At 50.5% G+C, this 61,949-nt stretch overlaps 4 protein-coding genes across 8 annotated transcripts in view; 2 read left to right on the forward strand and 2 right to left on the reverse strand.

The window, feature by feature from the left end:
* The first annotated feature begins 4,723 nt into the window (after positions 1-4,723).
* Positions 4,724-32,604, forward strand: GPR155 (G protein-coupled receptor 155). Of its 3 annotated transcripts, none has more exons than XM_061563258.1 (17): positions 4,724-4,963; positions 11,665-12,284; positions 12,669-12,974; positions 13,371-13,545; positions 13,949-14,111; positions 14,957-15,112; positions 16,589-16,672; positions 17,125-17,245; positions 18,632-18,722; positions 19,223-19,316; positions 19,878-20,073; positions 20,431-20,535; positions 20,940-21,079; positions 21,819-21,914; positions 22,849-22,913; positions 23,345-23,503; positions 31,820-32,604. In XM_061563258.1, the coding sequence occupies exons 2-17, from the start codon at positions 11,789-11,791 to the stop codon at positions 31,860-31,862; spliced, it is 2,490 nt and encodes an 829-aa protein (XP_061419242.1). In that variant the 5' UTR covers positions 4,724-4,963; positions 11,665-11,788; the 3' UTR covers positions 31,863-32,604. The 3 variants fall into 3 exon arrangements, with proteins under 3 accessions (XP_061419242.1, XP_061419240.1, XP_061419241.1); XM_061563256.1 differs by lacking the exon at positions 31,820-32,604 and adding an exon at positions 26,129-28,707; XM_061563257.1 differs by lacking the exon at positions 31,820-32,604 and adding an exon at positions 24,178-26,302.
* SCRN3 (secernin 3) lies at positions 28,699-36,379 on the reverse strand. Of its 3 annotated transcripts, none has more exons than XM_061563261.1 (8): positions 36,361-36,379; positions 35,149-35,341; positions 34,374-34,555; positions 33,620-33,819; positions 33,036-33,236; positions 32,653-32,815; positions 30,639-30,822; positions 28,699-30,055 (listed from the first exon to the last, which is right to left on the reverse strand). In XM_061563261.1, exons 2-8 carry the CDS (start codon positions 35,326-35,328, stop codon positions 29,897-29,899), a joined length of 1,269 nt encoding a protein of 422 aa, XP_061419245.1. In that variant the 5' UTR covers positions 35,329-35,341; positions 36,361-36,379; the 3' UTR covers positions 28,699-29,896. The 3 variants fall into 3 exon arrangements, with proteins under 3 accessions (XP_061419245.1, XP_061419244.1, XP_061419243.1); XM_061563260.1 differs by lacking the exon at positions 36,361-36,379 and adding an exon at positions 36,218-36,338; XM_061563259.1 differs by lacking the exon at positions 36,361-36,379 and having other exon boundaries at positions 35,149-35,762.
* Positions 36,380-36,519: 140 nt separating this feature from the next.
* CIR1 (corepressor interacting with RBPJ, CIR1) lies at positions 36,520-45,636 on the forward strand. Its single transcript, XM_061563263.1, has 10 exons — positions 36,520-36,792; positions 37,780-37,874; positions 38,442-38,515; positions 39,552-39,559; positions 39,917-39,978; positions 40,081-40,129; positions 40,747-40,864; positions 41,719-41,825; positions 42,700-42,785; positions 43,215-45,636. Exons 1-10 carry the CDS (start codon positions 36,721-36,723, stop codon positions 44,317-44,319), a joined length of 1,776 nt encoding a protein of 591 aa, XP_061419247.1. The 5' UTR covers positions 36,520-36,720; the 3' UTR covers positions 44,320-45,636.
* Positions 45,637-56,003: 10,367 nt separating this feature from the next.
* The window catches only part of LOC133349650 (transcription factor Sp8-like), a 20,890-nt gene continuing 14,944 nt past the window's right edge, over positions 56,004-61,949 (reverse strand). The window contains 2 exon segments of the mRNA XM_061563264.1: positions 56,004-60,998; positions 61,000-61,949. The exon segment at positions 61,000-61,949 is cut by the window's right edge and continues 394 nt beyond it. Of these exon segments, the coding sequence (XP_061419248.1) occupies positions 60,513-60,998; positions 61,000-61,949 (1,436 nt within the window). The 3' untranslated portion in view covers positions 56,004-60,512.

Below are 61,949 nucleotides of genomic sequence, written 5' to 3' on the forward strand. Positions count from 1 at the left end.
AGGAATTATTATGTTGTATCACTTTCTTCAGACCATGTGTAAAACGCACAGATGTGCGACTGAGTCCTACATCTTATAACTGTTTGACACAAAACACAATTTCACAATTTTAGTTGTTCATAGTACATACTGAATACGTTCATTTTATTTAAAAGATACCCTGGACAAATGAGAAATGTGACGTCTCATTTGTTAGGATGTTCGGCCGTAATAGAGAAAGGAATCGAGTTTCTTCATTATCAGCAGTTGTTTATCCACTGCTCGATGTTTCCTCTCCATGCTATCGCCACCCCCGAAAGCCTTGCGATGCAACAATCTATCTCCTGCGCACGTGTCGATCGCATTGCGCTGCCTCTGGGCAAGTTCCTTCCTTTGGCTGCTACTACTGCATCGTTCGTCTCGACCACCAGTCATCATCGTAATGTTCCCGTTAGCCAAATGCCCTTCTGAACGACAGTTTTCCAGCAGCATTTGTTTTTTTGCAATCCCTGGACCGGTTTCAACTGTTGGAGCCTCATCAGCAGATTCAGGCGTGTTAGACAACATTGCGTGTTAATTATTGACGGCTCCAAAGGTAAGTCTAAACATAGCCCGTAACTTTTATTGCACTCTCACATAACGTAGCCCTAACTCAGGTCTACAAACAGGGGCAGTATTAGCCAGATTATATTTACTGCATGGAGCCCCCCACATGTCACAAGATGAGAGCGATGGAGACGACACGGAGAGATCCGAAAGCAGAAAAGAGACATGCAGGCAAGATCGAGCTGAACGGATGACTCAATTGGGATCATCCACATCAAACATCACCCTCCACTCGTGGACTCATTTTATGTTTGCAGACGAGGTCACCTTGTGTCCACAGTGGCAGCTGCAACTGGGAGTGCCCTTTCAAATGTGTTGAAATTAGATAGAAAGCATTCTGAGACGCCCTGGCATATTGGAGGGTGCTGTATATATAAAAAAAAAACATTTATTGAAAAGATGCATGCAAACTATAGAGGTATGCAATCGTGAGGTGATGGGGATGTAAGATTGACAGAGTGATAGCGAGCGAGATAACGTGAACATTTAAGTTGTTGGACGTGGCATGAGGTAATAGGAGAGATGTCTGGAGATGTCAGAAAGATTATGGGAGACATCGTCAAACGTTTATTGATGTCAATGCAGTGATAACATCACGCGCTTAACTGCAACTTGAGAAAATACAGTGTTCTTATGAACTGACATTAAAGCCGATGTGGCAAAGCCAGGGACACAAAGTCCAGGTGGTTATCTACAAGATAAAACACACTTGTGTGTTTTTGGGTTGACGTTTGGCTTCATATGCACACAGACAAACCACGTGCAGATTTTACCGTCACTGGTAACACATCGCGCTGGACAATGTGCCGCATAATACTGGTAGGAACCTCCTGGTTACACCAGCCCACAGGGGATTATTGTGTCCGTCGTGCAGGGAGGAGCTGGGTGGGGAGGGAGGGGCGGGGCTGGGTGGGGAGGGGAGGGTGGGGAGGGTGGGGCTGGGTGGGGAGGGTGGGGCTGGGTGGGGGGTGGGAGGGGTGGGACTGGGTGGGGAGGGGCTGGTCACCCCGTGGTGCCCTTATAAAACTCAACGTTTAACCTACTCACGCCGGCTTGTGCCCGCCCTCACAGTCGGCCATATTTGCGGAATACACCACGCCGCCGTTGACCCTGGCCATTGACCGAGCAACCCAACGTTCCTACCAGCTCCCTCCGCAGGAGGAATGTGTTATTCAGAGGTGGGAAGGCCACACCATGATCCAGTGCCCACAATTGGCCTTGATATGTTTAAGATACTTACATGGAGGAGACAACCGGTGCATCTGGAGACAACCCACGCATTCGAGGGGGAAACACGAACTTCTCAACCAGAGCTATGAGTACTTTGAAACCTGCATTGCCGTTGTATAGTTCGCGTTCTTGTGTTCTCTAGTCTGACAATCCGTGTCAAAGACAGTGCGTGTATCATCAGAGCGCAGCCCTTAGAAGCAGTTGCATTTGGAGGCCTGTCCCCTTTTTTCTCTCCGCCTGACGAAGGCCGCTTGTGTTGCGATCGAAACGTCGTGGGTTTTTTGCTTTTATTTTTAACTTAATTTAATTTTTATATTCTATCTACGTGACTTTACCGAAAGAACCACGAATATTATTAGAGAACGTTTGTTTGCATGTTTTGCCACAAGTACGTGTGGATAATGCAGATTGATGCCTTGCAATAGGAGGGATCTGTTTGTTGTTTGAACATCTCAACACCTCGTGTTTTATTGCCAAAAAGGGTAAAGCCGATTCTTATTTGTCCATCCCTCCATCCCTTGTAGAAGGGAAGGGAGTTTTTAAATACAAGTGTGCTCCACCAAACCCTCGGTGCCTCTCCAGTGCTCCATTACAGGCCATGTCCATAGCCTCCACCGCCCGGCTAAATCGTGTGATTACCACGTGGTAATCACAGGCATGTATCTGTCAACCCCTTGTCAGTGCCTACCTTAGTAAAGACCAAGTCAGACCTTATTGGTCACCCCGTGCCCCTTAAACATCTCAACGTTCATCCTACAAAGTCCCATCACAAAGGGAGAAACGCAATCAAATAGACATGGATTTTTTTCGATTTATTGAAACGGCTGTACGTCGTATGGACCTGAAAACTCAATTTCCCTGGACAAGAATACGGAGAAACCGTATGGGTTGACAGGTATGCATGCATGCCATTGTGTTTCAAAATATGCGCAGTTATAAAACATTGCAATATCTATACTGTACACACTTTTTGTTATCAATCACACCCGAAATCATTTCTCACGTTACATTTTCCGCAACGCTGCCAGGAGTGGTTTGGAGTAAGGATAATTATCGGCGTAAGGCACTACCACTAAAGTCGACTTTTGCACCCTATATTCCAATGATCCCATGGACAGGTTTAGGACAAATTAAGGCGAGATGGATGTGGCTTGGCTAAAATATAACTGCTGGAAGTGCGTTCCGGACTGTAACAGCTGCACATCAATATGTCCACAGACTCATCAGCATGCTGTTGCCATCTATACAAACGTGAAACCCATGTAACGACACAGTACAGTGTTGTATATTCAAATAAATTATTCCTGTACGTACAGGAATGGGTCGATCATGGCTGGTGATTGTGGCTTAGTGAAACTTAATCCCATTATTGTGCTATTAAGTGAATAATCACGTCTTAAAATCCGCATGTGGGAGGGAGCGGTGGTGCAGTGGTTAGCGTGCTGCACGTTGATCATCAGTGGCGAGTGATATCCGAACAACGACCATCGTGGTGAAGTATGGTCAAACCACCCTCATGTTTACATTGCACGAGACGGCCTTCAGCCAGCAATGATTGGTCAAATGTGTGTGAATTGTACCGACTAATTGCCCTACACCAGCGGTCGGGAACCTATGGCTCACGAGCCATATATGGCTCTTCCAGTGGCTCCCAGACAATTTTTGAGTTGAAAAAAAAAATCTGTTTGGAACTGATTTTAAAATACTTGTGATAGTGCTTAATAATACCGTGTCATTTTAAAGTAAACAGAAATTAGTTTTGAAGATACATTTCACGGGTCACGCCTGCATGAAGCTCAACCTCACCACGTATGAACCAGACTACAAGGCCATCAGCAAAACCATGCAGCACCAGAAGTCGCATTAAAAGTAAGACATATTTAATTTATTATACGTAAAAAAAATTACTATATGGCTCTCAATGAAATATATTTAGAAATATTGGGCTTTTATGGCTCTCCCAGTCAAAAAGGTTTCCCGACCCTTGCCCTACACTATAGTATTATGTTGCCATATGGACGTATACACACGGAGGGCGCGTGCTCGCCACCTCAAGGCAGAGCGTGACGCAACGCCAAGGCGGAGGCCGACAGCGTCCGGGCCGTCGAGAAGCGCGCAGACCACGACGCGGGGCGAGCCCAACGTCAGTCGTCGTGAACGCAAATTAATCGCGTTCATCGTCGTGAGCGGTGATTAGCCTAATTGTGGCAATGTGCTGTGGAAGGCGGCGGGGGCGGGGCGGGGATGGGGGGGGCATGAGAGGGGCATGAGGGGGGGCATGAGAGGGGGGGGCATGAGAGGGGCATGAGAGGGGGGGCATGAGGGGGGGGGCCATGAGAGAGGGGGCATGAGGGGGGGGCATGAGAGGGGGGGCATGAAGGGGGGGGGCATGAGGGGGGGGGGCATGAGAGGGGCATGAGAGGGGGGGGCATGAGGGGGGGGGGCATGAGAGGGGCATGAGAGGGGGGGCATGAGGGGGGAGCCATGAGAGGGGGGGCATGAGGGGGGGCATGAGGGGGGGCATGAGAGGGGGGGGCATGAGAGGGGGGGGGCATGAGGGGGGGGCATGAGAGGGGGGGCATGAGGGGGGGCATGAGAGGGGGGTGGGCATGAGAGGGGTGGGCATGAGAGGGGGGGGCATGAGAGGGGGGGCATGAGAGGGGGGGCATGAGAGGGGGGGCATGAGAGGGGGGGCATGGGGTGGGGCATGAGAGGGGTGGGCATGAGAGGGGGGGCATGAGAGGGGGGGAGGAGGGGCACGAGGGGCGGGCGGCGGCGGCGATGGGGGGTCCCGAGGGGGTGCTGTGACGGACAACCCACGTGGTGGTGGTAGTGGGGGGTGGGTGGTAGTGGGGGGTGAGGGTGGGGGGGGTGCCGCCTCCCACAGCTCCCCCCGCCCCACGTCGCCGAACGTAGCCGGCGCTTCGCCCTCGCGTCGTCGGCGAGCCGTGAACGAAATCCGCATCGAATTAATTTGGCGACAATCGTAAAGAGGACCTCGGGCACAGCGAAGGCGTCGCTCTGGCGAGGCCGCCTCCTCCTCCTCCCCTCTGTTTCTGCTCAACGAGAGGCGGAGTTTTAACACGCGGCGGAATTGAGCAGCGGCAGCAGCGGCAGCATCAGCGGCATGCCGAGCGCTCGTCAGGAGGTATGATGATGATGGCCCCTTGCTTGACGTTGCAGTGCAGTGAGTGTGGTGAGTGTCTTCCCGTGGCTCCGTCTTCAAGTCGACTTGACAGCATCCCTCGTTGTTTGCGAGGCGGATCGCGGGTTGGGGAGGCCGGCGGTGGTGCGTGGGCGGCCTAGCTCGAGTCTCCGTGTCGTCCTGCCACTCGATCCGCTCGACCGAAAGTCCGAGACGCCCTCTCACGTCGCTGCCGAGCTCCGCGAACCTCGCGGCCAGCGCGGCACGGCCAGAGGATCCGTGTGCGGGGAGCGGTGGCGCAGTGGTTAGCGACACTGCGCTACCCACAGCGGGAGTTTTATTCATTCGCGGCCGCGGCGAACACCGCTGGCGAGCGATGTAAGAACTGCTACAGTTCTGTTCTTGCTTTCAGCAATCCGCACTGACCAGCGTGGTGAAGTATGGTCAAGCCCCCCCCCTATGCCCCCCCATGCCCCCCCCCCCACCATGAGCAACAGCATGGGAAGGTGTGGATTCACAAGGGGATGCTGTTCTATGTTATCTTATTTATGTTACTATTACAGTATATACACCACCACAACGCCTGTGCACATACTCTAGCTAGAGTGGTATGAGATGTGTGTTTTGTATTTTGTATGCGTAACATAGTAATAACAACGTGAATCTCTTGTCAAACCACTCCCGGATGATTGCCTCCCCACGCCGTGCTGGGCATGGGGGTCTCTGACCATACTTCACCACGCTGGCCAATGCGGATTGATGAAGAACACGCCACGTTTGGGTTCGGTTATGACTCGCCACTGATGTTTGGCATCGCCTGGAATCGAACTCTGGTGGCCGGGTCCATAGCGCAGTACGCTAACCACTGCACCACCGCTCCCAACCTGCACGTGCACGGTGCTTTGTATGGACTCTACGTTCCTAGAATGATATATTTTATTTTATATTTTATTTAAAAGCAGGCGAGAGGTCATAGATACTAAAACAAAAAATTGAGACCTGGTAAATTAAAACGTAAATTACTCTTAAAGTAAAACAAGAGTATACATGACGGCTATTCAATTGCGGCAATTATAAACCAGAGAATACAATTACCGTAATATTACACATTCGCCTCTGCCAAATATCACCCGGAATGCCTCTGGAGCTCTCTCACGCTCTCGAAAGCTAAGCAGGCGTCGAGCCCGCTCAGCTCATTCAGGAATTTCCTGACGACCAAAGCCACTCCGGATGAGTCCGATGGGGTCAGATCCCCCAACCCGTCACGACCGGCCTGAGGAAGCATCTCCCAATCACCCCAAAGACTCGTGCCTTGTGGGGGAGGCCTTCACCCAGCAGTTGGATTGAGACAGAAGGGTTTTACATATTAAACACTCTGTGTGTGTGTCAATATGTACCCCGCGCGAGCAGTGTGTACACGTGTGCTGCATGCACAGTAGTGAGTGGGGTGTTCGCACACGGCTGAGCTGTGTGGAATGAGAGTGGGTGAGTGTGGTGGGACCGCATTGCGGACACGGCCGCTACGCACGAGGTTTTAATTACAATCAAGACAACTGTCAATCCACTGCTGGATGAAGGCCTGCCCCCCCCCCCCCCATGTTGCATTGGTCGTGGGATTTGTTTGACCAATTTCACCACGCAGTTCGATGCGGCTTGGTGCGTTTGGGATTCCCAGGAATTTGGGATGCCCAGAACGATTTCCACCGTGGCCTGGGAGTCGAACTTGGGTTTGCACGGTGAATAGGGCAGTGTGGCAAACCACCGTTGACATCGCTTTACGCCACACGAAACTATTTAAATTCCCTTGCATTGTTTCCCATCCCAGGTTCTTATAAGCTATTCAAGAATCCTATGAATTCCTGTCGATTACAACTGTAATTCGTGATATTGGTTGCTGGTCGTTTTAGACATTTGGGTCTGTGCTCAGCAACAGTGGTTTAAAAAGAACACAGTAAAATACAGTAATATTATGGCACTATTATAACACACTAGCACACGGAAGGTAAAACAAAGCTTCCAATAACCGCATACATTTAAGTGTACATTTTAGCATGCCTGGTGTACTTGCAGATGGCCGTAAAGGAATGCAGTAATTGCTGTGTTCGCTGCTGGGAGTATGGGAGATGCAAATGCGTTGCGTTAGGCAAGAGCACTTGGGTTAAAAATAATCGGGTGCTCTTGTGCATTACTTCAGGGCTACAGTGAGGGCCTGGTTTTAGTTGATTAGGCAGATGTGTTTTTTTTATTTGGTGTTGCAAGCCAGCCAGAAACTGGTGTAATGCCCCCTCGCTTGGATTTGTGCCAGTGGATTCTAGCGCCGAAGCTAGGCCTCACGTGTATTTGTTAAAACAAGCTGAGAACCCGAGATATCCGGATATTGTCACGTTCAAGAGTAGCCAGGGTCAAGAGCAAACTCACTACTACATCTACGTTTGGTTCAGGTTGTGTCCGCGTGAGGTTAGAAATCCCAGAAGTTCGTCATGCAGAGATAAATGTGCCGTGCTAATGTTGGTCGAGTTTTTGCTGTTGTTGCATTTGTAAGGAAAGTGACTGAGCTTGGGCCGAACACGTCACGAGTATTGATGATGACCTGTGGGCGAGTCTAATGACAGAGTGGCAGTCAAAGGAGGCAACATTTCCTCGAGCACCACTCTCGTGGTCCGTGTTCAATCACGGCCCATGAGAGATGGCAGCAGCTTGGGGAGTCCATCATCCAGCAGTGCATAGAGATCATGGCTCCGTATGATGAAATATACGCATTCAATAGATATGCGGGTGTTTTTTTTAAACATTTATTTGTCAATAACATTCCAATCGCACTATCGTCAGCCATATAATGAAATGGAATACATTTCCATTTGTAATTCGGTGAGCAGCGTCGAAGAACATCCCATGAAGGCGATGTAACAACTTTAATTTGCGTCTTTATCCACTGTAGAGTCACACCTTTTATATAATTATATAACCTGCAAAGAGTGTTTCCTTTAAGACTGAAATGTTTCATTTTGAAAGCTGGAGTAGTCCAAATTAAGTAAAAACAAACCGATGGTTTTCTTTTTTTGGGCAGCCATTTGTGTCCAGCTGAGACAATTCATTGGCCACACTTGAGAACCTGGGTTAACCAGGGGTAGCTTAATTGAGTTGAACCTAAGCATCTCAGCAGTATCGGCTCAGTGCTCTGGCACAGTATGAAACCCTCTGAGTCACCCAGCCACTTGTTAATCTGCTTCTTTAGTATGGCAGATAATTCAACCCTCGGCGTTCCTCCGTTCATGTTGAGGTTGGCGCGTGAGGCAGTGGACGGCCTCAGGAGTGAGCCTGATGAATGTGAAATGATGCCAGAGAATGATGGAAGCGGGCAGTGGGTTACCATGCGCTCCACTCTTTGAGATTGGTGACCGCAGTGGCACTGTTTGGTTATTTTTTTGTATTTCCATTTGGCCCAGGAGCTGTTCACCTATCTCCTGATTTATGAATATCATATCTCTTCACTGATTGGGCCCCTTTAACTACAAGTCCTACCACTGTTAATATCGAATAAAAAAACAGCTGATGATGTTTCAGCTCTGACTTGGCGGATGGGTGAGGACCTCCCCCCACATTATGCAGCTCATGGGGCCTCTGTGGCTGTATTTCACCACTCCGCTCAGTGCGTGTTGGTGAAGGCAGGTAGCGTAGATGTAGGAGTTAAGTACAGTCCTGATATATTTTCCCGTCCTGCTCACTGCTGCCCACAGCGTAGCCCTGCGGCTGCCTACAGCACCCATCCAAGCAGTAGCCATTCTCAACCCTGCTTAGATTCTGCATACTGTATCACAATTTTGGGTGCATTTTGGGGGAATTTAGTTGGCACTAGGTCTGACTTGCTGGGGGGAATGGTGCGGGGGGGTGGGGGTGACCTGCTACCAATAAACGCTTTCAATAAAAAAAATCCATAAAAAAATGTGGAACAAAAACCCCTGGTCGTTACCGACCTTTACTTTATGTTGTACTCTCCACGTAATGCAAAGCAGTAAAGCACGTGTTGTCCCGACCAGCAGCCAGGCGGGGGGGGGAGCATGTTGTGTTTCGGCTACGCGGACGTTGTCTCGGGTTCCTGGAGAGACGAGCGAATGTGTCGGTGAAATTGAAGCCGGGGCGTGGTGGCATTGCTGCTGCTGCCGCTGGCTACCATTTGGGGGTTGCAAGTTGCCCAACAAACGAGGGCTTTTTCAGACAACGTTGTCTGGCCAGGGTCAGAGCGGAAGTGACCAGTGTTTGTTATTATTATTGTTGTTATTCCAGAATGGTCACGTTTATAAGCAGCAGCGCCTTGCTGTGACCAGCTCAACCCATGTCATGAAGCGTGGACCGCGTGATTGTTTTTGCAGCGGCGCTTTCTGTTTTGTAAACGCGGGCGAAACGATTTGTCTGTTCGCAAGCGGGAACTTGTCCAGCAGAATAAGCTTGAACATTCCGTTTCGATGTGGCTGAAACTTGAAGCTTTAATTATTTTCTAAATAAAATCTGACGTTTAGTTCCACCTGATGGTGTTGGATTTGGTCCAAGTAAAGGTGTGAATTTGTTGTCTAACACTAAAAGCCACGAGACGTTCTCACGTGAAGTTTTATGAGAGTCGTTCATAGTTAACCCCCTCTTCGAGTTGTCGTAAATGTGAAAGTGATATTAATCTTGCCACGTCTTTCAAAGTGTTGTTCTATCGGTGTTGTAACATATTGATGCCTAAAGTTCCATAATTTTTTAGGACGGGTACACAGCCATTTGTGCTTTGAGTCCAAAACTTTTTAAACGATTTGCGAGCACTCAAACACAGTTCTGCATTTCAGGCGCATATCCTCCCTTTAGTTAAAAATTTTGGAAAACTTTCCTTCACCAGAAACCTCATTACATATAGCATGCGTCGCCACTGTTCGATGCCATCTTGGAATTACCCAGACTGCTTTGCGCAGCTGTAATATCACTTGACTCAGGCGTTCAGAAGTTGCCACGACTGCAAGATGCCTGACCAGTGTGGAAGAGTAGGCCAAGTATCCCCTAGAGGTAGGCTCTAGAGCCCCCCCTCGAGGGGAGGCCCTTTTGCCAATTGTGTCATGAGGACACAATTGCAGGGCTGCACCTTTATCTTATGTGTGTGTGCGTGTATAGGGGGGAGCGGTGGTGGAGCGGTTAGTGCTACACTGAGCTACAAACTCGGCAACCCGGGTTCGATTCCCGCTCACAACCAACACCATTGACGATTATCTGAACCGGTCCTGGACCTCCCTTAGGTCGACTCGGCCACAATTGAGTACCTGGTATGGTGTGTAAATATCACCACTGGGGAGACAAAGGCGGCCAGGCGTGGTGCTGTCCACCCACCCCCTGGTGTGCTTTGCCGGCCTTCATAGGTGCTCACCAACAGCACTTGCTCCTTCAATCTGTTAAGGCTATACGGGGGATCTTTGTCTTTTGTGCGTGTATATAATTATATATACAAAATCGGAACATGGTTATTTAAAGGCATTGTCCCAAAATACAGAGGGCAGCTGGCTCTGCACCCGACTGCCAGCAGACGGGTGGATTGGCGAGCCCATGGGTTTGGAAATTTGCCGAGAGCGGGCGTAACGGGGCAAAGGCCGTTCCTCTTTACCGCGTTCACCATTGACGCCTCATTGCCGTCCAATTAGAACGTTATTCCTGCCGTGTTTTATACGCCAGAGCCTTATTGACATTGTGTTGGCCAGATAGAGCATCTTTGCCTGGTGTATGAATGTGTGCATATCCGTGAAACATTTTAGATTTTTGAAGGTCAATTTTGTATCTTTTGGATCATTTACATTTTGCAATAATTTATTGTGTTTTTCTGCTTACAAAAGTGATCTCAGTTCCACATTTCATGGATAAGAATCTCTAATGCAAGTGATGCCACTCCCTGCAACGTGATACTTCAGATCAATTGGGAACAAAAGTGTTATTTTTTGGGAAACTTTGTATCTAGGTCCGATTAATTTCATTTTCCAGATTAATCCGAAAATTAGGAACACATATCCCTAATTCGTGTCGCACGGATGGTTCATCTTCCAGTCGTCCGAGCCCATTAACCCATAACACCTCTCTGCGTCGCAGTGGACGTTAAAGACCTGGCGTTATTCATCAGATAGGAGGCCATTGCGTGCTGGCGTCAAAGGGTTCAAATTTGGTAAATTCGAAAGTTACAAAATTGAGATCATACATAGCAATCATCGCCCCCTTCTTGCAGGCTAATGCCCCAGGTGACTCTTGCAAATGGGACTACCCTGATCGAGTTTTCACCCGATTTAACTCATCAACTTGAAACGAGATTGTGACTCCCCAATAAAATGAGTAACTGGTGCGGTGTGTGAGAACACCATCTCTGCTGGCTTTAATAGGTGTTCGCTAACAACACTTGTTGCAACACATGCTTTAGGCTGCACGGGGCACCTTTGCCTTTGTATGCACGTGCATGTAAGAAGATCTGTCACATGCCTGATGAGTTAGGTAAAAAAAAGCATCTATTTTGCAAACAGTTGAGCACAACACGTGTTTGACATTGTGAAGAGGTCATGTGAATGGTGGTGACTGCACTCATAGCCAAGTTTTCGTGCAAAGTCGAGCCTGTTAAGTTTATGATTTCCATCATCAATAGAATAAAAATTATAAACCTCATCCTGTTTGATGTAAAAACGTGACCTTCACTGCCGCAGGAAAAAGGAAGAGCCGCTGTTTGAAACCCCGGTCGCGTGGGTGGAAAACAGCCGCCTCCGTCGCTACCGCGCAAACAAAGTCTCCCCACCACCACAAACAACACCGACGCCACCCACCCACCCCATGGCGCTGCCGCAAAACTTCACGGCGATGCTCCTGCACGCTCCGCCGTCGTCGCCGACGCCGCAGTGGCCATTCCCAACCGATCCCAACGCCACGGACGATTACGGCGGCTCCGAGGGGTACCCGGGCGGCGTGCCGCCCAGCGTGGCGGTGGACCGCCTCTTCCCGGCGCTGCTCGAGTGCTTCGGCACGGTGCTATGCGGCTACGCCGCCGGGCGCTCGGGCCTGGTGCCGCCGTCCGGCGCGCGGGGCCTCGGCGGGTTCGTGTCGTCGTTCGCGCTTCCCGCGCTTCTCTTCCGCAACATGGTGGTGCTGGACTTTGCGGCGGTGAGCTGGGGCTTCCTGCTGGCCGTGCTGGCCACCAAGGTGGCCGTGTTCGTGCTCGTGTGCGCCGTCACGCTCCTCACGGCCGCGCCGGCCTCGCGCTTCGCCAAGGCCGGACTCTTCCCCATCTTTGCGACGCAGAGCAACGACTTTGCGCTTGGGTACCCCATCGGTGAGCCGGCCGAAGTCCATCGTTGCTGCCTGTTGTTTGTGGTTGTTTGTCGTCGTAGGTCTACGGAGAGGCCGCTCCCCTCGCCGTGACAAATTGATAAAGTGTAGCCCTGCAGTTGCTTGCTTGCGTAACTGCCGGTGGAAGGGCCTCCAATAGATGGCGCTCTCCGGTACCACTGCCACCTAGCGATTTTAAAATGCCCATGAAGCAAAGGTAAAAATGGCATCGCACAAGATCAGGACACCGATCGATAGAAAAACACGTGAAGACAAAACTATAAGGAACGGTTGATAATTATAACTTCAGCACCATTGTGGATACGACCAAGTCGGTCACTGCGTGTACTGTCCGATTTGTCGTTTTGCCGGCCGCGTGGTGTCGCAGTGCAAGCCCTGTACCAGGCCACCAACCCGGAGTACGTGCAGTACATCTACCTGGTGGCGCCCATCTCGCTGGTGCTGCTCAACCCCGTGGGCTTCGTCTTCTGCGAGCTGCAGCGCATGCGCAACGCGGAGGTGGAGGGGCCCGGGGAGGAGGAGGAGGTTGGGGGGGGGGAGACGACGATGACGGCGCCGCCGCGGACGCTCTCGGGCTGCTCCCGCACTCTGTCCTCGCTCCGAACTTGCGCCGGCGCCATCCTGGGCGCCCTCGTCAACCCCGTGGTGCTTTCCTCCCTCGTCGGCCTGGCTGGTGAGCCGCCTCGAAACGACGTTCTTTTCAAGACGACCGATAATGTCATGTAAACCGGAGCGAATAATAGTAATTTACGTCGATCGCAGGGCACGACTTGTGCAAGGCTTGCTTGAGAAGTACTCACTATCGGTCGGGGTTTGGGAAGGGCGAGGATTCGGAGCAGGTAAAGAAGGCGAACATCGGTCCGCTTTTACAACGTATAACGACGCAATGCCCGATCCACAAATACGAAGGGCACTTCACGCCGATACGCTCCGCTGCCGCTGATGCGGTTGTCTGGCGTGACCACGTGAATGTGAAATTGTAGTTGTTGCTCTGTATTTGCTCGAGCCCTACGAAAGAAGAAGGTGCGCTTGTTCTACGGGTGGCGTTGTGGTGGTGGTGGCGGTGCAGGTAACTTCCTGCTGGCGCGCAAGGTTCCCGAGCTGGTGTCGCGGTTCCTGGACAGCCTGGGCGCCGCTTTCGGGGCATCGGCGCAGTTCTACCTGGGCCTCTCCATGGTGGGGAAGATGCAGAGCCACACGCGCGGCACCGTCGTGTCCATCATCCTGCTCATCACCGCCAAAGTGTACGCCGGGGACCGCGAACACGGGGCGGGACACACCCTGACGCTCGGACCATGACCGTCCAGCTCACGATGTCTGCCGACGGTTGCGTCGGTTGCCGTGCGTCCGGTGTCCTTTTCCCTGTCTGACGTTCTACTTGTCTGTTTGGACGTTTGGCTGTCCACCTATCTTCTGTATGTCAGTCAGTCTGCCTGCCTGTCTATTTGTCTGGCTTGTGGTCTGTCTGTATTTTAGTCTGTCTGAATACCAGTCTGCCGTTCTGTGTGTCCGCGCGTCTTTCCATCTGTCTGACTTCTCAGGTGTTGAAGTTCAATTCAGAACGATTAACACCTTTCGATTCCCCTTGAAAATCAACTTGTCCCTGGGTGCTACCTTACGCACGTACCCGTGCGTACGTGCCTGCAGGCTGGTGTTCCCGCTGCTGTGCCGTGAGATGGTGGAGCTGTTGGAGACCAGGGGAGAGAAGAACCACACGAGCCTGCGCGACTTCGGCTTCCTCTACGGCGTCTTCCCCACGGCGCCCAGCGTCATCATCTACGCAAGCCGCTACGCCATGGAGATCGAGACGGTGTGTGTTGTTTGTGGGTGTCAGTTTTTGTTTGTGCGGCCGGTATGTGTCTGTGTGTGTGTGTACATAGGTGGGGAGCGGTGGCGTAAAGGTTGGAGCATTGCGTTACTAACCCGGAAATCCGAGTTCAGTTCCCGCTCACGGCCAACACCAGTGACAATTATTTGAACCAGTCCTGGGCCTGCGCTAGGTCGACTCGGCCTCAAATGAGTACCTGGTGTGGTCGTAAACATCACGACTAGGGAGACAAAGGCAGCTCGGTGTGGTGCTGGCCACCCACCCCCTCGTATGCCATGCCAGCTTTCATAGGTGCTCGCTAACAGCACTTGCCACAACATTCTCTTACGGCAAAGTCACAGATGTGTGTCTTGTCTGTGTGTTGGTGTGTTCGCGTGCGTGTGCCCACATGTTTTGGTCATGGGCGTTGTTTGACCATATTTCACACTGTTCAATCCTCGTTGGGGAGGAGTGGTCCAGGACCAGTTGAGATTTAACTGGCCACTGATGTTAGCCATGGCCCGGAATCAAGTTGAGGTGGCCAAGTTCATAGCGAAGCGCTTTCAACACTGCTCCACACATACAGACAGATGCTCACACGCGTACCGTATCCAACATTTTTGTGGTCAGCATCTGCGATGGGCAGGGGCCCTGACAGAACGGCATTCGTGCTATTCAATGAATCACCTCCATGTGCACTGCAACATCACTGCACTGATCCACACTGGACTTGTGCATTCACAAACGATAACGGGATTGTCTCCCTCCCCTCCCGCCCCTCCCCTCCCTACCTCCATACCTCTCTGTCTCCCTGCCCATGTGCGTTGCCGTGTGCGCGTGCGGGGCAGCTGTCGACGGGCATGGTGGTGTGCACGTTCCTGTCGGCGCCGCTCATGTACGTCTCGTCGTGGCTGCTCGCCATGCCCAAGCTCGACGATCGCGTGACGCGAGCCGTCCTGGACAGCGTGAGCTTCGACATCAGCATCGTCGGCCTCATCTTCCTGGTGGGCGTCGATCGCGACGCCGGTCACTCTCCCGTGAAATCGTTCTCGTCCGTTAAAACCACAAACCGCATTGCCATGTCCTCGCTTCCCGTTTGTTTGGTCCTCTGGTGCAGCGCCGGAGAGATGGGGGCGGTGCAGGTGGGGCCATTTCAGGCAGAACTCAAATCCTATGGGGGCTCAGAGGGGGGCTCAGAGGGGGGGCTCAGAGGGGGGGCTCAGAGGGGGGGCTCAGAGGGGGGGCTCAGAGGGGGGCCTCATCTGGCAGTTTTGCCCATGGCCTCTAGAAGACTTTTGGTGGCCCAGCTGCAATGGTATTTGACAAATTAAGTGGAAATGCTAATTTTACGTTGTGTTTTTTTTGTATAGTAATTGGTAACTGATCTAAGGCCATCAAATGGGTGCAATTAATAACCTGGTTTGTTGATGATGTCACATATGTCATTTATAGTTCCCGGAAAACCTTGTTGCTTCTCAAGATGTATTTTTCTGGATGATTCTGCACAAAGATATTTAGGGCACTTGCCCTCTAGAGGAGTGTTTTGCATTTGGTGGGGGGGGGAAACCAAAGCATTCGGAGCAAATCCACTTTGAAAATTATTTACGCGCGAAGCTCCAAAACAACAGCTTCACCACTCGCTGCACTGTCATCTTCAGCCACCTCGCAGCATCAGCGGCTTTGGGAGTTTCACAAATCTTCATTATCCTCCAACCCTTGTCTCCGGATTCAAACCCCGGATCTTGACTTTGTAGACGCATTGCTCATGGGGTCACTCGACCTCTCATCATCCACACCCCCTCGCTGTTTGATGTCCCCGTGTGGCGCTGCGTCTCTGTTTGATGTCCCCGTGTGGCGCTGCGTCTCTGTTTGATGTCCCAGGTCTGGGTGCTGCGTCTCTGTTTGATGTCCCCGTGTGGCGCTGCGTCTCTGTTTGATGTCCCCGTGTGGCGCTGCGTCTCTGTTTGATGTCCCCGTGTGGCGCTGCGTCTCTGTTTGATGTCCCCGTGTGGCGCTGCGTCTCTGTTTGATGTCCCCGTGTGGCGCTGTGTCTCTGTTTGATGTCCCCGTGTGGCGCTGCGTCTCTGTTTGATGTCCCAGGTCTGGGTGCTGCGTCTCTGTTTGATGTCCCCGTGTGGCGCTGCGTCTCTGTTTGATGTCCCCGTGTGGCGCTGCGTCTCTGTCTGTTTGATGTCCCCGTGTGGTGCTGCGTCTCTGTTTGATGTCCCCGTGTGGCGCTGCGTCTCTGTTTGATGTCCCCGTGTGGCGCTGTGTCTCTGTTTGATGTCCCCGTGTGGCGCTGCGTCTCTGTTTGATGTCCCAGGTCTGGGTGCTGCGTCTCTGTTTGATGTCCCCGTGTGGCGCTGCGTCTCTGTTTGATGTCCCCGTGTGGCGCTGCGTCTCTGTTTGATGTCCCCGTGTGGCGCTGCGTCTCTGTTTGATGTCCCCGTGTGGCGCTGCGTCTCTGTCTGATGTCCCAGGTCTGGGTGCTGGGTCTGGCGGTGCTGTCTCGTCGCTATCGTCAGCTCCCGCACTTCTTCTCCATCAATCTATTCGCCGCCCAGGTGAGACGCTGGAAACCGGCACTTCATTTCTCACCCAATATTTTCTGGGTTACTCATTGGCTGTAGTAGGTGGCATGTGACTGGTAGTAGCCAAGGCCACAGTGAGAGGAATACTGGATGCATTGTGCCATGTGCGGAAGTATTTTCCGGATCGCGAACCCGGACAAACCCGGCTGAAATGTGTCCCCGTTTGCGAACGTTTTTGCCCACGTACGTTATATCTCGATGGTTTAGCCGTTTTGGTTTTCATTGCCTTTCCATCGTGTCGGGTATTTCTTAATTTTCGTTGCATATTTTCGGCGTCCTGTTAATTGTATTCCGGTGTCACTCTATCAATCGTGTCCTCCCCTGTCCCCGTGTGTGCCTGTGACCGGGCGCGCGCGTGTGCATACCACGTGTGCGTGCCGTGCGTTTGACTGCATGCGTGTGTGTGTGCCATACCTATCGTGCAGCTGCTGACGTGTGTGGGTATGGTGTGCTGGCACGTGCTGGGCACGGGCGCCGGAACGCTGGCCCGGGTGCTCGCCTTCATCCTGCTCTACGCCCCCATGTGCAGCTCGTACCTCTGGACCGGTGGGTGCCGCCGTGCCGGCCTTACTAGCTGCTTGCCAACAGGGATGAGCTTTGGGTTTCTGGTTTTTAGACGTGAGTTTTTTTGGACTTTAAGACCCAAGTTTGGATTTTTTTCATGTTCATCCACTGAATGTAACCATTTTTGATCGTGCTAATGAATAAAAACATTTTTTTACACAGTTCCATCGAGTAAACTGCATTCACTGTAACCATTTTTAGCCATTAATAATGATTTAAGCGAAAGTGATGTCATGACGGAAAAAGCGTGGAAGCAATACCACGTGAGTGAAGTTACTTCTTGTGATGTTATACAGTCTGAAACAACAACAACAACATTCGGTCGGATCATCCGAAACTTGGTATCTATTGGAGAGCAGCAGTCGCGTATTGGTTAGCACACTGAGCAACACACCTGTGACCTCCAGTTTGATTCCCGTTCGGGGCTAAAATTATTGACTAATATTTGAACTATTCCTGGGCTTTCCCCAAGTCGACTTGGCCTTAAATAGGTACCTGCTATGATGTGTAAACATTCGGACTGGATAGTCAACTTGTTCCTCCTGAATATACACGTGTATTGGGCAGTCATCGGTGTGGCCCCCATTGCGGACAAGATGCTTGTGGCAAGGCTTCGGTGGTACGGCCATGTGATGCGAAGTGAAGAGTCATCAGTGGCCAAGACTGCCATGCGTATTGAGCCAGAGGGCCGCCGTCCACGCGGACGTCCGAAGAAGCGATGGATGGACCGAATAAAGCAAGACATGAATGCGGTCAACGCATTCCCCGAAGATGCCCTGGACCGAGCCAAATGGAGAAGACAATGCCGAAAAGCGGACCCTGCGCCACAGCGGGAACAACGCTAGGAAGAAGATTGGGCAGTCATCGGTGATATACGCCTGATGGATTGCACCTCATCACTCATCTACCCGGGTGCCATAGAATTGCTAAAGGAAAAAATACAATTGTAGCCGGTTGCTTTTTTGAAATGCCATATGAAAGAAGCAGAAGCACTGGGGGGGAGGCGAGGGCAGCCGATCGTGGTCCCGGCCACACCATCTCCTTGTGCGCCGTTTTACATTATCTCCGCGATTATCATAATTTATGCATATACGTATATACATTAGCATAATTTATGCGAATTACGCATTTTTTAAAATGCTATTAATGTTTATTACTTTTATATAAATTTCATAATCCGACATATACAACACCAGCCACACCATCTCCTTGTGCGTCGAATCGGCCTTCGTGATAACACTTGTCCCGACAGATTGTTTTGGCTCTACGGGGGATCTTTGTCTCCGTGTGGCCTACCGCGCGTGTGACACGCGTCGTGCGCTGCTGCTGCTGCTGCTGCGGCTGCTGCTGCTGCTGCTGCGGCTGCAGGCATGACGGCGTTCTCGCTGCTGGTGCTGCAGGTGGCCGGGGAGAAGAGGACTCGCTCCTTCAAGGGCATGATGACAGTGGTGGCCTGGGGGTGAGCCACTCTCCCGCTTTAAATCCCCCTCCCCCCATCGACACTGACGCTTCAACAAGTTCGGGAAAAACGATGCGTATGCATGCCGGAAGCCGAAGGATTAGCAGTCGGGGCGTTCTCCTCGGCTGCCCCCGAGTCTGCAAGTTGCTTCCCCCCCAGCCGTCTGTGCTGCCGACTCCCTGCCCCTGTTCAAGTCCAGACTAGAGATCGCTTACGTCTGTGACCAACCGCCTCTCTCTACAAAATAACTAAACCCGCTGTTTATGTGCAGCGTCTTGATCTGCGGTCACATTTCGATGGTACAGTACTGAGGTATAGGTGGATATGTGATGAGGCCCAGATATGTGAACCTCTGTAGAAAATAACAGTGACACCACCCTACACAAATACTGCACTCGGTGTGGGCGGATGATTCGCTCGGGTGGATATGGGACGGTCAGATATGTGACGTACTGTATATAAATTTGCACGTGTATATATATTTTTGTATCTCTCTCCAGCCTGCCGGCATTTGCCGTGGGGATTCTGGTGGCGTTGAGTGGCGACATGCGCAAGTACGAGATCGACCCGGCCTTCTTCTGGGGACGCAGTCAGGTCTGTCGTCACGGCCTCCGCCGTAACCACACGGGTCATGCCGAGGCTCGGTTGCAGTAGCGCGGTTAATTTTGAGGACGGCATAAGCTAATCGGACCCTTTTTAATGAATGAGTGGAGATGCGTTGACTTCTGTGTGTGTGTGTGTGTGGTGCATGTCGCATGTGTGGGTGTGGTGCATGTCGTGTTTGTGTTACACGTGAACTCTGCGTAGAATGCCGTGTGTATGTTAGTATTTGCAGTGGCTCCCCCCGTCTCTGTAAGCAACATGAATTCAGGATCCTCTCGTTATTGTACGTATGTATGTCGAACTTCTTTCGCACCGTGCGTAGCCAACCACGATAATCGGAGGTGCAGGGGAAGGACAACAAACTAAACACAAAAATCAGTTCTAAAAAAACGAGTTTTCAATTGAGAGATTGTTAACCAACTCTGTCGATAACGTGGCGCTGGCTGTCTGACTGATTTTACTTCATTGTCTTAGTGGGTTCCTCCCACAATGCCCCGCATGCCCTAATTGTTGTACTTGCACGGCGGCGGTTGTGGGGGGGTGGGGGAGCAGGTGGTGATGACGGTGGTGATCTTGGCTGTGAGCATTCTGCTCGGAGGCACCTCGCTCACCGTTCTCGGGCGGCGTGGCCGCGTCCAGCGTCCGTACGAGGCCCTGAGCAAGGAGGGGCCGGAGAGCACGCGGGTGCCGGATGACGCCCCCTCTCCACCTGCTGAGCCGCCCCCCAACGGCACCTTGGAGACGCACGGTAGGCACGCATATATATACACGCACACATATATATACACGCACACATATATATACACGCACACATATATATACACGCACATATATATATACACGCACACGCAAAGACGAAGATCCCCCTACCCAGACTGCGATATGAAGCCCCGGTAACCTCAGTTGATTCCCGGCCACGCCTAGTATCAGTGTTGGGGCGATATCAGAACTGGTCGTGGGCTTCCCCTTTCACCAACCTGTACTTATCAGCATGGCGATTCTTATGACCGGCACCAATCAAACGTGGAGACAAAAGTGGCGGAACTGAATGTTGCGTGGACCTGTCCTCTGCCCCCCGCTGCCCTCTGCCGTCTGCCCCCTTCAGCGCCGTGCGAGGGCGAGTGCCCGTGCTCGGGGTCGGAATGCTGCGCGAGCACGCGGTCCCTCCCGGCCGTGGCGGCCGCCAGCGACCCCACCGACCCGGCCGCCGGTAAACGTCCCGCGTCTCTGGAATGCGGGGACCACGGCGCCACGCGGCACCGTCGTTCATTACTCGTTCGCACGCACGCAAGCTCGCTCGTATATGCCGACGCAAAAACAACAAATCACTGCCTGCCGCTAAGTGGTGCTCATGCCAGGCGAGGTGCACTTCGAGGTCGCGTTATGGGCTTACGTGACCGAGATGACACTCGCACGCCCCCGCATACACACTTGCATACATACGAACGCAGGCAGTTGCACGCGCGCACAACTGTGCTGTCAAGCGATTTCGTGGCCAACATTGGCAGCAGGGAGGTGGACACACGGGCATGCAATGTGACACATGCGCTGCCCATGACAGGCACTCGCTCACCCTCCCTCGCCCCTTGTTTCTCGCGGGACCTCCCCGTGCAGTGGCGCGCTGCCTGGGCCCGTGCGGGCCGGGCGACTGTGCGCTGGCCGACGAGGAGCGGGCCAGGGTCCTGGAGCGCGAAGACCCCCAGGCTGGCCGCCACGTCCTCCTCTGCCTCCTCCTCCTCATCACCATGTTCCTGGTGGGGACGGCTACCTCCCACTCCCAATCTCGTGCCCTGCGTGGTGTTTAAATCTCAGCTGTGGGTATTGTTCAGAGAGCCAAGCAATAGTCGTGGTGGTAATACCATATACGCCTTTGATCCTGTGCCTTGGAGGCAAGACTTGGTGGATCACACTCAAAGCCGCTCGGCTAGAAAATGTCAGGACGCTGGATGGTCAAAAGTTTTTTGGAGGCTTCGGGGCAAATTCCAAATGAGGCCCCCTCTAAAGCTCCCTGGGATCTGAGACCCAGGACAACTGCCCCACCTCTTCTGCATCTATGCAACCGTGACGCAGAGCAAGTTCATTCTGTGAACCCATCTGTGCGGACCTTTTGAGTCTAATTCGCCCCCATCCCCTGCCACTACATCAGAGTATTCCGATGTAGCAGGACTCTTGCAAAATTAGCTTTGAAACTAGTTGAGGCTATCTTGGATAAATGATGGACATGGCATTATCACATTCGAGTTTGCCTTCAGTACTAGATGTACACACTCTGACGTGTTTTGCAGTTGTCTCCCTACAATAAATGCATCGGCCCGGTTAGCGAACTTGTCGTACATGACTCTTGCTCTACCTGTACCTATCTTGAGCCCTCCCCCACCCCCCTTTGGCAGCCTTCTTCTCGGTTGAGCTCCAACTGCTGGCCACCGGTACTGACTCCGCCACCGCCTGCTGCCTCTCTCCCCCCCCCCCCCCCCCCCGGTCTCGCGTGCGTAGAGCATGTGCACGGGACTGTGGTGGCTTTTAAGCTCGACGATCGGCGGCCCCTACCTCGAGTTCAAATTCACCTGCGCCGTCTGCAACTTTGGCCAGGTGAGGCGCCGCGAGTCCACCCGTTTAATGTCCTCGTCGTTGCCAACGTTTTATATGTCGGGTGGGGAATGCTCTTCCTTCAGGAGGGTCCAACAAGGCTTTGTCGCCCAACTTTGTCGGCAAACCACAAGCAGATGCTCACCCCCAGTGATTCGGAAATGATGCGAAACGTACAACGAGGCCTCGCCTTTACCCGCACTCAAATTGTTGTACTCAAATTGTTGTTGTTGTCGTCTGTCCTCTGTAGTGTTGTGTTCACTGGTTGTGGCAAATTACTTGGAAATATGCCCAAGTTTTGGGGAGGAATGTGGTCGGGGAGAAAGCCGCATAGATTCATTAGCATCGACTCTCACGCTTGCGATGCACCCATCCAATCGACGGGAGTAAGAATGCATGTTTTTTCCCATCCGTATATATTGTATGTAATCGGGTTTGTGCCATCGCTGCAGCCGCTAGAGGTGCTATCAGCGATACCTTTAACAAGTAATCGGCATCTTCTTGGTTCTTTTGGTAAAGTCACGTAGAAGGGAAATAATAAAATAATAATAAAACATAATAAATACAATTCTCACGACGTTTCGGCCACAACGCAAGCAGCCGTCCTTAGTTGAAGACGCTGTCTTTCCGACAGACCTGTTTTTCACCTGAGGACGGCTGCTTGCATTGTGGCCGAAACGTCGTGAGAATTTTATTATGTTTTATTTTTATTATTTTATTATTTCCCTTCTACGTGACTTTACCGAAAGAACCAAGAAGATGAATCCCTGCAGTCACGAAAGCTTTGAATCGAAGAGTAATCGGCAATTTTTTTTACTTGAATTGGTGGCTTTGAATCGTGACAATTCATGGAATTGCCAGAGTGAGGGTGATAGTGCCTGGGAGTGCAAGTGGTGAATTGCCAATTCGTTTTGTTTTTGTTTTGGATTCTACTCAGGGTTTCTTGTCGTTTGTTCTCTTCGGACTGGACAAACACCTCATCATCATCCCCTTCAAAAGGAGGTGCGGTTCCCATCACAGCATTCCCTCATGTTGTCACCCCGGTGCGTTGTACATGGCCTTCAGAAGGCACTCTAACAACGGTGAAACAAAGATCATGTTCTTAAATCGTTCATGACGGTGACCCAGGTCGCCCTTGCACAAGAAGCAACAATTATTCATGAGTGCTAATGGGTTTCTTAATCTCCTGCTTAAGCAAAGAATACAAGCAGATCATCTACGTGCAGAATGATTATTTTAATTTAACTTTTTCATTTTAGCTTTTTTCTCTCCGTTCTAATTGTGCCATTGATGTCATCTTACGGGACAAATAAATCATCCATTTGGAACTCTTTGCAGCTAACAGTTCACCACCTTGCGAGGAAGCTGGTGGCCGTCCAGCGTAGGCGTTGTCACAGAACTGTCGTTGTTGTTGTGCGATGCCGACGGGGCAGGCTGCAGAGGCTGTGGGGCAGCGCGGCGCTGAGCCCGTCCCCTCGCGGGCCCACTTCGGGGCCCCTGCGGGGACCCGACAAAGAGGTGGCCATGACGTGCCGGCAATTCCTGCACTTCCACCGCGAGCGCTGCTGCGGCGACATCGTGCACGAGCGCAGGTACGCACGCGCCGTTCGGCACCAAGTCCGACGTTTCGCTCCGCACTCTTGGGAGCTTCTTAAAAAAAATTTAGTTGAGTAGCTTCGAGTATCCCTCGATTTATACCCAAACACATCGCGAGGGCCAAATGGTAATCCGCTGGACTACCGCAGTACAAATTTGAATCCGTACAGCGTTTCAATATCGCCGCATCTCACGTACGCGAGGGAGAGGTGTCATGTGACAATTAAAGCATGTGGCATGTGGCAATGAAAATCACGTGGCATTGGGAGAGCAGAGGAAGTATTTATATATTCCCATACATATTTCAAACATGAGAGAGAATGTTATGGTGTTGGAGTAGAGAAAAGTGAGACATATGCAGAGGAGAGGAACGGCTGAAGCCGAGATGCGAACAGGGCGAGCGCGAGCCAGCAGCGTGGACGGCCGAGAGGGGGCAGCAAACAGGGAGACGGAGCTGCTCTTTAACGAGCTCTTGACGACGGATGACTAACGTCCTTGATGGCGAGCAGTGATTTCTTCAGGTCTGTCTGCGGGAACTTACCTGTCTCTTTCTCTTTGTCTGCCTTTGTTTTTTTTCTTCTCTTGGCGGTGGTGGTTTCTCTTTTCTTGTGCTGTTCCTTTACTTGTGTTTCTCTTCATTGCATTTTCCTTACTGGCCGCGCCTCTCCAGTTTGTGCACCAACGCTGCGGCGGTCGGAATTCGCGAATGCTCTTTGTGACTTTAACATTTGGAAGGGGAACGAAAGTAAAAAAACACATATTTAGCGTTTTGAGAGGTAGAAAAAAATTACGTTATCAGTTTCATTTCTCAAATCTTGACAACCGCGTGGGAGAAGTGGCGTTAGGAGCGCCGGCATCGGGGGGTGGGGGGGTGACGGGTGGTGACTTTTGAATGTCGCCCTATGGGGTTATTGAGATTTGGTTTGGGGCGCCGCTGACACAAAACCAGCCTTGCCTTGGCGCGCTCTCTCGCTTGAGCTGCTGCTGCTGCCGCTGCCCTGAGCGTGGCGGCGTAAACGGATACGAACATTCCTCAAAACGAAGCCATCAAGCGACAGACTCGATGACATTGTACGGAACGTTTGCACAAAGCAGGCAGGTGCCGCCTTAGTTGCGTTCAAAACTTCGGTCTACGTTAACGATGCTTTGGTTGGCAATTTTTCGTCTAATATTTCGGTGATATAAATATTAATATACACGTATAAAATAACCGGGCGGTGAAGTGTTAACAGTAATGTCACTTATCAAAACTTGAAATAATTCTACGCGTGCCGTTAGCCGTTCCGCTTGAAAAGCGATTCGCATTTTAATCGAGTGAATGTTTTTTGGCAAAACGCGCTCGCAGAGTTGGCGGAGAGAGGCGCAGTCGAGTGGCCCCACATGGACCGCTCGCTCCGTCTTTTTTTTGAGCTGGGTGGATGGCTTCCGCCGACCAGAACCAGCGTCCGAGCATCTTGACGTATTCGACTCGGAAAGCGCGTCGTTTTATTCGGAGACGGGCGACCGCCAAATCGAGAATTGAGGGAACCGTTTTGTTCAGGAAGCCGTCCCGTAAGGAATTAGGTGACTTCTTGAATAGTATTAGGAAGACGGTTGAGTAGGGCATCATCTCCGAGCGGTTTAAGGTCAGTCGGCCTTGCAGCCACGTCGTACAACTTTCCCAAGTGCGGTCTGCCGGGTTAGGCTTCTTCTCTCGCATTTCTTCTCTCCAGCTTTCGCCATGCACGACTGCGGGAAGCTTCAGCAGCTGAAGCTTCAGCAGCCGAAGCTTCCAGCAGAGAGAAGAAAAGCGAGAGAAGAAATGCTCATCGCGCTGCCAAACCTAGAAAGGCCATTTAACAGAAATAAAGCGACACTGCTGCCCTGCAGTAGCGCGCGGCAAAAGCTTGCGAGCGGAAATGTTCAACACGAGGTTTAACCCAGAAGATTGCACTAGGATTACGAGTGGCTGCGAAAGCCTCCGTGGTAGACTGGTGCAACTTTGTTCTTTGCCAGAGTTGATGTGGACATTCCATGCCCGACACTGCCAAATGTCATCCTCGGATTGTTTTAGAAACGTGACGATTCTTAACACACAAGATGTTGGCTTTCAGTTTTACAGCATTTGAAAAGCGGTAGATGTTCATAAGTAGGAATTTTACTCTTTTTAAAAACACAAGTAGTTCTTCCGTTACTGTGCAAGCCTTTGGACATTCATACTCGATGTTTGTAATGAGTCATACAGCAACGTTCACAACCGTAAAATTAATTCCTGAAGTTATTGAGGCTGGCGTGTGTACCTTTTTGTAAATAGACTGCTGGCTGCGGGCCTCTGTACGCAGTGCGGGTCGTGGGGGTTACTTCACCACGCTAGCCAGTGGTGGCGGGTTAATGAAGGCGCAGAGGGTGCGTGGATGTGGGATCACATAAGCTAGAGTACAAAGCAGTGTGTGGATCGTTGTTATCTAGTAAAGATACCAGTAGCGCCAATGATGATACAGTCATAGCAGCAGCAACGATGACGATGATGGGAAGTAGCGATGATGGTGATGATGCTAAAGAGAGAGCGCCGCCATAAAACGGGTTGAACCGGAGCTCTGGGCCGACCGGCGGTGGGGGCCGTGGCTTGGCCGACACCGCAGGTGTGGCCGGCGCCGCGTGCGTGTCTGCCTGGGCTCGGAGCTCGTCGGCTGGCTGGTGGCGGCGGGCCTGAGCGAGGATCGCGACGGAGCGACGCGCTACGCCGAGCGCCTGCTGTGCGGCGGCGTCATCGCGCGCCTCGCCGAGGCCGGCGGACGACGAGGAGACGGCGGCGGCGGCGGCGGTGGAGGAGCCAAGGACGACTTCAGCGCCGCGGCGGCGCTCGATTTCCTCGACGCTCCCCTTTACTACCGCGTCGCGCCGCCACCGGTCGAAGACTGGTGATGGGACGGTCGTCGCCGGTGAACAGTGGTTGGCAGTGCTCGTCGCCTGGGAACGACGATCATCTGCCAATGGGAAGCGACTGGGCCGGTGACTGAAGATCATTGCTTGTGTACAATGCTCACCTGTCATTGTTGAATGATGTACACTGCTTGGGGAACAACGCTCGTCCATTGCTGGCGACCGACGCCTGTCGTTGTCGAACCACGCTCGCGGTTGGTGAACGTCGCTCATTGTCCTGCTGAACAAGGCTCATCGCTGGTTACCGATGATCGACTTCACGCTGGTGAACAACTCGTGGCTCGTGAGCGACGCCGTTGATCGGGGGGAGCAACGCGCATCATAGATCAATGATTCGTATCTCTCACCGACGAGCGATGCAGGGAAATCCATCGTACTCCAGTAAAACAAAACTTTGCCTCCAAAACGAACAAGCGAGGATTATGAACAGAGAGCAGGCAAGCCCGACGTGCGATGCCATTACCAAATGCACGAGCGCAACGATTCCTTGGCATCTTTTGCACACCCCGCGTGCACTCAACTTGTACAAATGCATGCACGCATTCATTTAAATGTTGCATCCTTGGCTGTGCAAGTGCAGTGTTCGTTATGAACCTCGTCACTTTGTAATCGCCGATGTCCCGCGTTACTTTCCGCAGCATGTGCAAGGGCGGCTCGATTTTCTTCCGCGAAACTCCCAGTATTTAAATTAACAGCTCCTATTAAAACGATACCCTTTTTGTGTTTTAAGAACTAGAAAAACACACAACTTCTCGTCGCAGTAAAAGTAAAGTCGTGAAAATGAACGTAGAGTATGTTTACCACCTTAACACTCGAATGCAAATTTGTGTTCCGTTATACTACCAGTACCACAGTTCCGTGTGCGCGCGCGAGAGGATTTGTATGCTCATGACAGTATTTATGCGGCAATTACAGTATTTTTTTAATTGTCCAACGGAATGCAAATGCTGATACCCCTGCCACCTTTCTGATTAGCTGCACTGGGGTGGGGGTCGGGAGTTTTACTTTGTCTGGGTACTGGAAAACTTGGGCTGGAATGCACTTTTATTGCACCCAGAGTGGATTGCGGATTCTAGGAGGAGTCTTTAGCTATTCTTTCTCAGGACTTTAAAACGGTGGCGTCAGGCGGAGCAGTGGGAATGGATAATCGGGACTTTGATCGCGTAAGACCAGTTAACAAGCCCGGGCCAGCTCCATACAAGAAGCGAGCCTTGACAATGCAAACAATACATAGGTATCGAGTTCCATAGGCAACGGTGGATTGCTTGGGGTGTACTAATGCACCGATGAAATTTATTTAAAATCGATCCTTATTCTCGTAACACGTACATCAAGTTGTGTGAGAACAGAGTAAATTTAACGGGTGTGTTTCATATTTACGAGTACATTCAAGTCTCCGTCAATGTGCCACGTTTAAATAATTGACTCGCGATCCCAAATCAGAACGGGAATCTCAAACAGGGCCTGGCACGTCCGAAACTTTGCAGACCCAGCTTGTGCCGGATGATAAATGGAACAATTGGCGCCATTTAAAAAGAAAATTCAAAAACATTTATTCCCAATGGCTGCTTGTATTCAGCAGTTTCGTAAAGGTCACTGGTTCACGCAAAGGTAATAGTTAACAAGGAAGGTTCACTCAAGAATTAATAGTTGGAACTGCTTGTGATGAAATAGAATACATGTGCTTACTGTACAATATGTAAATGGTGAGGCAAAGCTAAAATGAACGCGTTTTTGCATGGAAATAAAATACTTGGGTTTCCAATTCAGATTGCGAGGCATTGCTAATTAATCAAAGTGGAATTGTTCATTGATGGGCTTCAGCGGCGCGCATCTGTGAAATGTGCTTCTCTTGGTGAGCTGTAGGATTTTAACAGCCACAGATTTTCATCTCCAGTCCTGAAGGCTCGACATCATCCCATGTTCACCAATCTTCTTATTCGGCGAAATACCACGTACATACCGATTTTAGTACAGGAACGTTTGTATGTGTGTGCTGCAAAATGATGTAGAACGTTGCACCATGATGGGTGGCATCTATTGCAACCGCTGGAGAGAATTCAAATTACGAAATGTTTCTTTAAAAACACAAAGGGAAAGCCACCAATTAGGCGAACAGTTTTTATCTCCTGTTCTGAACTTTAAAATAGCGTTTACACCATACCCAAGTATGATATTGCACTCCAGACATTTAAACGTTCACCAAGCTGTGTAATCACGGAGTCTCGAGTTTGTACGTCGCGCTAAAAAATAAACGTGCAAGGAAGTGTCGACGCGATCTTCGATTGCGGCTTTATTCAAGGTGCTTGAGCTGCACAAGGGAAGAGCAGCAACTCGCAGACACTCCCAGAAGCTCGCGAGGAGGGGCACACAAACTCAACTTGTGCAAAGAAACGTAGAGCACGCGGCACAACGCGTTGTAAAACCACGCAGCGATCGGCTTCACCTGCCATAAGAGTGCTTTTTATTGACCTGTGTGTCCGACTCAGACTAAATGGCAACCATTAATATGCTTGAGCCCTAAAGCCATGAGGAACAAGGGTAATTTTACAGCAAACGTTTGGTTGGCAAATGTCACCAGCAACGCATTTACTGTGAGCGGACGTTGGCAAAATTGGCAAGGTGCTGGCATGGTGACGATGGATGAGCAATGATTGATCTGCACAGCACACAACCTCGGGCAATCATGTGACCTGTGTCCGTGATCGGAATGGACATTGCCATTCCAGTTCACCACGAACAGAAGCGGTGAAGAAAACTGTTGATATTTTGGAAACAAAATTATTGCGAACAATCTTTGCCAGTAACAATCTCGGACGATGATAGCTCAACTTAATTTAGTGCGTCATGCTCTTTGGGACTACTCAAGGAGATGAGAAGAAATGTATGTAAATCTATTATGCAGCCTCAACCTCAACTATTCAACTGGTTGAATCAGTCTAGTACACCATCCATAATCCGGTAAAACGTATTCAATTCGACTAACAGTCCAAACCATTGCACTGTCTGAAACTGTCAACTCTTTCAGTATTCCATATGTAACCCTTCTAACAGTTTTTAAGCATGAGCGCAGATCAACTAACAGTCCTAAACGCGAGGCATGCAACCAACCACCACATCCCCCAACCCCGGCGATTTGAAATTTCGAATATTCATGGTTGCGAGTATCGGGATTTTTTAAAAGAATTTTGTCCGTAACGATTCTCTAATTTGTCTCGGCACGATATTGTTCATCACATTCGCATATAATTTATACAAGTTGGAAATAATCATTTGCATGCAAGATTCGATGCTCACATCGTGATCGTAAGAATCAATTTCAATCAAATCGATACGTTGTTGCATGCCCTACTGAAGACACAACGGCATTTCTTCAAATGAAAGTAAAATTCCACGATGCCGACACGCTCGTGTTGCACACCGCGCACGCCTCCTGGTGGCGCGGCGCGCGTGTACGTGCGCGTCGTTCACTTGTAGAACTTCATTTCCGTGTCGACGCAGTCGTAAAAGAGGTCGACCATCTCGGACGCCACAAACGCACGACGTCCAGACGCCACCTCCTCCATGGCGGCGATGCCCTGGCGCTCCAGCCCCATCATCGTCTCCAGCAGTCGCACGCCGCGCTCCTACGCCGCCGTTTACACGATGGGCACACGCAATGAGTGCACTCGACAAGGATGCACACGTGGTGCGTGCACACGTGGTGCGTGCACAACGCGGGTATGCGTGCCGTGTACATGGCACGGGCGCACCCTGCCAGAACAAAACCAACTTCGTCTTTAGCAACAATTTCTGCACACGCATTTTACTTGCGTGATACGACCCAAAAAAATCTAGCGTGAATCTTTATATTGGTCGCGAAAGCCTTCGTGTTAAATGTACACCCTCACTTTACCTGCTAACTCGGGTCGGCAACCAAAATAAGTGCCACTTTTTTCGAATTCGGTTAACTAAACAGTTCAAGAGCCACAATGCACTGTGGTGAATACGAGGCAGTGGTCCTTAATAAAGAACGTCACGAAGTCGCAGTCCTTAAAGGGCCGCATGCGGCTCCGGACACGCAGGTTGCTGACATTTGTGCTAACTGAACAAACAAGACAGGAGAAGAAACCAGATGGATAATATCAAAAAATAATCCGAATCGAATTGTGACAATTTGCGGGAGGGGTGAACGGTTAGAGCCCTTCAAAGCGCGCACGTGCCGCTCACCGTGCCGCTGTCGCCGGCTTGTTCCCACGCCTGCTGGTGCGCGCGGTACAGCTCGTGCCGCCGGTCCGGTTTGCTGCGGAAGCGCGGCACCACCCTCGCCGGGTCGTCGGCGCCCAGGTCCGGCGAAACCACCTTGCCGACGGGCTTCACCCCCTCGACGAACACAAACGGCTTAAAGATCGACCTGCGGGGGACGTAGGCCGGAGGCATCGAATACCCTCGAGTGGAATTCCCCCCAGGCCGAGTGAGATCGGACACGAAGGGAACTTTTAACGTAATCCAGGGTTCTGCGGTATCTTTCCCCAGGTTTATCTCGATTGCGCTTTCGCCCTCATGTTATGAGATGAATGATACAACTGGACCTCTTGCAGAGCGGTGCAACTGCAGATGGGCTATCCGATTTATTTATGTAATTAATTTCCGGTGATCTGTTCAACTTCTGATAATCGAATATCACGAAAATATTTGGGGGAAAAAGCCTTTCCTCTGTTCCCACGTACGTGGCTGGACGGGAGGTTATGGGTGGGGCTTGTAGGGGGTTTCCCATTTTTAGGCAGGATTTGGGGCGGTCGCTATTTTTAAAGGTGCCCAAGTAATTGTTCTCCAAGATTTAAAGATTGGGCTTCTGAAGTGAATGTCACAGAACTACCGCCTATGACCACAAATATTTTCTTCATTTTTTTCCCCCTCTCGATGGGTACTCTGGTGTGGTGGCACACTCCTGTGACCCAGCTCTTCAAAAGGCAAAGGTTGGTGGCTCGCACAGCTATTTGTCAAACCGCTGGGCTGCAAGGCGGCCGTGAGGTGGCAGTGCAGCAAGTGGGTTGAAGGACGCTTCTGTATGGACCGTTGTGTGTTACTCCCTTGTACACGTGTGTGTGTGTGTGTGGCGTAGCAGTTAGCGCGCTGCGATACGAACCCGGCCACCCGAGTTAGTTTCCCGCTCACGGACAACACCAGTGACGATTATCTTAACCGGTTCTGGGCATCTTCCAGATTGACTCAGCCTCAAATGAGTACCTGGTGCAGTGTGCAAATATCGCCACTGGGAGCAAAGGCGTGGTGCTGGTTACCCACCACCTCGTGTGCGGTTCGCCGGCCTTCGTACGTGCTCGCTAACAGCACTTTCCCCAAAAGTCTGTTCAGGCTATAAGGGGGATCTTTGTCTTTGTGTTCTCCAGCAACCTGGAACTCCCCTCCCACACGAAGGGTAACACTTCTTAAAATGGAATCTCAAGTGACATTACCGTGCTTTGAGTCGAGTTAGCAGAGCTTGGCTGGTTCATAGGAGCGCATCGCATATTAAAAAGCGATTGAAAGAAGAATACGCGGTAAGATTTGCACAAAACAGCACTAAACTATTACATCCATATTAAATACGAATGATGGTGCATCTTAATCTAATCATCGTGGCAGCCACTTCACCTGAGGATGACACCTCTACCATGTGTTTACACTTTCCAACGCAGGATAAAAGTCCACCTGGAGCGGTGGGAGGGGCGGTGTGGGAAATAACTCTCGTGTAGATGATGCAACAAACTTTCAAATAAAGTTGGGCGACTATTGGGGACTTGCCCTTTAAAAAATTGGCATAATTGATCAAATGGTTGCCTCCTAGCACTTGGCGACGCAAGCCTCTGTTAAAAGATCTTGGGGTCCCAGCAGAGGTCGCAACCGGGTACCCGATACCCGTACCCTACCCGATACCCGGCTACCCGTACCCGGCCAGGTACGGGTACCCGTTTGCGACCCTGGTGCGGCCGGGAACGGGTAAGGAATCAAAACTCGTTTGCGACCTCTGGGTCCCAGCCCTGCTGACCGAGGCGTGAGCCCAGTGGTCTCATCGCGGCCTACAAACAATGCTTCCTGCGCACACAGAGATGATGATCGCTGATTAAAAGACGTTGGGGGGGGTTGAAAAACTAATGCTGGAAAACTGCACACATTCAATGCGTACGCACGATTATTATTTTTATATGTATCCGTCTGAATTTCTTTGTGTGGCAGAACGGACCTGGAAGGGTCGGGAGTGGCGGTCAGGAAGTGGATGCAGGGCAGGGCGGGGTTCTGCGGGAGGATGGACACCATGCTGCCCGTTGTGAGGAAGGCGCCCTGCGCACAGATCCCACTCTCCTTGTCACGCAGGATCGACATCATGTCCTGTGCCGACAGGGACCCTTGTGATTGATGGAGGTGGGGAAAGTAGGGGGGGGGGGGGTTAGAGGGGAAGAGGTTGAGCAGCGGACAAGACATCGCACCCCGGGAGGCAATGTTGCAAAGCTCTGGTTAAGCTGCCGAGCGTGCCTGGATTACCAACGCCCGTACCGCCACCCGTACCGCCGCCCGTACCGCCGCCCGCACCGCCGCCCGCACCGCCGCCCGCACCGCCGCCCGTACCCGCGTGCTTGGCGAGCAGGCGCTTGCCGGCCGAGAAGCGGCCTCCGCCGCTGCCGCCGCCCTCCTCGTAAGTCCCCGCGAAGCCGAAGCTCGAGCGGCCGTCCCACCAGCCGGCGTCGCGCGCGTGGGAACGCAGCTTGGGGTGCTCCAGCGATACGCGCGAGCCGATGCTCAGCCCGTTGGAGATGTTGCGCGTGCCCTCTGTGCCCCGCGCCGCACGCGGAACAAACAAATGAGTTTAACTGCTTGCTTCACGAGTAGGGGTAAGAGTAGAGTTACAGATAAGGATATGGGCAGGGTATAGGCGTGTAGTTAGGGCAGGGGGCGGCAAACCTGTGGCTCCAGAGCCACGTGCGGCTCTTTAAGGGCTGCTTCGTGACGTAATGTTTGTATGAACGTAGTCACGTGCATTGTGGCTCCTAAAATATTGAATTTTGCACAGAATTAAAAAAAAATGGCACTTCTTGGAATTTTGGTTGCCGACCCCTGAGTTGGGATAATTGCCAGGCTCACTGCATGTAAGTTGAACTTCCTTCGCACCGTACGTAGCCAACCGTGCTCATCGTAGGTGCTCTGTGCCACACCTGTGACTTGCTCGGCCGCCCAGTACTCGCCGGCCGTTTCCAGCACCCAGGCCTCGGAGCGGTCGGCGATGAGGAAGCTGTTGTGGTACGTGAAGCTGCTCGTGCTCTCCATGCAGTTCCCGCCCTGGCCATAGCGCGCGAGCAGCGACGTGATCACGTCGAGCGCCTCGCGCGCCGTGCCGCCCCGCTCCAGCGCCAGTCTGGAGTCGCCCGGCACGCGAGCGTCACACAACGACGTAGCCACACCATTGTGCCGTCACGCCACCGTACCGCCACGCCACCGTACCGCAGTCATGTCACCGCCATCACTCAGCAGTCACGCGCCCCATCGTCGTGTGATCGCCCATCCGAGCGTTTTCCAGGTTCCACTCCGAAGCTAAGCTTTCGACGTCGGGCGCAATCGTTTGGTTTGGTCACACGCACACACAATAACCTCATGCAGCATGCGCACTGCACGACAACTACGATTAGCACGGTTGGCTTTGTGCGGTGCCAAAGCAGTTCAACACACGCACTATATAAGACTCGCTCCACAGCACTCGTGCATGTACTACTCCGCACAACACATGCGCGCAGCACACGCGCACAGCACACGAGCACAGCACACGCATAGCACACACACACCGCACACGCGCACAGCACACGCGCACCGCACACGCGCACCGCACACGCGCACAGCACACGCGCACAGCACACGCGCACCGCACACGCGCACCGCACACGCGCACCGCACACGCGCACCGCACACACGCACCGCACTAAGTCCATGCCCAGCAGTGCCTCCTTGTCGTCGATGGGCTCGTTGGTCCACACGGCCTCGTTGCCCACGCACACCCCGCGGTCGTTGGCGCCCATCTCGGCGCCCCACATCCACGCCGGCTTGCTCAGCACCACGGGCAGCGTGCGCTCCGCCTGCTCGATCTCGATGTAGGTGCACTACCGCGACACGGGCACGCACACAACCGCCGCCCTCGTCACAACAGGCCAGCTTGTACGTTTACACTCGGAATGCGTTCCCGACTTTGGGATGTGAAGCATAAGCAACAGGCAACCTCTACAGGGTAGGTGGATGCTACTACTCCGATGTTGCTGTTGCAGGCTGTAGGTTAAAAGGTCAAGGTGCAGCTCTGCACTCGAGGGGCAGCTCTAGAGAGCCCCACTGGAGGGTATTTGGCCAGATGTCTTAAATGTGTAAATACCCACAGTTTACTCCACCATATGCGACCTATCACATGTGCTGCACCCATTCATTCATACTGGCCAGTGGACAGAGGAGGGCGGGGGGGGTTAATTTATTTGGTATAGCCCTGTGAGCCATTCGGCTCTTGAATCGGGTTATTTAAGAAACTTGTTTTAACTTTAACAAACCAGCGGGGTGGGTAGGAGGGGGGGGGGGTCTCTGGATTGTCCAGCGTGCTCACAGTCAGTCACACGGCGGCTGCCCAAGCCGACATCCCAAGCCGACATCCCTCGCTTATTCATGCCCTGGCTTCTGCTCGGGTGGGTGCGGGAGGTCGCGATCTCCGTGCCTGCAGCTTGGTGCCCGGCGGGTGAGCGGCTCCGGGCAGCACCACCACCTCCTGCACCTCGTCGCTCGGCCGGTCAGAGTTCTTGCCGAACACCACGTGGCCGCCTGCCGTCGCTGGCGGCAAAGCCACGAAGGTGTCACATGACCTGGGAGGGCTGCCCGGGCTGCCCGTTCGGGACATCGTCGTGTCTTTGCTGGACGACACAAGAAGACACAAGTGGGATGAGAAAACAGACATTTGCGGGGAGGATACGGACAGAAATGCGTGTAAATCTTACAGCACTTGGTATATACAGCCCCGTATCAATCCACTGCTAGACTATAGCCCACCCCCTCTCCCCATGCCGCGTTGGTTATGGGGGTTGTTTGACCATACTTCATCACGCTGGTCACTGCGGGTCAGGAATTTGGGTGAGCAAGAGACGTGGGAGCGTAGCAAGCGCATCCATCATGCTGCTACACTGCCCTCTGCTGCCCAGACGAGGATGCACACCCTGCAGGCCGCCGCCTGCTTGGCTTGCGACGTCTAAACTTAGCGCGGCTAATTTTACAACCCCGAGCCCATCCGCGGAGACCAATCAGGCCGCCCGTCATACGTCGATCCACTGCTGGATGAAGGCCTAACATCCGCAGCAGCCATTATTGACGAATCCACGTGCAGCACCACCTGCCGATCTCACCGCTCCATCTCCTCGCGGACACGTTACACGCGGCGTGCGCTCTAGAAGACGCGGTGCGTCACGAAGACCCCCCCCCCCCCCCTCTGATCTAGAAGCATTGAGAGCAGACACGATGGGGGGGGGGGCGCTGTTGTTCGCGGGTGCCTCTTGCCGCGGCGTCCGGCCTAGCGTGCTCAGAGGAGGCGGGCGAGGCCCTTGGAGTGCTCGCTCGAGTGGGGGGGGGGGGGGCTCTGGCTCTTGGCGAGGGAGGCGATCGCCAGACGCTGTTGCTGCTGCTATTGCTGTTGCTGCTGCTGCGCTCTGCGGCGTCGAAGGTGGCGCACGCCTGTCAACACGCACGCGGCTGTGCGTGTGTGTGTGTAAAATATATATAAATGTAGCACAGCCTACAGAGCTTGCTCGTCACAGCAGGCGTGAAGATGAGGCTGGTGTGAGTGTAGAGGGCTGCTGTGAGTGTAGAGGGTTGTGTGATTGTAGCGAGGATTGTTGTTATCGCTGTGAGCGAGCGCACGCGGTGGGTTGGGGGGGGGTACCTGGAGACGGCGCGTCACGTGACCCCGCCCCCTCCCCCCTAACCCCCCTTTAAAAATAAATGAAACGAAACATTTTTTTGTCACACAACAACAAAAATTATTCACCTCGCCGCATTATGTTTAAGTTAAGCGCGTGACGGTCACTGGCTGGGTTAGAATTAAAAAAAAAATGTTTTTATTTAATCGTAAAATAAAAACGCGTGGAGGTGACGGACGTGACGTCATCGTCTCGCGCGAAGGGTCAAAGTTGAAGGCTTCTCTCGCTTGTGGTCGCGATGTTTTGTTGATTTTTTTTGTAGTTTCTCGTTTGTTTTTATCTCTCTCGTTCTCTCTCTCCTCGGGCTAAATTACGTTTTCGCCATGGGGAAGTCGTTCGCTAACTTCATGTGTAAAAAGGATTTCCATCCTGCGTCGAAGGAAAACATCAAACGGGTGAGATGGAGAGGCGCGTCCTAGCGGCTAGGACAGGCCTGTGTTGGACCAGGCCTCGCCGCGCCAGACTAGTTAAATATAACGACAACGATTGTAATTATTGTAATTACATAAAAAAACGCGGTTATACAACTGGGTATGTCTTATCAGGTCAATGTTTTCTTCACCTCCGTGTGGTGAAACGACGAGTCTATCCCGAGCTCTGGCATAGCAGTGCGACCCTTCGATGTTTGAGAAAAGGCCCGTGGAAGTGGACACCACAGAGCTACGATTGGTCTTCAAATGACTCGGTGGTGCACACGCAGGAGAGGGCAGCACTTTCCCCACCCTCCCCGTTACAGAGAGTAATGTTCATCGCATGACAACCAGATACTTTAACTCCCGAAGAGCTGAAATTCAGCCAAATGTAATGGCATGGTTTATTTGTGGAGTGATTGGTGACTGGACTGAGACAGTGAACTCACTACACTTGAGACCACGGTTTAATAACAGGCAGCTGCGTGGATTCAAACTCAATATCTGAGGTTTGCCAGTATCCTATATGTACCCAGGGTGCTTCAATAATTTTTTGTAACACTTATTATGAGACTATAATTTTTAATGGAAAAAAGAACGGAAATACACTGTAACATGATAACAAATGTATGTTAATAGCTTCAAAAAGTCAAAGAGTCTATACTTCTTCGCCATCGTTGTCAACACGTGCCTGGAATCTTCTCCAGGTGGTTCTCCAGAGCCCAGAGGCATTATTATTGCAAATTCTGAGAAGTGTTAAAACACATTTTAAGTACCCTGTTTAGTTTATATCCGGTAAAATCCGAATAGGGAAAAGGCCAGATCCAGATTAAAACCAGGTATCGGTTTACCTAATTTATTGAGATATACAAAGGGGATTTGAAAAAGAGTTGTGTGTTGTGGGTGTGAATCCGCTGTTAGCATAATGTATGAAAGGCTGGACCAGCGATTGATCGTTTGGTTTGTTTGTAGGTATGGATGGCAGAGCAAAAGGTCGCGTTCGAGAAGAAGAAACAAGACGAGCTGCTTTCGCAATACACCAAAGAACAGGAGATTTATAATAACCGGTGAATATTCCACCACTTCTAACATGTAGCAGCTGTTACACCCTCAATACATTATTAAATTAATATACTTCATGTAATGTTCACTTGTTCACGTTGTTTATTTAGAGTTCATCTGTAGTTATTTTATTTTGGAGAATATTCTTTGCGAAGCAGATTCAAAGTGACTTTTAGCCTCAGGATAATTGAAGAGTATTTTCCATGAGTGTACAAACTATGCAGCAGGGGTGGGTGGATAAACTCCAATGTACTCTTAAATACATATAAATGATAATTTCTCAAATGTTCTATTTTTCCCAGTTTGTCTTACATTTGAGTTCACAATGTCACGCCATGAGACAAAATTATGGAATGCATGGAGACACAAACCAGACCTGGCGTCAGTTGCAATAGTAATTGTGTATATCGTAATGAATTAATTAACATTTATCATAATTTTAGTTCATCATATGTAACCGCAGGTCTGAGAAGGTATTTTCTTCTTCACAAATAAAACTGAACAAACAAATGAACACTTTCAGCAGGAGAGTCCACTGCAGGGTTGTGATGATGGTTTCCTGGGTTTTGCAGGTTACTCATGGGAGATGAACGTGTGAAGAATGGACTAAACTTCATGTATGAGGCGCCACCAGGCACCTACAAAGGTAAGAAATGGTACTCCCTTGTGTTAACCCCCCCCCCCCCCCCCCCCCCCCCCAGTTTATAGGAAGACAAAACCCAACAAGTTAAATAGATTCTAAGATCCTATCTTAGAAGTTTACCCGTAGGCTGTGTCCTAGGAATGTTGGCAAACATTTGAGGCTTCAGTCGAAATAATAATAAATGTGAGAAGCCATACGTTTATTATAAAAAAAGCTTTTGCATACAGTAATTCATTTTTTCTGTCCACAAATAACTCGATACCCATCTAATATGGTATTGATGAGTGAAATATCTAATCTCAGCCCATGGCAAAGTTAATTTAAGCAATGCACCTCAAAATGTTCCTGGCACGGAAGAATCCAGCTTAAGGATCGAGAGACTCCAAAATGTTAACATTCAGTTGTTGCAAATTCAGTTATATTACAAAGTATATTAAAGATTAAAAAAGGCTTTTTGTCACGGAGTGGAAAAGATGTCTAGTTTTGGCTGAATGCCCTTGTTCACTTGCTCTGTTTATTATTAAGGAGCATCTTTTGTGTTTATGTATTCAGCTAAACTAAGTTGTCAAGCTTGTTTATTGTTCGCATTTGTATAACGCGATCCTGAAAGCCCTTGCGATTCATAAATAATAAACCACTACACGTATAAATCAACATAGCGAAATTATTATTTTATGAACTGCGGGTGCACAGATGCATCTTACTTTAAGCAATGTTTTGGTGCAATAAAAATTGCACGATATGACATTTCGCCATAAATATATGTCAGTTTGGTATTTGGTTGCTTTAAATTACAAGGACGTTCAACATTATTATAATTACACATTTTCCAAGGTGAGTTACATCATGCAAAATTGGCAGAGTTGACCAGAGATAATAAACAAATATGTTTTTATGATTCCCCCATGCTAGGTCTTGCCTTGGTGGTTTTTTGTAATTAGCTTGAATTTTGCAAAGCCTTTATTTGCAATATGTATTTTTCTATACAACAAACTAACATGTGTTTTACACTTCTGTCTGTTCTGACATATCCCTGCAGAAGAGGAAGTAAGTGCTATTTTCAAGCCTTCATTCACTTTTTTTATATGATGTTGTGTGGTTACATGTTGCTAAGTGTACTTCAACTACGCTCCAAATACCCTTGTTTATGAATCGGACAGCAAAACTTCCAAGTTATTGAATTTAACCCACAGTTCCACGGAAATATTTTTTCCAACTTAATTATTCTGCATTGAGCTCCTGGCACTGGAGCAGGTGGGATTGTTTTTTTGTCATTGTATATGCTATTGACACGGACAACTAAACGTTAATTTAAATGACTACATTATACCATATTTAATGACGTAAATACTTTTGTTTTCCCTGTGCATGACCTAATGGTTCACATTTGTGTTTTCTGAACAGAAGGAGACAGGAGGAGAAAAGGAGTACAAGTTTGAGTGGCAGAAGGGGGCTCCGAGAGAAAAGTAAGCTTCCAGATGCTCAGTGAAAGTGTGCGATCTTTACGCAAATTGCATCCTGCATTCTGGTGTGGTGGCCTTTGGTGACCAGCTGTGTTTCTGTCGCAGGTACGCAAAGGACGATGACAATATTCGCGACCAGCCTTTCGGAATTCAGGTGATGGTTAACTAATGCACACACACAGACAAAGATTCCCATGTAGCCCACAGAGATTGATGGGGCAAGTATTGTTAGGGAGCAGCAAGGAAGCCTGGTTTGGTGCATGAAGGGGGTGGTGTGGCTTAGACCGAGCTCGGCCATCTTTTTCTCCCCAGTTCTGATGTTTTCACACCATCCCAAGTTACTCATTTAAGGCTTTGTCAATGTAGGGGAGGCTTAAGACTAGTTTCAGTTATAATTTGCCACTGATGGTAGCCGTGAAGAGGAATCAAACCCAGGTCGCTGGGTTTACAGTGATGTGCGCTAATTGCTACGAGCACACACGGGAAAATTCTCATTTCTTTATCTCCATCGGTTGTGATGGAGCCAGCACAGCCCCCAATGGCAGTGGCAGGGGTTGCAGAGAGCAGTGCACCGCAGACACTGAACAGGGCTTAATTTCTCACTGAACAATTTCTGCATCATTTGCAGAGGGGAGTAGTTGGCACATAACTATTAACCACAGTGATAACAAGAAATATATATTCGTGTGCCAGCCACTGACCCAGACAAACCCGGCTGAACTTAAGCCCTGGCGCTAACGATGACCATGTCATTGTGGATGCGGTGCGCAGGTGCGGAACGTTCGCTGCATCAAGTGCCACAAGTGGGGCCACGTGAATACGGACCGCGAGTGCCCTCTCTACGGCCTCTCCGGCATCAATGCCACATCCGCAACTACTGATGAGCCAGGTGCGCACGAGTTTCCCTTTCTAGGTCACTCCACGTCAATACGGCACCGGTAATCAAACCAGCATGGCACTGATTGGCATATTTTAGTGATAACGAAGTGAAGGGCAATTTCGACAAAAGCTAGTCTCGTGGTGGAGACCTGTGCAGAAAAGGCAATAAAATGCACGGTAAAATAGTATTGGTCTGTGCAAGAAGACCAAAATAAGAGCATATTTAGACGAATTCAGTGCAGATAACAAAATGTGAAAACCATGCAGTAATCTAATGTGCAAGACGAACAATAACATGAACAAATGAATTATGGGGCATAAGCAAGTTAGAGATGTAATATTGACTTTTAAAGGAAAGTAAGTGGGCTTTGGCAAAAGCACAGCATGAAAAGGGATGATGGATGGCGATTGAGACGAACGATGGACAGACAGCCAGCGGATGTGACACTCCTGAGAAGCTGTCCACTGTGGAGACAGCGTTGAGATCAGCTCGTGTGCTTTAGCTTGATGAATTGTTGCATTGCGTGACCATGACAGCTGGCAACGGCTCGGGGAGGCTTTCATGCGGTAGTATACAGATTGATGGCTGATGATAATGAATGTGCAAGACGTTGGCGTGATACCAGTGAGTAGTACAGCACAGCACAACACCATTGCATCACTGTGCTATGCCACAAACATTTAATACAGCTGAATGAATTCCGAACAATTGCCTCCGTGAGTGTAGTTTGATTTTCTATATTAGAAGCAGAAAGCCTCATGATGGAGGCACACCGGCGTACTCCCCCATATAATGAGCCGGGCAAATTTGCTGCTTGCCCCGTGGGCATCGCGTGACGTCACGTCGGTTTGTGTCGCCCACAGAGCCGGCCATGCACCCATCTGACCTCATGGTGGAGATGAGGAGCAGCGGATTTGCGCTCAAGCAGTGTGTGCTGGGCAGGAAGGGTGACGCGGCAGACCCCTCACAGGTAACGCCAGCACACGAGAAACCAACATCCCCCATGCAGAACTCTTGTAGAGGCTTGTTCGCAAGCCTCTACAAATGCTTACACGGTGCATAAGAGGGTTGGGCTGGCCAGTAACAATCTTTTGTCTCCCCATTGCCAATATTTACACTGCACAATCATCGCTGAGTTGACTTAGGGGAGGCCCAGGACTGGTTCAAATAATGGCTGGGAATGGTAATCTGGTCACAGGGTTTGTGTGCAGTACACTAACCATACAGTATGTTATTGCGGCATATACACGCACAGATAATTCACCACATTGATGGCAAGTGCTGTTAGTGAGTGCCTATTCAGGGTGATACGATACACGAGGGGGTTAGGGGGCCAGAATCTCGCACTTTGGGGAAACTGTCTCCCCGGGGATGATGCTGACCACACCACTACATGAGGTTTTCATTTTAAGCCAAATCAGCCTTGCCCAGGCTTAGTTCAGGTTGCAGTTGTCACTGATATGTTCACTTCACCTCACACACATCTCTAAACATGCATTACCTCATCCTTGTTTTTAGTGCAGTCTTCCTGTTTTAGGTGCACTATGCTTGTGTAGATTGTCAATTGTATTGTTTTTTGTTCATTACGCTATTTTTTCCAGCACCTCTTAACGCATTCTATTCCGTTGTTGTCTGTTCTTCTGTCTGGTTCATTTTCATGATGTCGTTCTGTACTGATGCACCATGGATCTCTTTTGCACCTTAGCTGGCTAACTGGCTCAATGGGACTTTCCCCGTAGCAAATTAACGTCGGTTGAAATTGGTCGTGATCTGGGAGCGAACCCGGCTCGCCAGGAACCAACGGCACCACTTTCCACACGCAAAACGCGTTTTGTTGTTTGCAGCAATTGATCGAAAGTGAGGAGGATGAAGACCCAGAAGTGGAGTTTTTGAAGTCGCTGACGACGAAGCAGAAACGCAAGCTGCTGAGGTGAGTGTCACGATCGCCACCCTCCTCACCCAGCAACACCGTCAACGGCGACGCCGCCTGTCTGTTCGTCTGCGATTGTGATGTTTGTTTTTTATTTATGATGTGTTTCACTACTAACGTCGTTCATTCTGGTTGATAGGCACGTAACGTTACAACAATGCATTATAACTGATTATGTCACGCGTGATATGTTAAATGGCGCATGCATGTTGATTATTTTGGATTTTTATACAATACGTTGAATGCCATTTGTTTTGTTTTAACGCTGCACCTACCAAATTGCTACAAAGAATTGATTCTTGAAATAAATGGTCGCCGCGACAATTGAATGGCGAGTGGGGATAATCGCCACGTGCCTTGCGGTGTAGCGCAAGTGCCGCTTGAGGCGTCACCTTGTTTACGTGCGGCTTCTGTCCCTGCCTTTTGCAGGAAACTCGACCGCCTTGAAAAGAAAACCAAAAAGGACAAGAAGAGGAGGAAGAACAAACAGAAGAAGAAGAGCAAGGGGAAGAAGAATAAACGCAGAGAAGAGTCGAGCTCTGACGACACCGAGAGCTCAGACTCCCAGTCCGACACCAAAAAGAAGAGGTGCAAGCATCAGAAACATAAGAAGAGCAAGTTGCCATCCAACGACGGCAGCAGCACCTCGTCGTCGTCGTCGTCATCTTCAAGCTCCGGGTCGGACAGCGACGCGGAAGAGGAGAGCGCTTGCAAGAAGCGGAAGGGAGAAGCGGAGTCACGAAGCGCGGAACCACCGCAAAGCGCCGACGGCAGGCGGAGCGCCGGCGCGATGGAGCAGCCTGCTGGGTCGTCGCGGCACGAGCAGGGAGGCGCGAGCGGCAGTCGCGGGCCGAGGTTCCAGGAGCCTGCGGTGGGTGGCGGAAAATGTGGGGAAGGAGCAGGAAGCCATCGTAGGATTGAAGATGGGCGCAGGCACGGAGGTGGTGGTGGTGGTGAGGAGAAAGAGGGGAGACACGTGGGCGAGGGGAGAGACAGGGGAGACCAGAGGGACAGTCAACGCAGGGGTGAGGAGAGATGGGGGAGAAGCAGGGGTGAGGATAGAGACAATAACAAAGGTGGGGATAGAGAGAGTAAATACAGGGGTGAGGAGAGATGGGGGAGAGGCATGGGTGAGGAGAGAGAGGATAAACACAGGGGTGAGGATAGAGAGAGTAAATACAGGGGTGAGGATAGAGAGCGGAGAGACAGGGGTGAGGAGAGATGGGGGAGAGGCATGGGTGAGGATAGAGAGGATAAACACAGGGGTGAGGATAGAGAGGGGAGAGACAGGGGTGAGCAGAGAGAGCACAGAGACAGGGGTGAGCATAGAGAGGGGAGACACAGGGGTGAGCATAGAGTGAATAAAAACAGAGGTGAGGATCGAGAGGATAAACACAGGAGTGAGTATAAAGAGGGGAGAGATGGGAGAGAGCGGAGACACAGGGGTGAGGAGAGAGAGGTGAGAGACAAGGGAGAGCAGAGAGAGAATAACCACAAAGGTGATGTTGGAGAGCGGAAAAGAAGCAGAGAGTGAGAGGAGCAGGCATGGTGCGGAGTATCGGGGGCGACAGCGGAGACAGCGGGGAGAGGGGTGCGGAGAAGCGGGCGATGTCGAGCCTCGGGGCGACTCGGCTGCGAGCAAGGATAGGTTTTGAGAGAGGAGGCCTTGTGTACGTCTGTACGTTGAACTTCTTTCGCACCGTACTTAACCAACCGTGCTAATCGGAGGTGCGGGGGAAGGACAACAAACTAAACTGGTGGCGGCAAACACGAGCTGCAGGAGTCGTGATAAGGCGGGAGCCAACAACAGCAATAAAATAATTGCCGGATTAACATCCTTGGCGTTTGTCTAATTAGTGACCTCTGTACCGCGTGGGTTGCCACGGTTGTGCTCGGAATATTTTTCATGTCCTGCTGGGTCATACCAGCTTGTAGTTTGGCATTATGGCCGCCGTCTTGCTCCGTGTCCTGGAAACTGCTTCAGGTCACACCCTCCTGAGAGCTTTTTCTTGTCACAGAGGGTTTTCTCAAGCGATTCCTCTCAATGTGTTCTTTCACAGCATCGGCTCCACAAATGTGACCCGTCTTCACGCGCATTAGATTGACAGGCGAGATTGAGCATATGAAGCTGGGTTGTTGAGTAAGAAGGCAACAGTCAAGTCCTGGCCAGACTTAAGAATATTTTGGTTATTTGCTGTCAATCTCCTTGTATGATCCGTAGAGTGAATGGATTGTGCCCTTTCCTGCAATGTACTCTGTGTTGGTGCTTATAGGTTTGTATTCGTTTGTGTTGTGAGGACATGGGGAATGGTACCCCGTAGGAACATGCGGATTATACAAAGTAGTGTAAAGTCTTGAGTTGGATGTAAGGAAGGTCATACATTATATGATGACTTTACTGACAGCTCTGTTTATCCTAACACAACTAGGGTTTTCGGTGTCTTCGTTTTAATTTCTATTAAAGTTGTACAGAAAGTTCATATTTGTACAGATTTAGTGAGTAATCTTTGTGTAAATGTACAACATTTTTGGGGAATTCATACCTCTAGTAGAACGTGAATTAAAATTGAACCTCTGCATATTCTTTGGGTCTTTCGGTAAAGTCGTGTAGATATGTTCAAAGAAAATAACAATAAAAAAATTCCACATTATTTTAATTGAACCTATCTACGTGACTTTACCGAAAGACCCAAAGAATATGAATTTCTGCAGCCACGAAAGCTTTAAGTCTAAGATTTGTACCTCTAACTAAAACGTGGAGTTGTCAATGGTCGTAGCGTGTAGTACAGTAGTTTGTGGTCGTGGCAATATCTAAAGCACTATCTTTGTAAATAAAAACCTGCCCCCAGAAGTCGACGAACGGTATACATTGATGTTGCGTACGTTTTCATGTTCTTGAATATCGCAATGGACCTCCATTGGTCCATTCCAGGTGTTTTTCAGCCTTGTTCCCGTGGGCCCTATGTGATCAGTCTTTATATATCGTTCTCTCGGGGTGCTCCAGGTTCTACAAGTACAGCCCTCTGTCAATCCACTGCTGGATGAAGGCTTCCCTATGCCGTGCAGGTCATGGGGGGCAGTGGGGGGGTTGACTATCGGTCATTGTGCTGGTCCGTGCCGGCTGGTGCAGGCGGGGAGCGTAGAAGTACAGCCTGTACCACCTGTTGTGCATGGTGGTCGCCGATTCAAACCACTGCAATCTCGTTACCGTTTCCGCTTAGCTTCCAAATATCTGAAGAGACGGGGGGTGCATTCTGTCTCGTGTGCTCAGACTGGGTTAATCGCACTCCAAAATGCAACTTAAAAACCGATATTTATCAAACAACATAACTTTGCTGGAAACGTATACACTGCACGTTTTTTAGGCCTACCAACTCTTGATAGCCAAAAAGCCCTGGACATTTCATGGGAACAATAATCACAAAAGTAGAAGAGGGGGGGGGGAAGTGCTTGTGTACGAATTGTCTTGCGTGGTATTATGCACTTTATTAAAACAAAACGTGTCTGTTAATCTCTCAAGAAAGCTTACCGGTTTCCAATGGCAGCTATTTTAAAAAGAGTGCGAACCTGGGAAAACAAGGACATCGTATCTTACAATCCCCTTGAGATGCTTGAAACAACGCTGCGTCTCTGTGCAACTGACACACGAGTTGTATCTGCAGGGGGACTGCGGGTTCGAAAGGACGAATCCACGTCGCAGAGTACGTTCTGACCAAACAGGTTCATACGTTTGCCTTCTCTGCACGAGATGCAGTCATTCAAATCGCCTCTTGTTGCCCACGTCCAGGTAAATATCAGTGATCGATGGGAAAGTAAATCGTGTGTTTTGCTACCTCCGGCATTTGCAGTCCAGCTGTAGCTTGGAGCGTAGCGAGTTTGGGGTCTGTCACCACGGATCGACACGAGCAGTGAAGTTTGTGGACTCTGAAACAAGCGTTTTACAACAGCGCAATTACACCACCAATGGCGAAAGTCGCTGCTTGGCAGCGTCCTACTTTTGCAAGACTCGGGCGCCCTTTGAAGATGCGGCGATGCAGGTAATCTTAAACATTTTGTAACTCAAGCGGGAGAGTTGTGCGCATGCAATTTGATGTGTGGCGATGATGCAATGTGTGTTCTGAACGAGAGTCGTGTTTCGGGCTGAACCCGCCTTGGGGAGACCCAGATCACGTTGCCTCTTACGTTGAACATCATGACTAGGTAGGTGGTCTATGTGGCCGCTAAGGCAATATGAAATGAAGTGTTTGGACCGACACCTCGCTCTCATTCGTTCGTGTCTCAATCCGCTTGTCCTGGTGAGGGTCGCGGCGGCAGCGTGTTGAGTAGTGGCGGTCCAGAACCTCCTCCCTGGCCACAGACTCCAGCAATACTACACTACTACACTACACTATATACTACTATACACTACTACACTACACTGTATACTACTATACACTACAGCAGCGTGTTGAGTAGTGGCGGTCCAGAACCTCCCTCTCCCTGGCCACAGACTCCAGCAATACTACACTACTACACTACACTATATACTACTATACACTAATATACACTATACACTACAGCAGCGTGTTGAGTAGTGGCGGTCCACACCTCCCTCTCCCTGGCCACAGACTCCAGCAATACTACACTATACACTATTGTAGACTATAGACTACACTATACACTACTATATACTACTATACACTAATATACACTACTCTATATACTACTATACACTACACTATACACTACTGTAGACTATACACAACAAAACTACACTATACACTACACTATCGACTATACACTACTATACAAGACTACACTGTACATTACACTATACACTACGATAGACTATACACTACTATAGACTATACACTACTGCACTATACAATACACTACACACTACACGACTAAACTATACACTACACTATAGACTACTATACACTACGCTATAGTCTATACACTGCTATACACTACACTATACACTACTATACACTACACTATACACTACTATACACGACTAAACTATCCACTACATTATACACTACACTATACACTACACTATACACGACTATACACTACACTATACACTACTATACACAGACTCTAACTTGTTCCTGGGGAATGTCCAGGTGTTCCCAGTCCCGCCAGCAGCAGCGTGTCCTGGGCTGGCCCCGGGCTCTCGCTCAAATTGTTTTACATTTGCCCGAAACGTCGATTGTATATTTGTTTTTATTCTCAGGCAGTGTTGTTGACGAGTGTTTTTAATTTAACTTGGGGCGCTATTCTGTTCTAGCGCGCTAGGGGGCGACACGTGCCCTGTACGTTGTGTTTACAGCTCAATACTTAACAGAAGAACTCCATTGTGCGTCTCCACATCCACATTCAATGTTCGGTCCAGCAGCCTCTTGGATGTCCAGACCAGTGTCATCAAGCAGCATTTGTTTAAGCAAGCGAACTCTGGACTATTGGGGGGGACACCCCCCCCCCCCCCAATATTCAAATATGCTCAAAATATCCACCCCCAATATATTGCTATCAAAAATATTTTAAAATTTTCATTGCTATGTTATGTAAATATAAACAACAATTTGCTAAACCTTGGCCACAATATCTGGACTTGTCTTCATTTCTGTTCATATGATTGTGGTTATGGTTGTACTTTATTAATTCATTATCGCTGCCATTACATACAATGACACAATAAAATGTAAAAAAGAAAAACAGCGCAATGTAATACAATACACTATTAGACATTATTGTAAACATGTAATAAAAGTCCATCCCATGTGTTAGTGAATTTTTTAATATTTTAGGCAGGAATTAGTTTTCAAATAAAAAATGTTCTGGGGGGGGGGGGGGACCCCAGACTCCCTGGAAGATTTTCCCGCCCCCCATTTTGACTCCATGGCTACGGCCTTGAATTTTATATATATGTGCATGCGACCCCGTTCAGAGTTGTGGTACTACAGATTTTAAAATCGACTCGGCTTTCCCACCATTATCTCGTCATCATCATCGGTCATGATCTATCCACCGCTGGAGGAAGTCCTTCCCAAGCCGTCGCCATCCCCCACGGGCCTGAGATAACAACCATCCAACTTCGCCTCCTGCAACTTAACCAACTCGCGTTGCAGCCAACACGCACACAGGCCCCGCGCTCTCCCGGCAGTGCGAGCTGATGCTCATGGGATTTTATCATCATCTCGAGCCCGCGGTGAGTTGATAAAGACAAGTATTTTGACTCCAATGCCTGAACTCATTGTGTTCAGTGTTCAGTGTTCTCCACGCGCATCTCTGATTAGCGCGGTGGGCTACGTACGGTGCGAAAGAAGTTCGACATTCACGCAAACTTAACATCAAAGAGAGGCGAGTGCGGTTGTCATTTCCGTTCGCTGTCATAAGACCAAATCACTGTTTGAGCAGTGGCAAACCGATATGTGGAGGCAGGTCTGAGCCCCCACCATAAGGTGTTGTTGATGCGTTGTCGTCTCTAAAGTTCAACAACAGAGGCAAAGTTGGGCCAGACATTGTCCACAATATAATGGCCACTCCAACCAGCGGTCTGAACCTTAATAGGCGCTCGCTAACTCCACTTGCCCCGACACGTCTCGGGTTTTTTTTGTTGTGTTCGATATTGACACGTGCAGGGAGTGAGTGAGTGTGAGTTTAGTTTGTATGGGACATGAATTAGGTAATGATGGAGACACGAGTTGAATTCCGTTTGCAAAGAGACCTGTGTGCGCGCGTTTGTGTGTTTGATTGTGCGCTGCGGGTGTAATGCGTGCCGGCCTTCAAAGGTACTACTCGCTAACAGCACTTGCCCCAACAGTCTGTGAAGGCTACACAGGGCGTCTTCGTCTTTGTTCATGTGTGCGAGTGTCTGCGTGAGCGGGGAGCGGTGGCGCAGTGGTTAGCGCACTGCGCCGTGAACCCGGCGACCCGAGTTCCATTCCCGCTCACCCGTCAATGTCGGTGACGATTATCTGAACCAGCCTTGGGCTTCCCCGAGATAAACTCGGCCTCAAATGAGGACCTGGTATGGTGTGTAAACAGCGCCACTGGGGAGACAAAGGCGATCGGGCGTGGTGCTGGCCACCCTCTCGTGTGCCTTGCAGTCCTTCATAGGAGCTCGCTTGCCCCAACAGTCTGTTTAGGCTATACGGGGGATCTTTGTATTTGTCTATGTACTTGTGTATGTATGTATGTACGTGTGTTTATGTAAGTGTGTGTCTGTATGTAAGTGTGTATGTCTGTATGTATGTACGTACGTGTGTCTGTCTATTTACGTACGTGTGTCTGTCTATTTACGTACGTGTGTCTGTATGTAAATGTGTCTCTGCCTGTATGCAAGTGTGTCTGTATGTCTGTATGTATGTACGTGTGTCTGTATGTAAGTATGTACGTCTGTGTCTCTGTATGTAAGTGTGTCTGTATGTACGTGTGTCTGTATGTAAATGTGTCTCTGCCTGTATGCAAGTGTGTCTGTATGTCTGTATGTAAGTGTGTCTGTATGTAAATATCTACGTCTGTGTGTCTGTATGTAAGTGTGTCTGTATGTAAGTGTGTCTGTATGTAAATGTGTCTCTGCCTGTATGCAAGTGTGTCTGTATGTCTGTATGTAAGTGTGTCTGTATGTAAGTATGTCCGTCTGTGTGTCTGTATGTAAGTGTGTCTGTATGTACGTGTGTCTATGTAAATGTGTCTCTGCTTGTATGCAAGTGTGTCTGTATGTCTGTATGTAAGTGTGTCTGTATGTAAGTATCTACGTCTGTGTGTCTGTATGTAAGTGTGTCTGTATGTAAGTGTGTCTGTATGTAAGTGTGTCTGTATGTCTGTATGTAAGTGTGTCTGTATGTAAGTGTGTCTGTATGTCTGTATGTAAGTGTGTCTGTATGTCTGTATGTAAGTGTGTCTGTATGTAAGTATCTACGTCTGTGTGTCTGTATGTAAGTGTGTCTGTATGTAAGTGTGTCTGTATGTAAGTGTGTCTGTATGTCTGTATGTAAGTGTGTCTGTATGTAAGTGTGTCTGTATGTCTGTATGTAAGTGTGTCTGTATGTAAGTGTGTCTGTATGTAAGTGTGTCTGTATGTAAGTGTGTCTGTATGTGCGTGCGTCTGTATCTCTGCAGGAGCCACTGGGCAATTTGTTCTGCCCCATTCAGAGTGCGACCCTCGCTGCTGCGGGGGGTCATTTTGCCTTTGACAAAGCGAGACATCGTCCCGCAGGGGAGATGGTACCCCCCCCACCGCCACCGCCGTGTGTGTGTGTGACCCCGTGCGGAGTGAGTCTCGCGACAGTGAGTTGACAAAGGGCTGTGGACAACGCACGGTGTGTGACCTCCGCCAGGGTTTAATTTCTCACTCGGTTTTTGTCGGGAAAAGTCTTGGAGTAGTGATTATCGGCGTAAGGCACTACCACTAAAGTTCATGGTACGCCTTTGCATAATGATCATATAATGTTGCACGCTTTATATTGCTATAATGCTATGAACATGATTCTTTAAAATATTTATTAGATGCGTTGCCTCGCCGTTCTTGTCGTCGGTCTGTTCTAAACTGTTCCGGGTGACATTTAGCCCCCCAACTCCACCCAACTCCACCCATTCGTTGCCTTTATGAGGATAACCATTTACAGCTCAATCCACTCCGCGATGAAGGCTTCACCACGCCGGGTCGGTCATGGGGGTTGTTTGACCATACTTCACCACGCTGGTCATTTCGGTTTTAGTGAAGCGGACAGAGCCAGCAACCAGTTCAGATGTCACTCTACACTCACGCTGCTACCCGTGGCCGCGAATCGAACTCCGGTATTTGATACAAATTTTTGGCCGTTAGACTCTTGGGTGGATTGATCCATCGCAGGATCGTGAGAGGTGACGGTGGCTTGGCGAGGCCTTCATCCAGCGGCGGATCGATCATGGCTGATGAGGATGATGACGATGAGACCTTAGGCACAGCAAAGCAGCGGTGATGTTCAGTAACAGGGTCTGGCTTGTGTCGAGAAGAGTTCATTGAGGGTATCGTGGAGGCCGCTTGTGAATTCCTTTGAAAGAGACTAAAATACGACCCCTTCACCTCCACCCATCGCCTCTCAATCACCCCCCCCCACCCCCCTTCAAACTAAACAATTTCTATGAATGGGTGGAGCGGTGGCGCAGTGGTTAGCGCACAATGCGCCCGGCGACCCGAGTTCGATTCCCACTCACGGCCACCAACATCAGCGACGAATATCTTCAACCATTCCTCGGCCTCCCCTAGGTCGACTCGGCCTCAAATGAGTACCTGGTGCGGTGTGTAGTAAGCATCGCCACTGGGGAGACAAAGGCGTTCGGGCGTAGTGCTTGCCACCCTCTCCCGTGTGTGCCGTGCCGGCCTTCATAGATGCTACTCGCTAGCAGCACTTGCCCCAAAAGTTCGTTGTCTTTGATCGTAGACAAGAGCTGACAGCAGTGCATGCCGTGAGCGTGCGGACGCGGCTGCATTGAGAGTGGCAAGTTGGGGGAACGGATCCAGTGGCGTCTCGTGGCTGCCATGGGCTCCTCCGGCCCGAGAGCCCAGGTGCAGTTGCACCGCCTGCGCACCGGGTAGCGTCGCCGCCGAGTAAAAGACGACGGATGGCGAGAGGCAAGGAGAGACGGAGGAGGGGGGAGGGAGACACACGTGAAGGGAGAGGAAAAGAGAGGGGGAGGAAGAGATAGAGGCAAGGGGAGAGTGAGCGAGATGCACGTGGAGAGAGAGAAACAACAATAGATGCAGGAAGATATACAAGTGGAGAGGCACACATAGATGCGGATGGAGAGAGATGCTGGCTTTCAGAGAGATGTAGGGAATGAATGGTGTGAGAGGCACAGTGGGCGATGGAGGAGGCCGTGTGCTCGGTGGCAGATGACGGGGAGGACTGCATGCAGTTATGAGCTACCCATCGGAGGCCGTCGGACTGCTAGAAGGGCTGCGTGCAGAACGAGAGTGAGCGAGAGGTGGGGGTTTACATAAAGCAAAGTTATTATTTAAAAAAAAATTACGAAATGATGAACGAAACAAAGTGCCGACTACACCGAGCATCTTCTTGTTTCCACTGATCGTAAAAAAAAAGAGAGGCAATAAGCCGGGGAGGGAGATGCACGGGGAGAGAGACAGGAGAGAGACGAGGGGCAGCGAGAGAGACACGGGGGGAGAGAGAGAGAGAAACAGAGCGAGAGAGACGGGGAGAAACGGGGGTCTCTGTGAAAAGCATCTCCCTCTGTGTGGCAGGCAAGCCGCGGTCATTCAGCCTCGCTCCCGCCCACCGAGGCTCGAGAGAGCGGGCTGAAAAGAGGCGACTTATATGAAGAAGAATGCGAATAAAGGCGAGGAGGAGGGTTGGGGGGGGAGGAGATAAAACACGGCGATTGTTTCTCTTCAAGGGCCCTTCTGTGCGCGGCGCGCATACACTTAGTGGAGTGTGCGGGGAGCCCACAGAACCCAGAGCGTCACCACCTCTCCCCCAACTCCCCTCCCCCCACCACCAATCCAACCCCAAATAACACAATCTTTATGTACAAGTCTAACATTTATCTTACGGGGGGAGGAGGGGGAAAGCCAATCTAAAAAGTAGTGTTTAGAGTCCATCAGCCACGTGGGCGTCAACCACCCAGCGACGTCGGGCAGCAGCTGGCTGCGGGCAAGGCGACTCTGCACGGTTGGCTACGTACGGCGCGAAAGAAGTTCAACATACATACATACATGCATTCTGGGGCTCAGCAGCAGCAGCGGCAGGAGCAATTGATCCAGGCCAGTGGTTAGCGCGTTGCTCAATGAACCGGGGCTATGAAGCTGCATTGGGGTTCCTGGTCACGGCGAACGTGAGTGGCGCGTGATGCCTGAGCCCGTCCTGGAAGATCCCCACTCACCCCCCTCCCTCTCTCCCCCCCCCCCCCCATCATTCACAAACTCGCGCTTACCGGCGTGGGGAAGTATGGCCAAACATTCCCCCATTCACCAACGCGGCGTGGGGAGGCCGTTGTGAAGCAATAGAGTGACCATGATGGTTCACAAGTTGGAGGTGCGTCTTATAATCCGGTAGCATTACGTGCGCGTGCGTGCGTGGCATTATTTGCATCGCTTTATTGAGATAAGATCACAAAGTTTGAGACGCGTCTTACTTTCGGGTGCATTTCTTATAGTCCGCATGATACGATGTACACAGTACTATTAATATAATTAAATCGTATTTTGGTCCGTGTGGCTGTGTTATATGCAAGCTTCTTCTAACGGAGTCGAAATGAGCAATCGTTGACACATGATGCGGTCCGCGTGGTACGAGAGGAGACAGTCGGCGACAAAGAGAGCGCTTGACCGGTGATTCTGGTCCACGGGTCGGGAACCAACACACCAAGCAGAGAAATGTTTTGTTCGAATTCGGTACAAAAAAAAGAAACCCCTTAAATATGTCAAGAGCCGAATTGCGCGGTGGTGACTACGAGACGTGGTCCCTGAATCGATGACGACATGAAGCAGCAGTGCTGCAAGAGCCGCAGCTTGGCCGACCCCTGGCTGGCCTGGCAGCACCCGCTGCACTTGCGAGCGCATTGGGGTCCACATGGATCCAAGCTGAGCCCCACCGCCTTCACCTGCGCCTCCGGTTGCACCCCATGGGGCAGAGGTCGCAAACGGGTTTTGATTCCTTACCCGTACCCGTACCCGGCCGCACCAGGGTCGCAAACGGCTACCCGTACCCGGTCGGGTACGGGTAACCGGGTATCGGGTAGGGTACGAGTATCGGGTACCCGGTTGCGACCTCTGCCATGGGGTGATCATCATAAACGTCGTGACCGCATTCACCCACGGGTTGAACCTCAACACTACCTCCGAGGCTAACGCGAACCCAAATCCCAAATTAACAACATTGCATTCAATTTATAATGATTAGATTTAAATTATAATTGTGTTTTTTTTACTCACCTAAATTTATTTAAACTACTTTATTTAAAGAATATGGCGGTGACCTACAAGATATTTCACGTTTGTTGGGTGGTGGTGTACGAGATGGTGATGGTGCTGGGAGCGGTGGTGCAGCGGTTGGCGCGCTGCGTTACGAACCCGGCGACCTGAGTTTGGTGCCCGCTAACGACCAACAGTAGTGATGATTATCTGAACCGGTCCTGGGCCTCCCCTAGCTCGACTCAGCCTCAAATGAGAACCTGGTGCATTGCGTAAACATCAACATTAGGGAGACAAAGGCAGCCAGCGTGGTTCTGGCCACCCCACCCCCTCGTGTGCCGTGCCGGCCTTCATTTGGTGCTTGATGGTGCTTGCCCCATCAGTCTGTAAAAGCTATACGGGGGATCTTTGTCTTTGTCGAGTGGAGAGGGTAGAGGTTGTGTAAGGGTGGTGGTGTGCGTGGTTGTGTTTGGTGTTTGGTGACGGTATTGGAGGGCGTAGGGCGGTGAATGTAGGAGGTGGTTGTGGATGGTTGTGTGTAGTGTGCGGATGATTGTAAGTGGTTGTGTGTGGTTGTGGATGATTGTGTGGTTGTGGGTGGTGGTGGTCTGTTTTTACGTGTGCCACCGTGTGCTCGAGTAGCAGTGTCAGTGTGTGAGTGTGTTCTCGTGTCAATGCGTCTTGCAGTGTCAAGTGTGTTAGAGGAGGCTACACTCTCAAGTCTAAGTGTACAAGTGTCAGTGTGTTTGTATATTTATGTCTATATATATACAAACACGTCTATATATACAACTCTAAATATAGAGTTTTGTAGAAATATGTGGAAGTTCGTGTATGAGTGGTTACATCTATGAGTGCCGTTCGTGTGTTAAAGCGGTAATGTGTTATATCCAGAGTGGGCTGTTTTGAGTGCGGTCGATTTTTCTCGCTAGAAGCGTCGATTGGGCGACACTCGTGCCGAATTTGAGCTGTCTAGCCCTTCAAAAACACCATCATAGTTTACATCGGCAACTTTTTAGTTCACTCAACTGTCTGTTCATTACAGCTGTCTATAATTACATAGGCACGTGCTGTATGCTCCATATCGTCCGGATTATAAGACGCACAATTTACCATTTAAATTAAAGCAAAAGTTGGGGGTGACACCGGGCACATAGTTCTGGGCGCGTCTTATTTTCCGGAGCGTCTTATTATCCAGATAAGAGGGTCCATGCATTGACAGGATGACAATACTCTAATATGTAATTGCCATCAATTGACATATGACACGATTGCATCAACACACACACACAAAGCAATTGCAAAATACACATTGGACCTTAAGAAAAAAAAGTATATTTTAATCCAGCCAGATTTGCCGAAACACATGCGATAATGGTCATAGATAATATATATTAAACTAAATCAGAGAAACAGTCCCTATTGAATCCTTTATATATAAGTTCATATACTGCATTTATATAGTACAAGATAGCGGGGCGGGTTCAAACCATGATATAGTATACATAATACATAGCAAAGTGCATTACTATAATGAACACCACTCTATATTACAGCGCTCCTGTACATAGTCGATGCTGTGTAATTGGGATGAGTTTCAGATTGTTAAAAATTCGTTGTTTCTTTTTACAAAAATGTCAGATAATTTACAGTTTGTAAATCATTGAAGGTATCTTCGACGCTAACAAAAGTGATGTCACCCGATGCCAAGTGGCATATTACGTGATGCCCATTTCCCGTGACGTCGTCCTTTCGGATACATCCGATAGGGAAAAGTGTTTTCCGGATCATCTGAAATTTCGTATCAAGGCCTGATTTCCGGATCGATGGGAAAATCGCGGACACATTTCTACAGTTTATAGACATCCATAATGTTTAAAAAACAGCACTCGAGCCGTATAGAATTCATAACTGCATGTATAGACTGCATCATAATATATTAGAAAAAAAGTTTTGCTGGCTGTACTTCCTGGATTCCTGCCTGTCCTGGCTGGCACGCACGTGCGCGAGTAATGGCGTCACTGGGCACACTTGCGCGATGACGTCACCCACATCCCACATCGTTGATTCTGGTTAATGGGTGCGGACGTCACACCCCCGCTTCGCTCCCTTGCATCCTGCCGTGTATCTCGCGCAAATGCGATCGAGGAGGGAGATGGAGGAGGGGAGGTTCTATTCTATTCTTGCGTATGATGGCAATATGTTCAGAAGCTAAATGCCAATGTCGAGGGCTGCTCGCCACGACTTGGGGGCTTTGTGAGAGAGTTCACGTCGTGTGGCTGTTCCTCCGGCGTTCAATGAGCGCGGACTGCAGTGGTGCGTAGGTCAGGTTTCTGGCCACGATTATAACCCATAGATAGATTTCAGTGGGGTCACAGCGAACTGGCTAACCACGGAACGAAGGGGGAGGGAGATAGCAGAGGGAGGAAGAGATGGAGGGGCTGGGAGAGACTTAAAAGGGCGTCAGAATGAGAGGAAAGATCGAGAGCAAAACGGAAAGAGGAGTGCGAGGAGGGAACGCAACGAACAGTGGGGAAGGGGAGGAGTAGTAGGGAGAGGCGAGAGAGATTGCGACGGGAAAAGGGAGAGGTGGGAACAAGGAGAGCGACTTGTGGGAGGTGAGAGAGAGTTAGAGACAGGGAGAGAGACGGGGCGGGGAGGGAAGTGGGTGAGATACATTGGAGGGAAGAGAGGAATATAGCGGTGGAGAGAGGTTGAAGAGCGGACAGAGGAATTGAGAGACGGAGACAAATCGATAAATCGACGGACATTGCGATGTACAGAACAGAGAAGGCAAGAGAAAGGTGGAAACAGGTGGCTCTGTTTTAAGTTAAAAGTTTTGCTGGCTGGGAGGAACGAACGGTCACGTCCAAAGAACGTGCGTTTTGCTCGTGTATAAAACAGTGCGTCTATTAATAACACGGAGAGAAATATTACACCTCAAATGCAACTCAATAATTTCAGAGCTAAATTTTGACTTAAAACTTTTTGTGACTGTAGCAATTCATATTCTTTGGTTATTTCCGCAAAGTCACGTAGATAAAATACAAGTCAATAAAAATAATACAATACAAACCACAACGTTTCTTTCGCAACACAAGCGGTCGTCATCCTGATGTTTTTATTTTTTTTATAAATTATTTTTCTATCTACGTGACTTTACCGAAAGAACCAAAGAGGATGAATTTCAGAGGTTTTGTCAATCCACTGCTGGAGGATTGTTTGATTGTACTTCGCCACGCTAGTCAGTGGCGGGTTAGTGGAGTTGGGGGCTCTGGAGCGGTTCAGATTCCACTCGCCACATGACGTTTCCCGTGGCCAGGAATCAAACTCAGGTGGCCAGGGTTAACAGTGACTAACACGCAATGAACAACCGGTTCGCTGAAGGTACAAGCTTTGATGTTGTGTCGATGAGAAGGCGGTAAAAGCCATCGACGCACTGGTTAGACATTACCAAATACAAGTTTTAATTTTACGGACCCTGATTTCATGAAGATTATTTTCTAAAGAATACCTCCCAATGCTGCTTGCTCTCGTCTTATTGTAAATAATTCAATAATGTCGTTGAACAAGAATTATGTCGATGATGTTAGGTTAACGAAGAAGATCGTCAGCCGAAACGTCTAATAATCTTTACATCTTAGTGACAGAAAAAAAGATGCGTTCTATCTGTTGCAGATGGTCAATTCATGGCACGTGGGTTTATTTTAATATTTCGTTGCGTTCAATCCCAATTTCCACCGGCGATTCTCAGCGCGTGTTGACCAGAGACGTCCCAGTATCCATAGCAACGTTGGACCAACATTGCCACGTGGTTCCATCCATTGGCCCGACGTGGCCCCAACGTTCCATGTTTACCGGGTTGTAGAGGGCTATAGAGTTGCCAACTCTGACTGAAGCTAATCCGGAATATACATTAATGTTTTTTTTCTTAAAATATCCCGTTCAAATCCCACGGTTTGCTTTCAATGGTCACCGGGTGACATCGATGCCAATTCCGGTAGAACCTCAGGGGGCATGTCACCTCACTAAGTGGGTTCCGAACCACTGCTCCGAGTGTTGTCTTGCGGCCAGAAGAGTGCGCACGCACGCGTGCACTTGGCGACGAAGACGGCGACGTGGCGGCGGCAAGCGAGGAGAACGCTGCCGAGCAGGAGGCCCCGGGGCCGGCCCAGGACCACGATCCTGCTGGCGGGACTCGGCCGCTCGGCTGGCCTGGGAACGCGTGTTTATTAGTGTAGTTTATAGTGTAGTGTATAGTGTAGTGTATAGTAGTGTATAGTAGTTTATAGTGTAGTGTATAGTAGTGTATAGTAGTGTAGTTTATAGTGTAGTGTATAGTAGTGTAGTGTATAGTAGTGTATAGTAGTGTAGTTTATAGTGTAGTGTATAGTAGTGTATAGTGTAGTGTATAGTGTGTTATAGTAGTTGAGTGTATAGTGTAGTGTATAGTAGTGTAGTGTATAGTGTAGTGTATAGTGTAGTGTATAGTAGTGTAGTTTATAGTGTAGTGTATAGTAATGTATAGTAGTTGAGTGTATAGTGTGGTGTTTAGTAGTGGAGTGTTTAGTAGTGTAGTGTATAGTAGTGTATAGTGTAGTGTATAGTAGTTGAGTGTATAGTGTAGTGTATAGTAGTGTGTAGTGTATTGTATAGTGTAGTGTATAGTAGTGTAGTGGAAAGTGTATAGTCGTATAGAGTGTAGTGTATAGTGTAGTGTATAGTAGTGTAGTGTATAGTAGTGTAGTGTATAGTAGTGTAGTGTATAGTAGTGTAGTGTATAGTAGTGTAGTGTATAGTGTAGTCGTGCTGAAGTCTGTGGCCAGGGGACAGGGAGCTTTTGTACCGCCACGACTCAACACGCCGCCGCTGCCGCGTCTCTCAGCAGCACGAGCGGACTGGGAAACGAACCAAGTCGAAGCGAGCAGCGAGCACACGAGATGAATGCAAACGGATTCACGTTGATCGGTGGCTGCTGCTGCTGCCGCCTTGAGGCTAATTGGAAGCGCTGCGGATGGCTTTGGGCGGGGGCGGCGGGTGGCAGTGGGAAGCGACTTTGTCTGCGGCAACTCAAATCGACGGTCGTGTTGAGATAATGCGAGAGCTGAATTACCGAGCCAGAACTTCTGAACTCGCCAAACTACACGAGACGGAGACGCGTTATACGGCTACTTACAGGAATGCAAATTTCGGAACAGTATACACATTACAGTATACAGTATATATATACACACACCATAACAACGTTGTCTGCACGTGCGATCATTGCTAGAGTTGTACTCGAATGTTCATATAAACGATGGCGACTATGATGATGATTATAACCCTAATTAATAGTATGTCTGTACGCACGTAAAGCATATTGATGAGGATAATGAAATGTCATTACGTTCATCAAGTCGACACGGAATCATTGTAATTTCACTTAGAAAGTGCGATTATTTTAATGGTGAATTATTACTTGAAACACGTGTATAATTTACCTATCACAAACAATGATGTGAGAACGGTGATCATCATTAAACACAATCGTCACCGCCGTTTATAACAAACAAAAAACCGAATACATGAGCAATGCCCAACTCGCTGTAGCCACGTGCAAGTGGAGACACTGCAGATACAACAACATTAATGCGACGTCCGGCACCATAGCCGCTCCTGATCATCATCATCATCATCTCATCATCACCACCGTTTATATAAAGTAACATTAACAGTCCGTCACTTCTCGTACCGTCTGTGTATACATTCAATATACACGATGCTTCAGTGCGAACTTCCATCATCCTCATCACCCTTCTCCTCCACCACCTCCACCATCATCATCATCAGCGCTCATCCCTGCCGCTCCCGGATCCCCCGTGACGCCCCATCACAGCGGCACACTTCGCGGTCCGTCCCTCGCTCGCCAGGGGCTCTGCGGGCGATCCTGGGGTGTTGCAGTTACTGTTCTCCGTGTCGCTCTCACTGCTCTTCTTGCCTCCTCCCCCTCCTCCTCCTCCTCCGGCTCCTCCTCCTCCTCCCCCCGTGGCGCTGTGCGTCTTCACGTGCTTGCTCAGGTGGTCGCTGCGCATGAACCTCTTGTGGCACACGGGGCACGCGAATCGCTTCTCGCCCGTGTGCGTGCGCAGGTGCCGCTGCAGCTCGTCCGAGCGCGTGAAGCGCTTCCCGCAGAAGAGCCAGTTGCACACGAAGGGCCTCTCGCCCGTGTGCCAGCGCAGGTGCGCCTTGAGGTGCGACGTCTTGCCGTACACCTTGCCGCAGCCGGGGATGTGGCAGTTGTGGAGGCCCTTGCGGCGCAGGCTGGCGCCCGCCGGCCCCAAGCCGCTCCGCCTCCTGGCAGTTGGGGCAGTCGCAGGTGGCGCGCCCGGCGAAGCGGCGACTCGAGCCGCGGGACGACGAGGAGTGCGACGAGTGCGAGGCGGAGGACGACGACGACGACGAGGAGGAGGAGGGGTGGTGCGACGAGGGACCGGCGCCCGCCAGCGCCCCCGCGCCGTGCGCCATGAGCGACGCGGCCATGGCCGAGGAGGGCTCCGCGTAGGGAGGCAGCTGCATGGCCTTGAACCCGTCCTGCGTCTGCGCCAGCAGGTGCTGCCCGGCCGACAGCAGGTGCGGGGACGCCGTCGCCCCGAACGCGGACGGGCCGAGCGAGAAGTCGCTCGCGTAGCCGTTGAGCGGCATGTTGTGGGACACCTCGAGCCAACCTCCCGGCGCGCCGGGGTGCACGTCCCACCAGCACGCCGACGCGCCGCTCGCGCCTCCTCCTCCACCTCCTCCGCCTCCTCCGCCCCCTCCTCCTCCTCCTCCGGCCGCCGCCGCGGCCGCAGCGGCCGCCGCAGCAGCCGCGGCCGCCGCGGCCGCTCCGCCCCCGCCGGCTCCGCCACCGCCGCCTCCTCCGCCCGCGGCAGCGGCCGCGGCGGCCGCGGCCACCACCACCTCGCTGGCGATGGCGGCCGCGTGGTGGTGGTGATGGTGGTGATGGTGGTGGTGAGGGTGGTGGTGGTGGGGGTGGTGCGGGCCGTGGTGGCCCGGCTTGAACCACGACTCGTAGGGGTGCGCGTGCATGCGCGGGTACATGCTCGGGAGACTCTCGGGCACTTTGGAGACGAACGCGGACTGCGGTGGCGGCTCGTTCGCCGACGAGGACGACGACGACGAAGACGACGACGACGAGGAGGAGGAGGACGCGGAGGAGGAGGACGCGGACGAGGTGCAGGGCGCGTGGAAGAGCGAGTAGTCCCCGTGGGAAGACGAGGAGGAGG

Source organism: Lethenteron reissneri, chromosome 31, assembly GCF_015708825.2.
Source record: "Lethenteron reissneri isolate LAM-NWPU_2019-01 chromosome 31, ASM1570882v1, whole genome shotgun sequence".
NCBI lineage: Eukaryota > Metazoa > Chordata > Hyperoartia > Petromyzontiformes > Petromyzontidae > Lethenteron > Lethenteron reissneri.

Coding starts and splice junctions, on each gene's coding strand:
- CIR1 (XM_061563263.1), top strand. CDS start 36,721: ATGGGGAAGTCGTTCGCTAACTTCATGTGTAAAAAGGATTTCCATCCT. Junction 39,979..40,080: donor AAGGGGGCTCCGAGAGAAAA/GTAAGCTTCCAG, acceptor TTTCTGTCGCAG/GTACGCAAAGGACGATGACA. Junction 41,826..42,699: donor ACGCGGCAGACCCCTCACAG/GTAACGCCAGCA, acceptor TGTTGTTTGCAG/CAATTGATCGAAAGTGAGGA.
- GPR155 (XM_061563256.1), top strand. CDS start 11,789: ATGGCGCTGCCGCAAAACTTCACGGCGATGCTCCTGCACGCTCCGCCG. Junction 20,074..20,430: donor CGGCACCTTGGAGACGCACG/GTAGGCACGCAT, acceptor TGCCCCCTTCAG/CGCCGTGCGAGGGCGAGTGC. Junction 22,914..23,344: donor ATCATCCCCTTCAAAAGGAG/GTGCGGTTCCCA, acceptor CCGACGGGGCAG/GCTGCAGAGGCTGTGGGGCA.
- SCRN3 (XM_061563259.1), bottom strand. CDS start 35,385: ATGTCTGTTTTCTCATCCCACTTGTGTCTTCTTGTGTCGTCCAGCAAA. Junction 32,816..33,035: donor CCTGCTCGCCAAGCACGCGG/GTACGGGCGGCG, acceptor ATCAATCACAAG/GGTCCCTGTCGGCACAGGAC. Junction 30,823..32,652: donor GCCACTCCCGACCCTTCCAG/GTCCGTTCTGCC, acceptor CGTCCCCCGCAG/GTCGATCTTTAAGCCGTTTG.